The sequence below is a fragment of the Blennius ocellaris genome, assembly GCF_963422515.1.
Source record: "Blennius ocellaris genome assembly, chromosome: 16".
Lineage (NCBI taxonomy): Eukaryota > Metazoa > Chordata > Actinopteri > Blenniiformes > Blenniidae > Blennius > Blennius ocellaris.
In genome coordinates, this window is record NC_137665.1 from 4,803,452 (window position 1) to 4,875,540 (window position 72,089).

The 72,089-nt window shown below is 42.8% G+C and overlaps 1 protein-coding gene across 1 annotated transcript; it reads right to left on the reverse strand.

Moving 5' to 3' along the window:
* Positions 1 to 14,525: 14,525 nt before the first annotated feature.
* fam20ca (FAM20C golgi associated secretory pathway kinase a) lies at positions 14,526 to 56,866 on the reverse strand. The gene is made up of 10 exons (XM_080511029.1): positions 55,620 to 56,866; positions 54,804 to 54,985; positions 51,056 to 51,134; positions 21,460 to 21,552; positions 18,608 to 18,723; positions 17,923 to 18,103; positions 17,699 to 17,808; positions 17,533 to 17,614; positions 17,298 to 17,357; positions 14,526 to 16,530 (listed from the first exon to the last, which is right to left on the reverse strand). Exons 1-10 carry the CDS (start codon positions 56,156 to 56,158, stop codon positions 16,272 to 16,274), a joined length of 1,701 nt encoding a protein of 566 aa, XP_080367155.1. The 5' UTR covers positions 56,159 to 56,866; the 3' UTR covers positions 14,526 to 16,271.
* Between the last annotated feature and the right edge of the window lie 15,223 nt (positions 56,867 to 72,089).

Here is a 72,089-nt window from a genome sequence, read left to right on the forward strand (position 1 = left end):
TGATGCACTTACTTGGCGCTCCAGTTTGCATCCCCGCTTGGTACCTTTTGAAATGTGTGAGTGAGTGTTTTGTGGGCGTCAAACCACATGAATAAATATGGCCATGGAGATAGCCCAGGGTTTGTTGACTACTCTGATGTTTAAATTTGTGCACCGACTTCTCCCAGCAAAGCTCGTGACTCACTCTCTGATACAAGCTAGCACGCTAAAAGCGACACTGGGTCAACGCGAACCCATTCTAATTTAATGCTGGGGGGGAAAAAACTGCTTAGGTAGCTGTGAATTGTTGCTAGCCTTAGCTAATTCCACCACCCGGGCGACTGGGATCGTTGTTTTTCAGGAAGATCGACGTGTGAGAATGTGTTAGATGTGTCTTCATGCTAATAACGTTGACACAGATTTTGTTATTAGCCAGCTAGGCTAATGCATTCTAATGCATTCCTGTTTGCTCGTGGGTTATACAGCCAGGATGAGTGAGTAGCATCCTGTCTGACTCACCAAGATCTCATTACAGATCTCAGTGGCTGTACACCCCCCCCCCCCCCCCCCCCCCCCACACACTCCCACCCCCCTCATTCATTCATCCTTCACTCTATCTCTCACTTGTCTCATCCATCTCTCTTTTTGCTCTTTGCCCCTTTTCCATCCTGGCCTCTTTAGTATGCATTGCTATGTTGCCCATGACTGCAGGTAGAAGTGAGTGCTCCTGCATGAGTTTCTGTGTGAATGTGTGTGTTTTCTGCATAGATTAGAGAGCATGCACGTGTTAGCAAAAGTGTGTATGCATGCAAATCTGTGTGTGTGTCTAAGACACAGTTGACTGGACAGGAACTTGATCTTGATTTTGCTTCCATGCACAAACATAAGTGCCAACCACACACACACGCACGCACGCACGCACGCACGCACGCACGCACGCACGCACGCACGCACGCACGCACGCACACACACGCACGCACGCACACACACACACACACACACACACACACACACACACACACACGCACACACACACACACACACACACACACACACTGTGAGTGCTATATGGTGGTGTTACAGATGACTTCTTTGCAGCCCAGCTGTGCGTTTTCGTGTGTGTGTGTGTGTGTGTGTGTGTGTGTGTGTGTGTGTGTGTGTGTGTGTGTGCGTGATTGATTACTGTTCTTTTTCTTTCCCAGGTGCTTTAACTATTTAGGGACCTTCACTTTCTTTCCTCTTTTCTTTCTCTTTCCATTCCTTTTTTTATATACATGCTCAACAGACATGGTTTTATCTCCACAAAGGGGGTATGGTAGGTATAATAAGGCAACATTATAGCTGAGAATAGGCTGGCAGCTCCATGCTCAGCATTCATTATGTTTTGCTCAACACGGCGGAAACACACGCTAACAAGTGAGATAATTGATGATATCAAATTATAATTTAATTTAAAATTTTGGCGCAGGCCCACTCCTTATCCGAGCCTCAGGTGAACGTGTTTTGTGTGGAAAAACAGGACGTGTGCGTGTGTCCTGGGTGCCATGGCTACAGCTAGGCCAGTCAATAGACATCTGAGGCAGGGGTCATTAGCATCTCCCTCATGTTTTCTATGCATGAGAACATCAGCAATTAGCCAGATCCGAACCATGTCCCTGTTCATCCTGTCTGGGTGGCTGAACAACACACCTTGGGATGTGACTGCTATGTAGATCAGATGGGAACGTGAAGTCTGTCTCTGATGCCTGAGCCGTGATTGTTTTGTTCGTTTTACTTTTATCAAATTAATACTTTTGTTTATTTTGTCCAGCACACCATGTGAGTTGTGTACTGCTGGCTTGATTTCAGTTTTCTTTTTTAGTTACGTGCCAAAGCTTGACTCTTAGTTGTTAGCATGTGATGCTCTGTGTATGTGTGTGTGTCTACGGTGATGGGCCAGCTCTGACAAAAAAAACATTCTGATTAAAAAAAAATCTCCTCTGCCCCCGCACTACACCCACCTCCACAATGCCGCAACCTCTTTCTGAGAGAAACGAGAGAAAAGAGAGAAGAGTGGAGAAACGCAAACAGAGTGAGGAAGAGATAAGAGAAGACAAGCAAACAGTGAGAGAACGAGGGATGAGAGGCAGAGAGACACACGGCAACAAACAAAAATAGAGGTGGAGGAAGAGAAACGGTAGGAAAACAAGAGTGTCAGAGTTACTCCATTCTCATGCTGAAGGTTGCTTTTGACATTGCCTGCCATCCACATACCAATGCAGATTGTTAACCCCACTAACCCACCAGTGCTCCTATTGCCACAGCAACGCCCCATTGTCTGTACACATCGGCATGCCAGCGTGCCCGCTGTACCCGAATTTGGCATCAGGCCTGTACCCACTCTCAGATCACGCAGGCAGAGCAGCGTTCATTCACTTCACTGCCTCGCTGCCTTACTGTGTGGCACAGGTTGCTATAGAAGCTAATTCACAGGCGGAGAACTCGCGTTGTGCCGGTAGAACAGAAGCAGACAAGCAAAACATCACTGTACTTGCAGATACACACATACACACACACATGCATGTCGGCAAACACACGTGCAACCTAGCAACAGCTCTGAAAATGGGTTAGAGCTAATAAGATCACTAGGGACTGGAGAGGTGAGCGCTCTTTGGGCGTGTCTCTACAGTTTGCATGTTCTCTCTGTGTGAGCGATTTGGTTTTTGAAAGCACTCTAACGTCCTCCTACAACTTAAAAGACGTGTGTTTAGCTGATTGGTGATTTTAAGGAAGGTCTACGTGCCTGTATGGTGTTTGTCTCTCTGTGTTCGCACTGTGATGGACTGGCTCTTGGTCCAGGGTGTATCCTGTCTTTCCTGGGCTCATTGGATGAAGCAGGTATAGGTATACCAGGTATACCCAACCTTTCTCCTAAAGATCCAGAAATGATGTGCAAACAGTCAAGTCGGGGCCTTGCCATTCCATGTGGAGTTTGCGTGTCCTCTGATTGTGCTTTGGTTTTCTTCAGGTATGGAACTTTCTTTTCAGAGCCCAAAAACGTGATTTAGAAATTAACTGATCAGTGGGATCATAGCGTCGAGGTCTAAATGTGAGTGTATGTTTTTGGTCTGTGATGGACTGACTTTCTCCATTATTAGATTGGTTTGTCTCCAACAGCTCACAACGCTGCAATATAAGCCACATTATTTGCAAAGTTGTAAAAAAAAACAAGGCAGAACTTTTCATTCCTGCTTGAAAAGTGGTTTTCAGGGCACAACGATGATTAGGTAAACATGCGAAACGTGCACATTTTGTCATATTCTGTAACAAACCTCTTTTAGTTATTTTTTTTTATTTATCTCTATCTTTTGTCTTGTTTTTTCTGAGCAAAGCATTATGTAACTCCGACAGCTGTTTGAAGACACTGGGGGGAGGGGGGGGGGGGGGGTAGTAGCTGGATGGGTAGAAACTTTTCAAAGTACTGCTGTTGCTGCGTGATGAGAACACAGGAGAGAAAACCGGTGACAGTTTCTTATTCCAGTAGAATTCTTGACAATTTCCTTGTCTCATCGCATGCGCTTCCTCTAATGGTTGTTATTTCTACCTCACTATGTCTCTCACATACAAAAAGCAATCCATGCCTGACTTGTGGCTGTTTCTCTATTTTGTTCAAATTTTCCATATTGCGCTGTGTTTTGCTGTTTGATTTTTCTCTTCCCACATCCGTCTTTCACTCCCTCTACATCTCCCTGATCCCTGTTGTGGCGTCACTCTTTATTTGTTTTTGCTCTCACCTCATCTCTTCTTGATTTCTCCATCTGCCTCTCTGCCCCTCTTTTTCACTCCTTCCAGGAGGCTTTTCATCTCGCTTGCTTATAAAGTTTTTTTTTTTCCCTCTCCCTTTGTTTTTCCTCCTTCTCTCTTTCCTCTTTCATTCTTTTTGTCTTGGGGACACGGTTAAACAGCCGCAGCACTCATTTACAGAAAACGAAGACACACACACACACACACACACACACACACACACACACACACACACACACACACACACACACACACACACACACACACACACACACACACACACACGCACACAAGCACATACACACTCTCGTTTCTTGCATGCTGGTTATAAGGCCGAACAGCTGTGCTGGCAAATAAAACTCTCCGTACTGTCACAAAATAACTTTAATAAAAATAATAAGCATGCTTTTTCGACGCGTGTCTTCAACTTTGTTCCCAAAACAGAAAATGAGAATGACTTCCTATTTTCAGAAGAGATTTAACACCTACTTTCTCAGCAATTCATTAAACTGGTGATGGGGGGGTGGGGGGCAATACCTGCGTGTGCCATCTTTCTCTGGTGCATATGTGTGAATTATTTATTCCATATTTTCACTAATTGGCCAACAGGTATGCTCTGCTATCAACCTGCCAGTCTCACCGAGCACCTAAACACCTTTTTACCAGAAGCTGTCGTCACTCACAGCTACATACAAAGTATTTACGAGACCTCAAACTCGCGCTTGCACTTATTAGTACACATACGTGCAAATGCGTTCATTACTGATCATTTACAAGCTATGTTTATTCACCTTTAATGAGGCACATGTGATCAAATACTCATCAGTGATGAAAGACATCCCCCACCCCCACATTCCTCACATCCTTCCCTGTTCTGTCTTTCAGAACTGCTTCAGCAAAGCACTGTTTTTTGTTTATTTTTTTGGAGAAGAGAAAAGAAGAGAGGGATGTGAGAGGAAGGAGAGGGAAGGTAATAGATAGGAGAGGACAGGAGAGAAGAGAAAGGACTGAGAGAATGAAATATATGAAGGACAGTTGATGAACTGCACAGAGCTGGACACCAGCCAGATCCTTTTAATGAGCAAAGTGCTGCACCCAACACCTCACACCTAATTACGCACTCACACACGCATACACATGCACGTTCAGGCTCTGGCTTGCGCACACACTCACACACACTTGCAGGAACCTTATTTTTGCCTTCCCTGCTCTGCAGCATCCCACCATCCCGCACTAAGTACTCCCTCCAGATCAAACAAGCAGCTCACAGTAACCAGCATACAGATGAGCCTTTCCTCTCCCCTCCCTCCCTCTCCCTCGCTCTTCACAACCCGTCTCCTCTCCCCTGCAGTAACCTCTTGCTCTTTCTCCCCCACCCCCACCCCCTCTGTCTCCCTCGCCATCTCTATCTATCTCTGATGTTCCCCACTCTCGCAGAGGGAAATACATCAGCCATCACTCCACAAAAGGCACTACGCTGACACTGTCCCGGCTCGTCCAATAAAAACATATTACCTGCAAACTGCATTAGGCCCAAGTGCGGCCTGGAAACACACACACATACACACACACCGACACGTATGATCGCGCACACACAGCGGTGCGGGTGACGAGCACCGGTGTGTAATCAGATCTAGGTTAGCAGCCGCGGTATCCTGTTCACTGGAACAGCATGTACCCGCCTTGTCACACTGCACTCAGGCTGAGCGTCTGAAAAGACACAGTGTGTGTGTGTGTGTGTGTGTGTGTGTGTGTGTGTGTGTGTGTGTGTGTGTGCGTGTGCGTGTGTGTGTGTGTGTGAGGTCCTATGATGTACATGAAGCGTTTACACCCGTGTCTAAGTGTAGATGCAAAGAGGGATGAAGAAAAGTCCATTTTCATTTAGGTTTTGTTTTGGGGTTTGAGTGTGACATCAGGCGGTACACCACGTGTTTACACTTCAGTGAATATGTGTTTCCGTCAGTTTCTGGGTGTTTTGTTTGCTCCATGCATCATGTGGTTCACAATGATCACTGCAGGTACAGGAAATTATTGAAAGAGAGATATTGCAGACTTTCAGCCATGGCAATGTCTTATTTATCACTCTGCGTGTCATGTGACTATCTAAATTGTGCCACGTGCCTCTGAAAACTCGAAGCGGACTTTCAAAGAACAATCGCACCACAGCATAGCATTCAGACGCAAGCCTGGATTACTCACTGAGCTGCTCACTGTGGGCTTTGTAAACCAAAAGTTTTGCAATTACTTTGGAAAATGTGATTAATTAGCCAATTGTGTGGTGATATGCACCACTGAAGCATAATGGGAAGGACCGAAGATAGCTGGTTTCTGGGCAGAAAGAAGTAGAGAAACACACGTGTGTATAGAAGTATGTGGGAGTGGAACTCAGTACAGGACCAGTCGTTAATTTTTGCCCCTGCATTACCGAATAGGGTTCTCCACTGATGTCTGATTATCTGGGCTGTAGAAGTGGGATGCATACCTGTTCACAAAACAGTAAAGATAAAAAACAAACCCTATGACAGAAGTTTTTCCCGGACAAAGGTTTGCGAAATGTATAAAAGGAAGCGGAAATGATCACTCAACATGAATACAAATGACCCACTGTGAGTCATAGGTGAAGTGTCCACATTCATTAGCTGACTGCATGTGCGTGTGCACGTCCTTTCAGTGAGGGTCGCCTGGCCTGGTTGCTTCTTACAGCCCTGCTATCGTCCGTGCCACTTCTCTTTAATGAGGGACAAACTCTCTCTCTCTCTCTCTCTCTCTCTCTCTCTCTCTCTCTCTCTCTCTCCCTGACTCTCACTCTGCCCGTCTCTCTCTCTCTCTCCATCGGCCTAATAACCCCCCGCAGTAAATAACCGTGAGCCTCCGGGGCAATTAGATGGGCACTTGGGGCTTAAAAGTGTGTTGCTTGGAAACTCAGACACACGTGTTTAAACTAAGACTGTAACAATTTGCTTTTAAATCATGTTACACTAATTGAGAAATGAGATATAAACTGCAGGACAGATCAATGTTAGTAAGATTAAAGGTAAGGGAGGGGGAATTTAGAGTTGAAAGACGACGACTAAGGTGTTTTCACTCTTTTAACAAGGATGTTGTCCTCATTTGTCTCTGTGCATGTTTAATCCATTTATCCATTTTGATTGCTTTTTTTTTTCTTCCTTACTTTCTACTCCACTTTCCTTGACCTCTCATATCTGTTTTGGTCCGAAGCTGACTAACAGAAAGAGGATAGAAGGCAGGGGGAAGAGAAAATGGGAGTGAGCAGTAGAGAGACACAGAGGGGAGCTTTCACCTTTCATTTCACTACAACAATGAGTTGCCAATTTCAGTATGCCCTTTACTGACCATCACACACACCTGCGCACACGCACACACACGCACACTCGCACACACAGAGAAACCGGCTCTCCACACGCCTCCAATCTCCATGATAATCAGCTTCCTTTCATGGTGTTGCATCATGCAGGAAACCTACTGTTAGTCTGACTACGTGTGTGAAGGAGAAAAAGTCAGAGACGCAGGAGGACAGACTTTTGTAATGCTTTTTTTTTTTTTTTCACATTTTGTGTGCCATACCCTTCTTCTCTGTTGCGGCGATTATGTATTTGAGATGCTTCAACAATCTGTGCCATGCCAGTGGGCCGGGTCTTCTTTTATCCATTTCTTTTGACAACAAAAACATTGTTTGTGACGCACCCAACACACATAGATGTAATTGCTGTCTTCTGTAAACATCACACCTGCGGGAGCAGATTGATAACTCTGAATATTTTGTATATTGTTTGATATTGTGTTTTGCCCATATGCAAATAGGCATTTTCACACACGGAGTCCATGATCCTGTGTTAATGTATTGATGGTAGCCATGGTGCCTTTTTCTTGGGGGGGGGGGGGGGGGGGGGTGATATAAAGGATCAGCGACTCATCTTCCATTCATGCACTGTGTCCTTCCCTTTCTTCACCTTTTACTTTTGCGCACATTGCCAACACACACACACACACACACACACACACACACACACACCCCTATTTCACCTCTGTTTTCTCTCCCTGACACCTCTCTACACCCTCTCTGCGTTATCTCCGTCACTGCCCCTCCTCCCTGTTGCACTCTTCCCTCCTTCCTCTCTCTCCCATGTATACGCAAAACAGATTCTCTCTCTCTCTCTCTCTCTCTCTCTCTCTCTCTCTCTCTGTGTGTCTCTCTACCTTGCACATGCAGAAAAACATATTGCTGTGCTTTTCTCCACCTTCCTCTTGCTTTTATTTACGCTCCCTCTCTCTGTTGCACCTCTCTCTCTCTCACCCCCTCCTTCTTTCCTCGGGGTGAGCGAGGCTGTTGGTAGCATCACTTTCAGTCAGCAGTGACACTGCAGTCTCAGTGCATCATTTAAAGACACACTGTAGTAAAGCTGCCTTCTGAAGTGAGTCTGTGTGGAACATTCAAGGTGAACACACATTCATGCTTACGTAGGACCAGAGTCATCCCTGACATACAAGATCGCATCCAGTGCCAACACATATTATTCAATGCTGTACTAAAAATAGCATTTGTGCTTTAAGAAAACATACTGAAAAGCTTCACAAGCAATACAAACAATATATTCTATTACACAGATGAGCACCCAGGTTAAATTCCCATCATTACTGTGTTTATCAGAGCAATGTGGGTTTGCGTGGACACGTATTTCCTTTTTCCCCCTTATGCAAGAGGAAGCGTAAACAGCATGGTATGACACATCGCTGCTCTGACATAGTGTTCTGTTAGAAGACTACGTAACACATCCTCGGGATCAGGATGCTGAATGGAGTGAGAGAAAAAAACTAAACAAAAACAAGGTTGCAACTAATGCCCTCACTTTCATGTTATCCGAGTGCTTCTGCAGAAAGATCCCAAATTTGTCTTGTGTTTTTTTTCCCCCCCTCCTGCCTGTTATTTGGACAGATGCTTGGTGGAGAGTGGGGTTGAGGCAGGTGTTGATAGTAAATGTTTATGTATGTGTGTGAAGGAAGCAAATATTGTTCCCCTGTGAAAAGCACCCTGCAAATGAAAATAGAACACAGTCCCATGAGAGACCCCACTGTCCTCTATCCGGCATGCATGCACACACACAGATGTACACACAGACCAACGCAGACAGACGCACACACCCCCTTTGCCTGCACTTCCATCTTCACTGTGCTGCTGTGAAACTTGTGTCCTTCTTTCAAAAGATAAACAAATGACAGGGAAAAGCATGGTACCTGCGCTAGGGGTCAGCCGTTCTCTCCTCCTTTTATTGTCCCTCCAATCCCCCTTCTTGTTCAGCTGGTCTGAGCCGAGGCGAGCTGAGCTGAGCCGAGCCAAGCCAACTGTACAGCGGCGAGGCTCAATCCTTTTACCCTGCGATGCTGAAAATGGCACCAGTATTCCCTGATAGCGGCAGCCTGCCTGCCTATCTCTCTACCCCCCTCTCTCTCTCTCTCTCTCTCTCTTGCTCTCTGTTTCTCTCTCCCTCTCTTCTGCTCTCTAGCTTGACTCCCTCCGCTGCTTGTCTGCTGCCATGTTGAGTGCACATAGGGCGAGGGGCGGGCTGAAAGGAGGAGAGAAGGGAGGAGGAGGACGGTCGTGGAGGAGAGAAGAGGGGGTGGAGGAGGAGAGGGTGAGGGAGACTCAGGGGGATAAGAAAGCAATTAGAAGACAGCCCCTCTTCCTTCCAGTCGGGAATGTATAATGGAATTAGCTTGGGGGGGTGGGGGGTGGGGGGGGGCGGAGGGTGTTGTTGGACGGTGAGTCGGGTGGGTGGGTGGATGGACAGAGGAGTCGTGTGCCTTGTCCTGTGGCCTCTACTGGGGAGTGGAGCTGCCTGTCGGACAGAGACCACTCGCTGATGTGTGTGCGGGGCAGAGGGACAGCAAAGGGGGGGCTGCTGGTGTGGGGTGATTGCCATCGTCCTCTGTGTGTGTGTGTGTGTGTGTGTGTGTGTGTGTGTGTCAGGTCTACAGAGAGCTGAGGTGAGAGAGAAAGACAGAGAGAGTTTGCTGATGTACTGATGGGAGGGAGTAGAGGAGTGGTTGAGCTGTGGGACCACCTGCTCTCTCTCTCTCTCTCTCTCTCTCTCTCTCTCTCTCTCTCTCTCTCTCTCATGCACTCAGAAGCACCCAACAGGGGAGAGAAAGGGCAAGCGGCAGCTTCAAAGCCTTCTCTGTCTCAGGTTTGCTCTCCCTCCTCCTCCTCCTCTTCCTCCTCTTCCTCCTCCAACTCCCTCCCTCCCATGCTTCCTCCTTCCCTCACTCTCTCTGAGTGGGTGGCGAAGAAGCTGCATGTGTGTCTGGAAAGACAAACGTGTGTGCGTGCAAATGGGAAAGAGAATTTTACATGTAATGTTCAACGTGCAGCCGGCTGTGTTTGTTTTGTTGTGTCCTTCTTTTGTTTATCTTGTTTGGCTTGGACTGTTTGTTATTATTTGGAATGTGTGTGTATGTGTGAGAGAGAAACATGCTCTGTGTGTTTACCCGTTTGTGAAGAGAGATGACCAAAATCCCAGTGTGAAAGGCAGTGATAGGAGAAGATGAGGGGGAGCCTCAGCGTGTTTTTGTGTTTATGAGAAAATGAGATAGCAAAAGAAAAGGAAAGAAGCCAGCTTGTCCCTATATGAAGGTGTGTGTGTGAGGGAGAGAGGGAGCGGGTCTTTTGATGGAGAGGGACCGAGCCAGGCACTGCATGGGGGAGATATGTGTATGCGTGTGTCACTGATTGTGCCATGAATGAAAATAAGGAAGAGGGGAGGGGGAGGAGGAGGCGAGTGACTCTCCTCCCATTCAGCCATCTCCTCCTCTCTCTCCTCTCCTCTTGAGTGACAGACGAGCCGCTGCGAGCAGCTTGGCCAGGCGCGCGTCAATAATTACCATCCTCTCCTCTTGTTTTCGTTCTTTCGTGCAAAAGCGGCGCTTGTCGCAGCGCGCGGGGCCGCCCGAGCGAGCGTCGCGCGTCTCGGTCATTCTGAATTTCCCCCTGCGCAGTCAAGAGTGTTTCATCGGGTTTACAAGCGGCTGCCCCCCCCTTCTCTCCCTCCCGGCCGTATAACACTGCGCCTTATGCAATTACGGCAATGGCCCGTGATCGCTCCTGGCACGCAGACGCACGCGCAAGGACGGACAGATGAATTGAAGAGGAAAGCGCACACGGCTCCTTTTCACACGTTCATAAACAAGTCCCCACGCACGCGCACTTACAGGCAGTCAGTCATCCAGTGGCACGCCGACACACAGACGAGCACTCAGTCATACACGCGCGCGCGCGGTGGTTCAAGGGCAATTGATTTGGAGTTTAATTTCTCTCCTGGTGCGCTTGACGCAAACGGTTGCGTCTCCGTCTGACCTTGACGACAGACAGGGGGAGTTTTGTCTCTCTCTCTCTCTCTCTCTCTCTCTCTCTCTCTCTCTCTCTCTCTCTCTCTCTCGCTCTCTCTCTCTCACACACACACACACAGTCACCTGGAAATGTCAAAAACCATCCACGTGCCATTATAAATGAACGCTTTCCATCTGCTTTCTAATTATAGCTTCATAAGACTATGACTAATTTTAGCTGCGGCTGCAAAATAGTCGTCTTTTAAAAATTCATGACTTCGGAAACAGAGCTCGCGCCGCTCGGCTCGCGCTGGCGCGCTGGTCGCCAGGCTGTTGCTCAGCCGACTGAAAAACAAGAGGGACGGGCCGGCTGTTCAGAAAGGAACATTACACTTTCCTCCAATGTGACGATAGGCTTTATCTTGTGGATTTCTCACCAACCCGGGTAGAAACAATCACACTCACCGGCGCTTTCAGGAGTAAAACATTGAGGTGGTACACGCAGATATCGGCCTTCACCTTCTTCTTTGCTAGGTTTGAAATTTGAAAGCAGGAAAGGATATCGGGATATGAGGATATCAGTCTTTTTTTTTTTTTCTTTTTAAAGTCATGTGTTGATGACTATTCGACAGTTTGCGGATCAGTACCCGGAGCCGAGCCATGCGTCAACGTGCCCCCATGCGCCTAAATCTTTTTTGGTTCAGCTATCCTCTCCGGGACGCATTTGTTTTGATCAATGCGGATCTGAGTGAGGCGTGATTTTGCCTACAGCGCCGACATCAATCGAGATGGACAGGGGTTAAAAACGACTGCCTCTGAAGAGGCGTTTGAAAACCTCCTCTCATCTCGGCGCGCGCCATACGCCGTGACGCACACGCTTGCATCCCCCGTGCGTGTGTGTGTGTGTGTGTGTGTGTGTGTGTGTGTGTGTGTGTGTGTGTGTGTGTGTGTGTGTGTGTGTGTGTGTGTGTGTGTGCGTGTGTTTACAAGTTGCGTTTTCCACTCAAGTGTATCAGCAGGAAAGCAGGTCTCCGTGCTGCATAAGAATGAGGCCTCGGATAACAACTGGCGTGCCTTCAGCTCACAGTGGTTAATTTATAAAGAAAACAACCCGTTTTTAGGATTTCAGTGATAATGTCACAATTATTTTGTGCAGCAGCCCACTTTTTATTTCTTTAGATTGCGTCAATTTATGGTCTTTTATTGAATAACCCAGATAAAGTGCGGGTTTTAATAAATGCATTAGCCAATTAGGCCATAATTCAAGTTCACCTATGGGGAGCTTTAAGGGTCAGGGTCGTCCAGGACTCAGCCACGCGCACCTCGGATCAATGGGAGGCAGGACAGGGAGGGGGTTGCTCTTTGTTGCCATAGAGACGGGAGGACAGTGGCGTTGGATACTGTTACTAGGCAGAGGCAGCCTCTGAAAGAGGTGAGAGAGTATGGGGTGGTCTGCTGTGTGGTGGGTAAACAACATCAGGGCTGGGCGTTTAGTGGTTCAATATTCCCACTCAGGTGGAATGACAACACGTCTCTCTTTCACTTGGTAAATAAAATGAAGAAATGCTTAAAAATTGGCTTCGTTTTTAACTTCTTTAACTTCATCGTTTGGCATTATAATTCCTAACTTTTATTTTGTTGCGCTTGTCAATTACATCAGTAACTATAATTGCACGTGATAAGTGCACAACCTCGTGGCCGTCCTAAGAAGTGTAAAAACATGGCAATATGTGAACCCACCCCACCCACCCGAACACACGAAAGAACATTAAAACATAACGCCTCTATGGATAATGTATAACTTCATGAATTTACAGAGTCATATATATATGTTTTTTTATTTTGTCCCCCCCCCCAATTTATATATTTTTCTATATCGTATAACATCTGCCGAAGTTCTGCATCTATATCTGTTGTTTGGGTTCAGAATAAGTGAAGGTGAAAACAAAATAGTTTATTGGGTTATCAAAAAAGTTATTCAGCCCAAAGCAGCAAGCATAATTCAATTATTTGACAGCAAATAACCTCACCGTCGCAACATAAACAGCTTCTAAATAATGAACCTTGAGCGCCCTCTAATGAATCCCAGCTAAACCAGTTAAATGTGTTTTGTGTGCGACTTTTAAAAGCTTTATGCGTGCGCCATCTGCCGGGGAATCATCAGTATACTTTTTTTCCCAACTCTGAAGCGTCTGGGAACTTCTTTTTTTTTCTTCTCTTTTTAATTTGACGTTACTTCATGCAAAAATATATTTTAGCCTGTGATATTTGTGAGTGGATTCTTAATTCCTCCACATGGCTGTGGCTCTTTTGTGCCAAACGTATGACAGAACAGTCTGAGTATAGACGTATATTGCCTTTTTTTTTTTTTTTTTTTTACTGAACATGCATATTCATTGTTTGAATATAGAATAATTTCCAATCCTTTCTTTTGAATCTTGGTGCAGAATGGCACTATTCTTTCAGCACCACGGACAGTGGGCGCATCCTTTGTAGCCCTTCACTGAGTAATTTTGTTTATCTGCTTCTTTTACTACTGTTGTTCTGTTCCAAGTTGTTGCATTTACTAAGTCATATATTTGTGTTCTTCCATTGCAAATCACAGGATGGTTTCCAATTTCATATCTATCAAATGTGATAGATGTGCATACATTTGCACTTGCAATTTTTATGTATATTAATAGTATCTCCAAGGTGGAAAAAGTACTAAAATATGCTTGAACAGGAAATTCCCACATGATGAAAATCGTATGTATTTCACAAATGCCTTTTTAAGGGTGAAGGAGCCCACCATTGTTGATTCAGAACCATGGACAGTTCCTGGACAGTCATTCATTGGCGTGGACGGCTCTGCTGTCATTCAGCACCACGGACAGCACCACACGTTTCAAGTGGATGCGCATATATTTATTTTTATCTGAACGTTGTATTTATGTCTTCAACATTTTAAATTAAGCTGAAACAATGAGGCAATTAAAAATTGCTGATTTTTTTTTTTCATGAGTAAAAGCAGAAACAGGAAATAAAGTGTTGTTTCCATCCATTTATCTATCACCCATGCCACTCTAGCCAGTTCATAGAGATACATAGAGACAGACGAACACTCATACTCACATTTAGATTTACCAATTAGCCTCAGATGTACGTTTCCAGACTGTGGGAGGGAATTGGAAGCTGGAAGAAAACCCACACATGCACAGAGAGAACATGCTAAATCTACACAGAAAGTTCCCCAAGCCCATCTGTCTGTTTTATACAAATAGACAGAAAAATAGTTGAGTAGGTTTTTCAAACTTTCATCCTGAGCTGTTTGTTTCTCCATGTTTCCAGGCCATATGCAGTGCAACTCTCCTGGGCTTTGTGTTTGAAGCTTCTTGCACATTTCAGTTAGTTAAATTGACATGGTGAATGTTGGGGTTTTTTGTGTGTGATTTTTTTTTTTTCAAAGCTGGATGGGAATGACAGTATGTAACACTAAACTTTTCATTATTGATCCTCACTCAAAAAAGCACACCTTTCACCCTCACCCTTGCATAAAATGTCACATATCTGCAGCCCCCTACACACAGAACTGTGTCCTCACTTTTGTTTTTATTGCACACTTTAATCATTTAGTAAACAGATCTTCACAGTAACAATGCGAGAGCAGAAAACAGAAGCAGATCACTGTGCAGTGCAGCTCGATAGGTCTTCAAAGTATTTATAGGTATTTACATTGAAAATATGAAAATCAAGGAACATTAACAATAATTATCCCTGTGGTTCTGTGAGGCATTTTAGCCCCCAATGCCATTCTCATATCATGTCCCAGACTTAAGACCAGCCACTCAGGCTTACACGACTGGTGGTCTCATGAATCCTGTCCATACTGCCAACCCAAAAACATTCAAGTAATGTATTTCTGTCATTGCACAGGTACTGGGTTAGCCAATACACAGGACTCTTATGAAGAAACCAAAACTTACACAAACATCACTTGAACATCCAAATGTTTTAAAGTCAAATGGTTTAAGCGTGTTTTTAATTGTCTGAACATAAACACAGCACCTGAACAAATGCCAAATTATATAGCATCCAACTGCTTGAAAAAGCCAAGCAAAGCATTTTCCCAGCAAAGAAAGTAACATGAGAAAAAAATGGAAGTTATGAAACCTTATTTGTCTTTTTGCAGCAATAAATAGTCAGTCGGGGTTGAAATCTCAGAAGAAACAATACACAATTTGTAACATTTTTGCTACACATTATCTGCGAAAATATCTCACAGTAAATGATAAAAAAATGTCTCAGATCCTCGTTTGATGAATGGTTCATTTAAAGTAAAAAAAAAAAAAAAAAATTCCAGGCATTTCATTCAGCATTTTTGGTTTGGTGATATTTCTGTGTTTTGTGATGCACTACATGTAGCGTGAGCTCAGCCTTTTTGGGCAGGGGGAGGGAATTGAAAAAAGACACACAGTTGAAATAAGGCAAAGGGAAGGTACTGTTTAAACTTCAGTGTGATGCATTTGCACTTGCCGTTTAAAAGCACGTGAAAACATTTGGGCTTGACTTGACTGTGTGCAAGGACAAAAAGCCCCCCCCCCCAACAAAAAATGTATTTAATTGACAAAATAGAGCGAACACACTGAAAATGGTTAATATTCACCTGGTTGTAACTTTGTTGTGCCACAAATGACTTCTCTTCTGAAATATTCAATGAATCCTGACACTTTACAAAAGGAGAAGATGACCATACACACATTGTGATAACTGATAAAGCTTATCGTCTGACTCTATGCTGCCTCGTCAGGGTGGATTCCGATTTGGTTATGCACTAATATAATAAAACACATAAAATAAAGTGATACCCTCCATATTCAGAACAAACAGGACAAATTCAGAACGCAGCAGTGCTTCCTTTATGCCTTATACAACATCTGATGAAACAAAATACAAAACTTCCATGTGAGCACAGTCTTTTAGTTGTATTTGCAGAAAGATTCTTCCATATAAACACGCTTAAGAGCCGGTTCCATAGAGGCAATGATGGCAAGTCTTGGAATTCACTGAATTCAGCTTGATACCAAAGGTGGGAATTTCATTGTTATCCCATTATTCGAACAGCCACAGGTGTGGTCCATTTGCAACGTGTCAGTGTCGGTTTCCGTCACCCTCGAGGTTTGCCCTCACTACCTGTGGCCCGGCCCCCTGTGGGTGGCTGTGTCCCCGACTAAATCCTCCTCCACGACATTAACGTGGCCCTCTTTCTCTATGCAGCCTGCCAGGACCTGCAGCACCAGCCGGAGCCTGCGGTCCATGGCTTGAAGATGAGGCCGGATGAGAATAGGCGACAGGCGGTCCCGCACCAGAGACTCCTCCATCATTGAACTCAGCTGGTACTCCTCCTTTGCCAACAACTGGAGACGCACGTAGGTGGACCTCCTCACCCTGAAATAAAAAAAAGAAAAATGAAAAAAAAACTTAAAAAAAAAAAAAAAAGTTAATTTATGACAATAACCATTGAAGTTAATTAAAAAAATATTTCCCCTTCTGTTAATAGAGACACATTTCACAGCAATTAACACATTGATTTAAATTCGTCACTTGTGGTAATGTGCTTAAGAAACCAAGTGGTGATAATAGAAAAGCAGGCAGGTTATAGAGTCACACGTTTTCCAAATGATTGTGAAACATTTTGCCGCTTCACCACGACACTGCTCCTCCATCACTGTGACCCTGATGACCAGAATCCTTCAAAACCTTGATTCATTTCCGTTGACATGAAATTCTCTTCAGAAGTGAAAGTATTCATATAAATGTAATAGACGAAAAATACAAATCAAGCTATAAATATCATTTGACAACACAAGTCTAAGATGTAAGGTAGGTAAAAGCAATAAATACCCACTTCCAGAAGAAGTTTCTCAGTGTACTAATCGTCCAAACATTTCATGTGATACAGGAAATACAGCACTGAGCTAAAAATGGGAACATGGTGAGAGAAAAGACGTGTGGCACGAGTTTATAGTCAATTCACTGTGTGAGAGTTGGCATTTCTTCGCAAATAACTCATAACCACTCCACGCAAATCAAAATTGGCTAACTTCTAGACTGTTAGGATTTGTTCCTGTGGACTAAGGTGTTTGAAGGCCCACGTCTAAAGAAGCGTTCCCTTCTTACAAATAAAAGTATTCACAAATAAACAAAAGTCTGACCTGCAGCACTGGCTCAGAGGCACCAGAATGGACAGCTCGTCATGTGAGTGCTTTCCAAACCTGCATGTGTGGAGATAAGATCAAGGAAAGAATATGTTAATTTTGTTTGTTAGAAAACGACTTATCTTATGGCTTCATGATTGTTTAAGAATGTTCTTATATATTTGAATCATATCGATTGATGTCATACATCTCATTCAAACACTGTTGTTTTACTTTGATTGCGTGTATTTACCCTCTTCCATTGTCAAGGTGAATGATGAAAGTGTCGTTTCCGAATTTCTCAAAAGTTTCATAGTGGTGACGATCCATGTTACCTGTACAAGGTGACAGGAAACATGCTTCAGGCTCCTCACTTCAGTTAACACTTAGTAAAATGCCTCCTTCTGTTTTCCTCTTACCCATTAAGAAGTCAAAGATTGTCATGTCCATGACATCTAATAATCGAGTGCCACGGTCATATGGAGGTGTCTGTTTCACTTCATCGCAGTAATCTGGATCCACTTCCCACCTGGAAATATGTTAAAAACACGACGTTATTCAATAGTAAAGCACCACAATCAGATATTTGTGACCACTGTTGTTGACACTCAATGAATGTGAGGCCTTGGTATAGTTTCCGTACTCTGCTTTCTTGCGCTTGTGGTAGGAGCGTCTCCAGGGGTTCCTCCAGGTTTTGCGCTTGGCCAGGTTCAGGTCGGGCAGGAAGGCAGCCAGTGAGCCTTCAATCTGATCCGGTTTCCCACACAGAGCATGCTCAGTGGAGCAGTAGTATGAGCACTCGCCGTAGAAGCAGACGTTGTTGGCTGATGAAAGAAAAACAATGATGTGGAAATACTATCACAGAGGAATAGCAGGAACTTGCTCAAGAGGCACTGATGCCTGGTGCAATTATAACTACATAATGCTGTCAGATTTTGTGTTGCAATCCTTGTGCAGTATTTAATAGTCTTATTAGCAAATATTTTTTTGAATGGATACAACAAAGTCTCCGTGATTCATTTACTCTTGAGTCTTGTGCTTGTTCTTGTCTTCTGACTCACAGTGCCACCATGTGGCCAGCTTTGACCGTGGGCTTGTTCATTGTAACACATGCAGCAGTTGGCTTTTTCATTGCCTTGAAAAACAAGACCGGTAATTAAGAAAACCCTCAACTGCAGCTGCAGAGCCCACTTTCCACATAACCCAGTTTTGCAGAGGGAAGCCGGCAGTGCGATACGGTTGTTCTCTGCTCTTCCCAGATTGTGTCCGGCGGCCAAGTAAGCCAAAACTCTGTGCCAAGATGCAGAGGAGGCTGGCGGCGTGCGTACCTGGTGAGATGAAGAAGGTCCTCCACAGCTTCTTATCTCGTGTCACATCTCTGATCTCCTTTGTCATGTTGACGAGTCGTCCTGCCACGGGAGGCACTCTCCGGAAGTCAAGGATCCTGCAGAGACACGGAGACGATTCAACGAAAATAATCAGAGGCTGAATTTAGAGATGAACAAGGCTTTTCCTGTTCACGTGGAGCAGTGAAGCACTGTTGTTTTGTCATCGTACATAAGTACATATAAACTTAAAATCTACGGTTTATTTGGATGTATTCAGATTAGGACCAGGCTGTGGGTGAGTCTCGCCAGATTTTGTCCATGTTTGTTACTTTTTGAAGTATTTTGCTCACTTGGAGAGAATCCATCTCAGTAATCAAATAATATTCATTAGTTGAATGCAAGACCTCTTGTTGTCCATAACAACTGTTGGACTCTATACATATTAAATAGCATTTTGCATACAAGTGCCAAAAAGATGTCTTCAGTTTACTTTATTATACCTTCATCCAACAACTCAAATCGTTACAGGAACATATTTGAAACACAGTTTATTTCCACTTGTTCCACACATGTGTTATGTATTTGTCCGTTTGGTGATTTTTGTGACAAAAAAAAAAAATCTCCAAAACTGTTACTCAAAAATTAAACCACTGTAATGTTCTGATCATGGAATATAATTCCATGTAATCTGCTGCAGGCATGCATTAACTTGTTCTGTCTCTCAGAGCTGGTTTGCTCTTCCGGGACACTCCACTCAAGGAGCCTACCAGTTGTTTTTTGGCAGGCGTTATAAATAATAAGCTCCAGATAAGAACCGATCGATACTTTTAAGTCCTTCGTTCCTTCCGCTATCAGGCTGCTTACCACAGACAAAACCCATTTCAAATCAATTTCATGACTGAATTGTTTCTTTTCATCATTGCCTCTTTATGGCCTTGCAGTGTCTTATTTATTGTCTACGAGTTTGAGATGATCTGGTCATATATTTAGGAATCCTAATAGCTATGTGGGTGAAAGGATGCTGAGGATAGAACAGGAGAACAGGAAAGTCAGAAAGGAGGTTCATGGATGCAGTGATGGAAGACATGCAGGTGATTAGTGTAAGGGCTATATGCTGTGACAACCTTCTAACAGGAAAAGAATATAACGTTATTTAATACAATTTTTACATACTTTACATTTGTTCTTAGATTTTTTTAATATACAGTGATGATTGGGGGCACAAACTAGGAAGCGAGGAAGAATTGCACACAAAGGAATTAAGATTTGTTAAGCAAAATCTTTAATGGTTTGTTTGTATAGTTTTGCAGGATTTCTTTTAAAGATGTACTCAGTCCTGAAGCCAAAATAGGACATTGAAGTAGATTTTCATAATAGAAAAGTGGAAACTGTACAGTTCTACTGGAATATCTTCCAGTAGAATCCACCAAACAGTGCGTTTGGTGGATTTGTGTGACTGGCACCCAAACAAATCTGTTCCAATCCAATGTTTGTTTCAATATATGTATATATATATATATATATATAGGAAATGACGCATATCATTGTTGTAATTTGTAATGACTACTTACATTATAAACAGGTTAGCTCTATTCTCTGTGGTTTAAAACTCCACTCCTTCCCTTTTCTCTCTCTTTTTTTCGCTCTCTCTTCTTTTGTCTCTCCCTTTTGGTCTCCTTGTATTTTCCTTTGCTCCCATGTCAGAACACTATACCTATTCAGCCTCTATTTAGTCTGTCTCACTGTATATTTGCAGTCCAAATGACCCTGACCCGGCGGAGACTAAAACCAAGCCTCCTGGGAGCAGGCAGACACAAGGACAGACTGGCTGAGTGGAACAGAGTACGGTGAAACTTTAGCCTACAGAGGACAGCATTCACAGTCTGCAAACTGCACCGTCACGTTGGGTCCCGACGACAAAGGAGCACCTGTGCATTGTGTGTGTGTGCGTGCAGTTACCGTGAGAGCACACTTGGTCTTTTATTTGTGTGCACTCTGCCTATTACACACCCCTGAGTCACAAGGAGTTCACAGCAGATGGCATGATAGCAGACAAGGCAAAGAACAGAGGATGAAAAAAAAAAATCCCCGAGATTTAGAAGTAATTTACTGGAAAGTGGTGATGCTTACCTCTTTCCCGAAATCTCTGAGATATTTTGGTACATTTCATCAGAACTGTCTCAGAGCATATCTCAAATTAAAGAAAGTTTTAGCCGAGCAAAACAGCCTCCTACTCCACATTCCTGATTCAATATGAAGTAATAAACCAGCAATAGCTCAGGCTGTTGCTGGACTGTAATTCGTGGGCAGCCCACATTCCGCACGCAGCCTAAAAACAACTGCTCTTTCGGGGGAAATAGGGGCACCTCCCTGCAACACTGGTGGTTATCTGATGTTTGGATCATGGATCCATCTTCCAGGCCACACAAACACGTGCTTATGATTTCATCGAACAAAAACTTATTGTGAGCATGTGTGAAATAACTACCGTGCTCTGAAGAGATCCCCAAAATGTCTCTATTATCCCTCTCTAGAATCCCACAAGGTCACATTGGGCTCTTCTTAGTGCTCCCCTCTCGAGATTTCTTTTTTTGTACCTTGCCGGCTGAAGATTTTCAAGTCAAAAGGATCATGTTGAAATCAATATACTCAGCAGAGGAGATGATCCCTGCTCTCGGTGTGTTACCTAATCCCTTGTGTACTTAATCCCATTCAGATTTCACATCTCAAATCTATCATGGCACACCTCTGCTATATAAATAAAGGAGTTAAAGTGTCACTGTTGGCAGAAAGCGATGTGTGAGACCCCGTCACAAAACGTCATAAACAGAAGGGCAGGTTGTAAAACTTACCTGTCCAAGTGAAAAGCAGCAATTTCAGCATTGTGCCTCTCAAAGTCAGAGAAATAGAAGAAGTCTGGAGGTGTTTCCTGCTCCCGGGTCTGCCTGGAAGACAGCAAACAAACATCACATAAGCGGGGTCATCTTGCAGTCATTTATCAGGAGAAAAACCTGTGTATATATATTTTTATATCATATTGAGTGCTGTGGTGTAATCTCGGTTGAGAGTGACTAAAAATGGATGCAGAGACATCTTGCTGTTGCTCTTCGCTTCTCTCCTGAGCCCTGACTCATCAAGGAGAGGAAAGGATCTTATAAACAATTGATGTTTCACATCAGATGAGTTTTAATTTGAATTCACACGGCCTTTCGATTCGAGACATTTCTGCTCCTGTCTCTGCAAATCTCCTCTGCTTTCATCAGATTTTGGTTTCCGGCGGCGTGAAACTCATCCGCAGCGTCTGCATCCCTTTCTAGGACAGAAGCTGACGCATGAGACCAAAGTCTGTGTGGACAAGGCAGCTACAGGGAAGCTGGAAGAAGGTCTTATTCACAATCTGCAGGCACACAAACACACATCCAGGAGATGTGAATCTCTGCCAGCCAAACCATGGATCTGAGTCAGGGAATGCTAGAAGCCTCTTTGTATCTGCCTGTCTGTCTTTCCCTCTGAATGTTCACTCACTTGTCTGCCAGCAGGATATAATCTCTTTTACTCACTTGCTTTCTCTTTTCTCTCATCCACACACACACACACATATGGACACATCTGGCTTTCACGCATACTGTAACTATTCCAGTTTTACACTGCACACCCACACACCCAACGTATACAACTTCCACACAGACTCGACAGTGAGGCATAACTACGACTTAACATTTTGTTCTAACATTGAACATGCCATCACCGAGGATATTTAATGATTTACATCATCCACATTTCAATATCCTTTCCTGATTTCAATGAAGTCCCCAAAATGTGTGCAAGTCAACACATTTAGTTACCCACAATGTAAGCATCACACAGCCACCCATGCACTGCCGACCCCCCCCCGCCGCCCTCTCCATGAGAGTGGACTGGACTTGAGGGTGAAGTGGTGCATTATCCCCTCCCCCCCTCCCTTCTCCTCCTCTTCTATTTCTTTGAAACAGAAAATGACCTGTCCCCCTGTTCTTCTACATGTCAGGCAAGCAGCCGTTTACCCATAAATCAACTGCTGCCACTGTGATCCCTTCTACCCTACCCAGAGCGAGGAGGCGACTAATAGTGTTTTTTTATTTTCAGGATGCAGGGCGAGGGGGATAAAAGATACTGTGTCGACAGAGACAAAGCTGAATAAACAGTAGCACGAGCCCTTGGTTTGGTTTTAAAAGGTGACCTTTAGAGCCACTGCACCTGTGATGCACCGTTTTATTTTTTTTTAATCATTCAAAAGCTCAAAAGCAGCACAATCAAGGCACCTTATCACATTTAATCATGGCTCCCCAAAAGGTGGGGCATGCACGCACGCACGTCTGGATTTGCATGCACACATACACACACACACACACACCTTTGCCAACCCATGCATGCTCACGAATCTATGTATGCAGAAAACGCACACAGTCACACAGAGGCAAGCACCCCCAAAGTATTTCGTCTCAGGTGTGTTCACAGGCTCCCTTTATCAGTTAATGCTTGATGATAAAAAATGCTCCTGGTGTGTGTGTGTGTGCGTGCATGTGTGAGATGAAGCTGAACTGCTTGCCTGTGTGGACTCAGTTTGTGCTGACCTGGCAGTTTGAATGTGCTTTCATGAGCTCAGACCTGCACAGTGGAGGGTTATATTAAAAGAAGATGGCAGCAGGTGGGAGGGTGTTTTGGTGGGCAGCAAAACAGCTGTGGCCATGTCTTTACATACACACCTCTCTTGTCTCTCACTTTCTCTCACTTTCTCTCACTCTCTCTCTCTCTCTCTCTCTCTCTCTCTCTCTCTCTCTCTCTCTCTCTCTCTCTCTCTCTCTCTCTCTCTCTCTCTCTCGGTGCATGCTGGGAGTGCGGAAGGGCTGGGAGCGTGTGTGAGCGGGGAGCGTTTGTCACAGTTTTATGTGATTTTTTTTCTTGTTCTGTTCTTTGTTAATGTTCACAATCACTGTAGTTTAATAATCACAGAGCACCTTTTGTTTTATTTCAATCTTTCTTGGGTTTCGGTGGGTTTGTGTGGTCCGTGTTTGCCGGGGACTGGCTACCGCCATGTCGGAGCTCAGGAAGCTCACCCGCAAACACGGGGTGCGCATCTCTGCACCTTTCCCCTGCAGCGTGGAGCAAGTTGCTCTGGCTGTGGGGGAGAAGGTTGGTTACAGCAGCGTGAAGGCGGCGGCCCGGATGAACGGTGCCGTGGTGGTCTTTGTGGACCAGGTGGAGAAGGCCAACTCCGTAGTGGAGACAGGAATCACCGTGTCGGACAGGTTCGTCCAGGTGCAGCCGCTGTCTCAGCCGGCTGTCCGGGTCATCCTGTCCAATGTCCCTCCTTATGCGCCAGACGAGCTCCTAACTAAGGAGCTTTCCAGATTTGGCAAAGTAGTTTCCAGCTACAAAGACATCGCCTCTGGAATTAAGTCTCCGCTGCTGAAACACACGACATGTTTCAGGAGACAAGTCTTTATGATACTCAATAACCGGTGTGAGGAGCTCAGCCTCCGTTTCCGTGTGAGAGTAAATGATTATGACTACATTGTTTTCGCGAGCTCAGCTGGAATGAAATGTTTCGGCTGCGGTGAGGAGGGGCACACGGTGAAATCCTGTCCGCTACGAGCTGAGTCGACTCAGCCCGGCTCTGCGGAGACCCCCGGCGCTGCCGCCGCGGCTGCCGCCGCGGCTGCCGCTACCCCGGTGCCGGGGCCGCGGACCTCCGCCTGGGGGGCCCCCCCCCCGGCGGTGACTCCGCGGTCCGGGCTCCCGGGAGATGCGGTGGCCGGGGCTCGATCTGAGCGACCGATCGCCGCTCCTCGGGCTTCACCGAGGAGACGCGCTGCTGTGACCGACCAGGAGAGCACCAAGCACGGGGTGAGTGATGTAAATACACCGGGTGAATGTGTGAATGTGAGCGTGAGTGAGGAGAGTGTGTCGGGTGGGGCTGGGGAGGAGGAAGAAAGAGTGAATGGCACTGAATGCAGCGTGAATGAAACAATTGTAAATATCACTGGTGAGGTGGAGGGAGAAAACAGAAAAGGAGAAAAAGTAGGAGACAACAAAAAAAGTGAGCTTGTTGAGGAGCAGCAGGTGGAGGAGGAAGGAGAGGAGGCAGGAAAGAGCAGCAGGGCAGAACAGGTGGAGGAGCCAGGAAAGAGTGCAGCCTGGGCTGAGCAGGTGGAGGAGGCAGAAATGGAGGAGGAAAAGAGTGCAAAAAACAAACCTACAAAAAGGAGGAAAAAAACCAAAAACACAGATGCAAAGAAAAGCTGTGGAGAGAACAGAGTGTCAGAAGACGGTGAAAGTGAATGTGTGTCAGACAGCAGCGATATTTCTTTTAACAGTTCTCAAAAAACAACAAAAATACCATACAGTGCAGAAAAATTTAAAATCTTTTTACAACAGACAAAAAATCAGCACGGAGTGAAAATAGAGGAGCATTTCCCAGACCTCAGTCTTTTTATTTTCTCGGCCAGACTCCATATGAGCAGCAGACAGGAGTCTGGCCTCACAGAGCAGGAGGGTTTTAGACTCAGGAAACTTGTGCTGAAAACAAAAAAGCAGCTACGAGATGAAGCTGACAGCCAAGTTTATTTTAACTAATGTTATTGTTTTTATCCTGGTTTTAAACATCTCCTTTATTATGGATGTTTTTAAACTAGGTACTTTAAATGTAAACGGAGCCAGAGATCTGAGGAAAAGACAAACAATCTATGAGACAGCCACACTCAAAAAGATAGACGTCCTGTTCCTTCAGGAAACCCATAGTGATTTTAGCAATGAGGCTGAGTGGAGGCAGGAGTGGAAAGGGGAGGCCGTTTTGAGCCACCACACTCCTCTCAGTGGAGGAGTGGGCCTCCTCTTCTCCCGGGCTTTTAACCCCAACTCACTGGAGGTCCAGCACTGTGTAGGGGGGAGGTTGCTTTTAGTTAAAGCTCAGTTCCACCATTTTAAATGTGTTTTTATTAATTGTTATGCCCCAACAGCCGGTGCAGAGAGGAAGCAGTTTTTCCTCAAGCTAACTGAGGTGGTAAGTGGGTGTGGGTCGGAGGACTATTTGTTTCTGGGTGGGGATTTTAACTGTACGGAAAACGCGGCTTTAGACCGCAACCATGCAGAGCCTCATCCAGCCTCTCAACACGCCTTGAAGCAGCTGGTCCACTCTCAGGGCATAGTGGACGTTTGGAGAAGGATGCATCCAGACTGCCGTCAGTATACCTGGTCCCACTTTAGAGAGAGCAGGATCTCCTCAGCCAGGTTAGATCGTATTTATTGTTTTAAACATCATTTTAATGTTTTTAAGAGATGTGACATTTTACCTGTTGGTTTTACTGATCATTGTTTACTTTTAAATAGTATTTGTGTCCGGAATGTTGTACCGAAAAGCGCCTACTGGCATTTTAACTCAGTTTTAACCTTAGACAGAAGTTTTAGAGAGGCTTTAGCATTTTTTTGGGAGGTTTTTAGACAGAGGAAAGGTGATTTTAGCAGTCTTAGGCAGTGGTGGGACCACGGTAAGACTCAAATCAAACTCCTGTGTCAGCAGCACACCCTAAATGTCACAAGTGACATCACCAGATCTTTGAAGAAACTAGAGACCGAGATAGTGGAACTGGAACATCTAAGAGAGTCCACAGGAGATCGAGGCTATTTTGAAAGCCTCAAAAGTAAAAAAATGGCTTTAGCCGACCTGCTGAACGTTAAAGTGCAGGGCGCACTGGTCCGGTCCCGGTACCAAAATATCAATGAGATGGATGCTCCCTCTAGCTTCTTCTTCAGCCTGGAAAAAAAGAATGGCCAGGGGAAAGTGGTCCACACACTGCTCTCAGACACGGGGCAGGAGATCTCGGAACCAAGCCAGGTGAGGAAGAGAGCGGTGAGTTTTTACGCGTCCCTGTACAACAGCGAGTACAAGGAGGAGCAAGGTCTCCTCGAGGGGTTCCTGAGGGAACTGCCTCAAGTCTCCGAGGAGACCAACGAACATCTGGAGGCCTGCCTAGAAATGCAGGAGCTGCGGGCAGCACTGCAGGCAATGCCAACGGGCAGGTCTCCCGGGATTGACGGGCTCACCGCTGAATTTTATAAAACGTTCTGGGACATCCTGGGCAAGGATGTCCTGGACGTATTCAATGAATGTCTGGCCTCTGGTTCCATGCCAGTGTCCTGCAGGAGGGCAGTCCTCACTCTGCTCCCTAAGAAAGGGAACCTGCAGGACATCAAAAACTGGCGCCCCGTGTCATTGCTCTGTGTGGACTACAAACTCCTTTCCAAGGTCCTGGCCTCCAGGCTGGGGAGAGCTATGGAGCAGGTCATCCACCGGGATCAGACCTACTGTGTCCCCGGCAGGTCCATGGTGGATAATATCCACCTGATTCGGGGTATTTTGGAAGTCTCTAGTTCTCTGGATATAGATGCTGGTCTGATTTCAGTAGACCAGGAAAAGGCTTTTGACCGTGTTGAACACGACTTCCTTTGGAGGGTCATGGAAAGCTTCGGTTTCAGCGCTGGTTTTATAGCCAAGATCAAGGTGCTGTACAGGGACATTGAGAGTGTGCTGAAGTTCAACGGCAGTCTGTGTGCTCCTTTTAGAGTGTGCAGAGGTGTCAGGCAGGGCTGCGCTCTGTCTGGGATGCTCTATGCACTCTCTCTGGAACCCCTCCTCAATAAGATACGTTCTAGTGTGGGGGGGGTGTTTTTACCAGGTTTTAGTGAAGGCGTGATTTTATCCGCCTATGCGGATGACCTCATTGTTTTTATCAAGAACCAGGAAGAAATAGACCTTTTAAATAAAATAATCAGAGATTTTAATGTGACATCAGCAGCGAGGGTTAACTGGGAAAAAAGTGAAGCCCTCGCTGTCGGCAGGTGGCATGGCGGTCTCCCAGTTCTTCCCCAGAATTTAACATGGAAAAGAGATGGTATAAAATATTTAGGGATACATGTGGGTGAAGAACAATTTGTTCAGAAGAACTGGGAGACCGTCACGGAAAAGATTGAGGGTAAGCTCTCCAAGTGGAGGTGGCTCCTCCCAAAAATGTCACTCCGAGGCAGGGTTCTTGTTTTAAATAATCTTGTAGCATCTCAGCTGTGGCATCGGCTCACCTGTGTAGACCCTCCTCCAGGTCTCCTGGCTCAAATTCAAAAGAAAATAGTAGATTTCTTCTGGGATGGTCTGCACTGGGTGCCACAGGGGGTGCTCTTTTTAGACAGAGAGGAGGGGGGTCAGGGCCTTGTCCACTTGGCCAGCCGGACTGCCACTTTTAGACTCCAGTTCCTGCAGAGGTTCCTCACAGGCCCGGCAGATCTGGTGTGGAGAGGCGTGGCCAGCTGCATCCTGAGGCGTGCCAGTAAGTTGGGGTTGGATAATGTTCTGTTCCTAACTGATCCCAAATTACTAAATCTCAAAGGGCTTCCTCCATTTTATCAAAGTATTTTTAAATGCTGGGCTCTATTTACCCATAGAAGGTGCCTGAAAGCCGACTCTCTGCACTGGCTGTTGAAAGAACCCCTGATCCACGGAGCCAGACTGGACATCAGCGGAGCGACAACTCCTGGGCTGACGGCAAGGCTGATCCAGTCTGGGACCCTCACCGTGGGTCAGCTTGTGGATGCTGTGGGGCCGGACCTGAGCAACATCAAGGCCCTGGGCTCTCTCCTGAAGCTGCAGTCTGTCCGGGTGTCCCAGAGGCTCCTGGAGACCTGGAGGAGGGTCCTCACAGCCAGAGACAGGAGCCTCCTGAGGAAGTACGACCAAGGAGAACTCTCCCCGGACGCTGCAGACCCCTTCCCCGAGGTCCTGTTGAGCCCGGAGCTGGGGGGACTGTCCGGCCCCCTCCTAGAAACCACACAGCCTGAGAGACTGTCATTACACAAGGCAGACAAACGAACATTTTATCAGAACTGTGTGAAGAGCATCCACAAGGGTGGACTGAGCAACAGACCCTCCACTGTGTGGTCACAAAGACTGGGTCAGGGCGGACCTGGTCCACAGTGGAGGATCTTCTACAAACCCCCCTTAAAGAAACGGACTGGAGACCTTCAGTGGAGGATTTTACATGGTGCGATCGCCTCAAACGCTTTTATCTCCATCATTAACCCTGCTGTTTTAAACACTTGTCCATTTTGTGCACAGAGAGAGACTGTTTTCCATGTTTTTATCGGGTGCAAGAGACTCACAGGTTTCTTCACTCTTTTAACAATGGTTTTTAGTCTTTTTAGTATTGTTTTTACTGAGAGGAATTTTATCATGGGAGCTGGCTATAAAAAAAGCGCAAAAGAAAAATGGCAGCTCCTGAATTTCCTCTCAGGTGAGGCCAAGATGGCAATCTACGTCAGCAGGAGGAACATGATGGAGAACAAAGAAGGGCAGGATGTCATGGAAGTGTGGCGAGTCAATGTCAAATCCAGACTCTGGCTTGAATACCGTTTTTTTAAGCAAAACAATAACCTGAATTCTTTTAAAGAGGTCTGGTGTTTTAAGAACATTCTGTGCTTTTTAAAAAACGAAGATTTGCAGTTTGCACGGTTTTTAAAAAAAATGATTGTAAACAAAAATGTCTGACACACAATGTAACCGTCTTCTGACAATCTAGTGTAAATAAAAGTGTTTTAAAAATCAAATCTCTCTCTCTCTCTCTGTGATACTCCAGTGTGTGTGTACACACACACTGGAGTATCATGTTGGTGACAGAGAGGGGGCAGTAGAAACAAACCCACTGAGACAAAATCGATGCCTGAACATCCTCCAGGTTTTGTTTTGTTTTTTTCTCAAGAATTTAACTGATAAGAAGAAATAAGCATCTCTTTCCTTGCGTGTGCACAGAAAGTGAAGATAAAATGGCATCTAGTGTGAAGTTTGTCATGGACTTTGTTAAAGTGATGGGAACAGTGACATAATTCAACCTCACTATAATACAAAAACATTTCAAATAATTCAAGTCTCGTTTTTTGTTATTTTTGTATTGTGGTCATGTCTATACAATCTCTTCTTAAAAAGAGAGAGAAAACCCCCCCCCAAACCTCTCTCATTTACTTCTTGCTGCAAACTGCTGTTAGGCTTGTGGGAACCACACTTTAGCATTAACTTTATTAAGGAACAAAGGAGCGGTTTGAAAAGAAATTATTAAATTACACTCATAAGGTAATTTCCTCAATTTACAAAACACAGCATGATTTCAATTTTGAGGCTGCTCTGAGTGTGGAAATGAGCCAAATTTCTTCATGTTTGAAAACAATACTTTAAAGTACCTGGTAAACTATATTTCTCCCTATTGACAGCGTGCTAGCTATCTTTTTGTTACCGGAATACTTTCAGTTTTATGCAGCCTGTTAAACAACATGAAGGGCAACGCAATGCTTTACGTCTTTCTCTTTTTAAATTCTCCAGACATTGCAAACGCTCTCGGACGCCCTTGGTTATGAGACGTACACATATACTGTCAGCAGTGACGGGACAGGACTAAAAGGATTAACCTTCGCTTGATACGATTTCACTCAATTCAAGTCACATCGCTGGAGTGTATGGAAGGTCTGAGAGGTTAAATAATTTTGATTACAACCGTGGAGTACACTCCTACTGACCTATAGGGCTGTAATGACTAATCTGGATCCTGATCTGACAGAGAGAGAAACAGACAGAGAGTCCACAGGAGATCTGTTATCTATTGGACATCCACAGCAGATTTTATCCCCCCTACTGGGAGGCTTATTTGTCTCTGTCACTGCTTTTTTTTGTCTCATAAGCTTTGTGTGTGTGTGTGTGTGTGTGTGTGTGTGTGTGTGTGGGGGGGGGGGGGGGGGGCTGAAAAGACGACACAATATAATTAAGTAATATTGTCACGTTGAAAGACAAGTCTGCCGTTCAGCTACAACAACCCAAAGAAATGTTTTCAGAGAGAATTAAGGGATCTGTGTGACAATTAAAATCAATGGTTTTAAGTACATAATTATATAGCGTTTGTATCCGATGTCAATATAAACACAACAGACAAAGTGAGATAATACAGGTGATGCCGCTTGCCAATAAATATGATACTGTTGGAAAGGCTTTCAAATTTGAAATGGAGTACGAGGGTTTAATTGACATTTCCTTAATTTTAGTGCCGTTTCTGTAACACATATTAAGATCTCTGGTGCTCCTCCTTATCACTGGCATGCACCTAATATCTGGCTTTCTCATTTTCCGTTTCCCCCCCTCCTGTTTTTTTTTTTTCTCCATAGCCTCGATACTATTCACATGATGCAAAACAAAGTCAACAGCTACACACTTCATAAACAAATTTCGCCAAACCGAGATGTTTCCTGCCTCTCCACATGAGTGTGTTTTTCAAAAGAAGTGTGTTACACAGCAGTGCGGTTTATTCACTGGAGAAACAGTCCAGAGGGAACGTTTTTGTTGGATGAGGGTTTTTGAAATACACAAGTGATTAGCGTGGTAGATTCAGGACACTTGTGGATAAATGGCACCTTGTGGAGTACTCACAAAAACCTCTCAAGGTGACAGACAGGTGGAGGGACTGAGGGCCGGATAAAAGATTGCGAGATAAAACCTCTTCAGCCTGCTGATTTGTGTCAGAGAGTGCTTGTCTGTCAGCAGCACTACATGCAGAAGTATCAGAAAGATGCTGTCGAGGCCGGTGTGTGTGTATGTGTGTGTAGGTGTGTGGTGCGTGTGTGTGTGTGTGTGTGTGCGTACACCCGCAAACAGCAGCTTACTGCGTGGGTGTATATACATTTTCGGTGTGTTCCTGGCTCCGTGTCTGCCTATTTCTCCTCATTTTCTTCCAACAGTGGTATCAGAGAGGGATCTAAGAATCGGCCCAGGGCCCCAAGGTGGCCGTCTAGATTGAATTTCAAATCGATGTTACACAAGTTGTGTTCTAGCCTCAGCTATTTTCAACACACGGGGCGAGACACCGCCAGGAGGGAAAGGCAAGTCATCTGCATGTGTAGGAAGAAGTATGGGCGATATTATCATGAGCATACTCGGGAAAAAAAAAAAAAAGGCCTGACATTAAGTAGACAGATGATGGCCTCGGTCAGTGCTTTGATTTAAGTTATGTGGGAGAGGTGGGGGTCGGCTGGGGATTAGAGTCATGGAGCAAAATCCAAGTCGAGAGGTGCAAATATGTATTGATCATTTTTCATCACAGCAGTGGAGCATGCTGCTTTATTAATAATCTTTAGAGAATCGGGCGACACGTTATGAAAAGTAAAACAAAGTGTTGATCACATATTACATACATATTGGATGGACTTTTTTAGTATTCTGCATTCTCCTACCCTTTTCGCCGCCGCTACCTGTCAAGGCCTATTGTAAATGTCAATATGCATTACTATTCTGGGCACTCTGCAGATATGCGAGTCATGTGACTCTGGTTCTTATCACCTGCTCATCTCTGTGTGTGCATGCACCGATGAACGCGCACCAGGGAAATTACAGGCTGTACAGTGAGCCGCTGATCAAAAAAATTCCATCAGGAGACTTCAAATGGAAGATGTAGAAAAAAACTATCGTTTATATTTTGGGTGAATTTGTGACCTGGCCTCAGTAAAAGAAAAAGTTATATGATGTATAAAGCCTTACCTGTGTTTTTAAGGAGACTTTTTAGTATTTATTTTCATTAATATTACAAGGTGACCTGTGTGCTGCCGCTGTCATTTTAATGTATCTTTCATGTCAACATGTCATTGATAATTGAATGTTGCTCATATAAGCTATATTTTTACCATACTGCCAGTGCATTACAAACTAGTCACAATAAGAAGTGTAATTGCTAAGCCATCAAAGGTTAGTAAAACCACTTCAGTACATTATTTGAAGCAGGGCTGTCAAACATAAGGCCAGTGGGACAAAACATTGGCTTCAAAGCCATGCCGTTAGGGTGAGTTTGTAAAAACACTGATCATGCAACAGTTGTTTGCCCATCAAACTGTATTTTGCACCAGAATGTTGAGATTGTGGTAATTTTGGTCGTAAATGTTTGGTTTTTGCAAAAATGTTGACATTTTCATCATGTGTACTCTGCGTCACAACAAAGCCATACTTGAACGTTTAAATTTAAAGGCTATTATGGCACTATTTTACCAAATGGGCCCGTTTGGGGTGAAATTGAGTTGTATGCGGCCCCTGAACTAAAATGTGTTTGACACCCCTGATTTAAAGTTATGTAATGTATTACATACATTTAAATTGTCTCCTTTAGTTTATCCCATGTTTTCTTTGCCAAATTTCCTCCGTTTCACTCTATAGTTGTCTGACCTTCGCTCAATAATAGAACCTGCAAGCAGAGAGCAAGCCCTTGAATTTGGAATCTAAAGTGTACAACTTTGACGGAGGCTCCATCGCTGTGGGCTAGGTCACTATCTGTGACCACCAGAACTCCCTGGCAGCCCTTGAGATAGATGATAGAAAGCCCTCAGAACCCATGTAAATTGAGTCTGTGAGTGAGAGTGTGTGTGTGCGTGAGGTTGAGTCATATGAGAGAGCGAGAGAGAGAGAGAGAGAGAGAGAGAGAGAGAGAGAGATAGTTCCTATCCAGCTGTCTCATCTGGCCAGATGGCTGCAAGTCTCTGTCTCTGTGTGTCAGGGATCAGGCCATGGCTTATAGGTCTGCAAAGCCCTGCTGCTCTCCGACTATCCACTGTGTACACAGTTTAACAAGGAAGACTAGACATGCTAGTGCAAGTCAAACACAAAATACTGCATGGCTACAGAACGACCGGGATCAGGGTGAACATGAGAGCTCGGCTTCGGTATATGAATTAATGAACATGGAGAGGTCTTTACAGAATTTGACTGTCAATGATTTAAAACCTTTTAATGCCCAGAGGAGGGCTGGTACGCACGTAATATAGACACATTAAGAACATTAACAACACGGTTCTTCATGAATATATAATGACTTTTAATGCCGCGCCTGTTCATAATTTCTCTTCTAATTTTAGATAAGCGGTTTGCTTGAGAGGCACATTTTTCTCTCTCAAGGATTCCGGCAATGTAAAATATTGTAGAAACGTGTTTTGATGTAAAACGACGAGTTCCGTGAAATGTTAAATGTAATGATGATTATAAAAAAAAAAAAAAAACAATTCCGAATCACACGTTTATTTCAAAAGTTAAACAGTGAGATCAAAGAGTTCATTTAAGTCCCACATTTGTGCTATAGAGAGTTTCACACATCTGAAGTCAACTCGAGAGTCTGTGAACATCAATGATTATGCAGATTTACTGTAAGTCGTGCTATGTGAGAGGGTGGATCTTATAAAATCTCCAGCTGTGACACCGAGGGTGTGTTGAAAAATGGCAGCAGCGCAATATAAATAGAAAAGCATAAAGGGCCAAGAGTCGTCATCACTTTGCTCAAAGCTTTGTTAGTTCTCTACATTCTCTCGATTTGCATGCAGATTGTTGACCCCGAACTGTATTCAAAAATACATCATACGAATTGTCGGATGTAAAGCTGTGGTAGCAGTCCCACTGAAAGACTTTGCTATTAAATAGTTCTCTAAATAAAGAGGAGTTTTATACATTTGTTTCAGTCCAAGTTCTGTAGAACGCTGTAGTCCAGGCTGAACTGCAGGTTCGATTTATGTAGAGTGGACAAAAATGTTCAATTTAAAGACTCCTGGAAATACAAAGAACATTTCTATACTTTCTTGTTAATTCAATTAGCTTATTGTTTGTATATTTCTTGTTCTGCTCCAAATAATACCAAAATACTTAATCTTTTTTCTATAAAATGGTATCAAATGTCTGATGACTCATCCTGCACTCGAGGGCGTTTCCTCATTCTATATACAGATGCACACGTGGCTCTAAAGTATCCCCAGTATATTGGTTCCGGCATCTGGCAGGGTCGTGTTATGCTCACACTGTGCACCGCCTGGCACCGGAAAATGTCAATAAAACCTCAAATCAAGCGGGTTTACTTTTTTCTCCCGGTAAATACATGAGTAAACAGAGTTTAGGAAGCTTTTAATTAACTGAGCTTCATGTTCCTGGGTTCTTTAGAAAGGTTTGAGGGGATATAGTGCAGGTTGAATAAATCAGTGTGAAGTGATTTTGGCACATGACTTTTAGGATTTATGCCAACCCATTTCTTTTTTCTTTTTTTAATTCAGCAAATCCCGAGCTGCATAGATCAATAAATTGAACCATGCAGTAGATATTTGAATCTCTGTGTTTTTATCTCAGTGTTGACTTTGCTCCAGTCCTGGTATTTTTTGTTAAAAGTGTTTTTTATTTGCACTCTTACTATTACAGCGTGTGTGCAACTTAGCAGGGCATCAAGCCTTTTTTGATGGAACTCTGATATATTTTACTTTTAAATCAGCTCTGTGCAGGTAGGATGAAACACAGCGAAGTCAGTTCAGCTCATAACTTCGCATTGTGTCTTGCGATCTTTTAAAAATTGACAAATCCTGAGCGACAGGGAGGATTGTGTACGGATCAATAAATTACTCCATGCAGCAGTTTTTTGGATCTCCATTTCTGGATCTCCTTCTGCGCCACATGATTCCTGGCGCTATTTCTGAAATATATCTGGGTCCCCCCCCCTTCTTTTTTTTTTGCTGGCCCTAATTGACTGGCATAACATATTCAGCCATGTTCCCCAGGGCTTACCGCTCCATCGCACACAGTGTTTAAAAACCTCAAATCACTATGAAGAACCGATGCAAAGCTGCAGAATTATATCTGGGTGTTTCTGGGATCTCTTCCCCACAATCATCTTAACGGGCTCCCTCGAGTTGTACGCACACTTGGAATATGTATGAAAGAGTTGGAATTTTTTTTATTTTTAAATAAATCCATATTTTGGTGAATGTGTTTTCCATATCAAAGTACGTGTGTTTGTGCTTGTTGCTTGATAAGCGTATTCACTGGTGACGCTCACCGGGACGTGCTATCAAATGGCAGCTTTCTTATATCAATAGAATAATTGTTTGATGACTCAACTGCTTTTTTTCAATTGCATTTCATTCATTCAGAATAATCACATAAGCATCCCGGGTGCAGTTTTATGATATCACAGCAGCTTACCACACGGAGGGACATTTTTTTCATAACGTTGAATGTTTTAAAAATCATAATTTTGCATCATTTTGCATTAAAATATTTCACTGTTTTGCAACAGAGACATTTTCTCAAACAAAGAATACAAATTGTTTTCTACTCTTTTTTTGACTTGAACACCCTGATTTATTGTGATTTTATTCTTTGACGGAAAATCATAACAAAATGTTCTGTAAGGGCTTAATGTTACCTCTCAATACCTCGGAGTTCCTCAACGTTATATATATATATTTATATTATAAAAAGAAATAATAAGAAAAAAGAAAAATGGGGAAAAAAAGAGAAAAAAGTGAAAATTAAATAAAAGGAAAAAAAAGAAAAATGGGGGAAAAAGTGCAAAAGAAATAAATGGTAAAATAGAAATGAAACAAAAAGGCAAAAAAGAAAAAGGGAAAAAAGTGGTGGTGCACTCTGCGAATTGTTTAATCTATTCTCAAAAAATTCCCCTCATTTTCCATCATTTCTTTATTTTATTTATCTGAGCAATACAAAGATTAAAGCTCCTAACATCTGTGCATCCCTTTTGCAGGAGAATTGAACACGTGATTTTTAATTCTCCTGTTTCTAATTTGTATAAGTCATTAAATGAAAACACATAGAATCAGCCGAGAATGGCTGCGATTCTCTGCATATATTTTTTAATAATCGTTGCTTAGGATCAAAAATAGCAACACAAGGATAGAAAAGAACGATTAAATAAATGTGTTTTGAAGGAGCAGCATGACAGTCATGAGGATTCATTATAGGTTCATATACTGCAATAGTAATGGCTGTTCTCCTGTATGCAGCGTACAGTATTCTGTGTGTATGTGTGTATTCACCAAAGGGATTATATAGTACTCAAAACGATGGAACAGGTCTTAATGCTTACAGTTACCTTTGGTTTTGTCTCTCTCTCTCTCTCTCTCTCTCTCTCTGTCTCTCTCTCTCTCTCTCTCTCTCTCTCTCTCTCTCTCTCTCTCACTCTCTCACACTGTCATCCACAACAAATGCACATCGGTTTATCCTCAACAATCAGGAGTGTTTCACCAACACAGAGCCACACTTGGTCCTATTTACATATCCATCCACAGCGGATTAGCTGTTTTCAATAGCACGAGTCTGAGGCAATCCTTCACAGGGCGCACGATTCATGACAGGCTTTGCACAGAATGTGAACCATGAATTATGCAGAACATACACAAACATCAAGAGTATTCCTGGGTCAACAGAGATTAGATGTCAAAAAGCCACAGGGATGTGGAGAACAATAAGCTTCAAAAACTTCAAAAAGTGCCCGAGCATGTTTGCGCCGCAGAGTTTGCCCCTTCTCTTGCAGCTTTCCTCGATATCTTCCCAGGATAAGTAAGGCACACTGAGTGTACACTGAGCTACACCTGTTCTGAAAAAGTATACCCCATGTTGACAACTATACCAAACTGTGTCAAGCAATCCACCGTATAATGATTTATATACAGATTTGCTGGGAATGTCACGGTGTTGTGGATTACTCTCTTACTTCACGGCCAATTTTCCACAAAGAGCCACAAAGTGAATTCTTTCTGATGAGGAAGACACAAATACACACAGTGGAGGTCGGTCTACTCAAGCAGGAAATTCCTCCAGAAATCCTCCACCAGTTGTTTCCATCCCTCATGGTTGCAAAGACTGTGACAGATGCCCGGAGATGAGAACGAGAGGAATGTCTCAAAGAACCAAAAAGCTACACGTGAACCTAACAATGTGGGAACAAGTGAAAAATGACATTCACCTTGACACTTCTGGGCTTACAGAAGCAACACAATATCAGCAGACTCGGCAAAAACCAACCTTACTTGCATAATGAAAACAAACGAGATAGCTCTTAGCCTTTTGGGATCAATGAGGATTTTTTGGAGCTTTCTCTGCATTTGTGCACGCGCAGGTTTTTGTTTATGCCGGCAACACAAAATCAATGAGTATTACCACAAGTCTTCATCTCCCAGGGACTGAGTAACAAGCCCTGGTATTCAGCATGACAAGTAAGCTGAAGCTGATGAGAGGAGGGAGAGAAATCCTGGTCTGAGCATGTCAGCGAGGTGCTGAATCTGCAGGGTTAGCACAAAATAGTCTCTTTTCTCAGCCCGAGGAGGATTTGGGGGAAAGATTTAGAGACTAGCTACACTTAAGGATTTTTCCTCCGAGTGTGATATTCTTTCTGAATTTTCCTCTGCATTTCAATGCTATCTGAGGCCATATGCTATGAGCTAACTTTGAACATGCACTTTGATTTTAAACATCTATTTGGATGATGGCTGCACATTTTTTTTCCCCCAGTAGCAAAAAGGAGATCTCCAAAAAATATAGTCATGTTCTTTTGCTTTTAAAGTTCAGAGCAGATTTTGCAACTGGCAGATGACTTGGCCAGAATGAGTGCAGAGGAGGAGGAAGTGAAGTACCTGACCAAACCTCATAAATCATCCATTTTAAAGTGGAGAACCTTTCCCGGGAGACACTGCAAACAGGTCCCTCCTCCAAAGTAGCCTCCGGTACAAACCATTAAGAATTTATTTGATTATCACTAAGTAGTTGCACAACAGAAAACGCCAATTAGAGAATATTATGTCAAATCCTGCAAAGCATTAATTTTCTAGACACACACACACACACACACACACACACACACACACACACACACACACACACACACACACACTGAACCACTCAGAGTGCGGACATGGAGTGTATACGCATGGCTTGAGCCAGGAGAAGTTAATTGGATTGTGTAAGCATTTTGGATGTCCATTATCTGTGCCCATCTGTGGGGGTGAATATCTTGAGATGTCTCATCCAAAACAATCGCATTATCCTGACCCAAAGATAATACACACACACACACACGCACGCACGCACGCACGCACGCACGCACGCACGCACGCACGCACACGTACAGACTGTGAGAATCCATTTTTAATATCACTTGCTGCAGCAGCAGATATTTCCCAGTCCTAAAACGATTTTCCTCTCTGACCTTCATCAGGCCAAGTCAGGCATGGATGACCTTCAATGATGATTCGAGTTTGTTTTAACAAGGAGATGGAAAAAAAAAGCAGCACAGTGTCGTGGATGCCTGGCTTTTCAACATGAAAAATAGTTTTCTGATTTTGAATCTGACAGTGTGAAAACAGTAATTAGCTGTCCAGTAAGTTCATTTTGCAAAATTAATTTAATGTGGCCCAACTAACCAAAGATCTAAACACAAAGATAAAATGTGTTGCTCCAAAAAGTGAATCAGAAATGAAACCCTATATCTGCTGTCATCGGGGGTTTCGTCAATAAGAATCAAGGTTTGCCCTCCCTTCGACGCCTCCCACAAGTAGGCAGCTCTGCTCTGGCACATGGCACTACAACAGGAAGTCCTTGCTCCTTTTCCCAAGATGGGCATGTGTGGGCGGAGCCAGTCCAGCTCACATGGACACAACAGATTTTGACTGCAGCTCCTGTGATCCAATATTGAAATGGATGAAAATCAAAGAAAGGCTGGATTTGGGCCAACAAACTTTGAATGCAATGTTTTTGGACCAACATGACACATGTGAAAGTGTTGAAAAGCTGTATGATATGACGCCCTTTAAGCTCTTGGTACCAGAGATCACCGCACATCTTCGGAGGTTTTTCAGAGCCCTCAACTTCGAGGCTGTTTTGGCAGCAAAAGAAGAACCAACATTAGGCAGTTGTTCATATTGTTTATAATTAAACAAAATTATTCTTTAAAGGTTCTTTAGCTGAAAACATGACAGCCTTTCTTTGATTCCTATTTCTCATCCTCTTTAATTCACTTTTTTCCTAGAGGCTGCTGGCCAGTTATTCCCTTCTCCATCTGGATGTACTTAAACGGAACACAAGGACACCAATAGGACCGTGACATGCACACATGTATATGCACATATAAACTCAGCATCAGGCACACAGAAGCATTATGGGTCTTTATTTTTGACTGTCTCTGGAGATCCTAATCTAAAACGGTCCCAAAAGCCTTGAAAGAGTTGGTATTATTTCTCTAATTAGTCCAACATGAGGCTTGTTAAAATGCCATATTCTAGTAGCGCATGACTGATGACTACCTAGCATTGCTTTTAGCCATGCGCTCTATTTTCTTTTAGTTCCCTAATGAATGTTTTTATTAATTACCTGAGAAGCTCTGGGGCAGTAGCAACAACCTGTTCTGTTTGCTGCTAAAAGTGACAAGCTCCAGCAGTTCATCCATCACTACACGCCGCTCAGCGAGAGAACAGAACAGCTTCAGCTGGCTGTCAGTTATTTTCACCACAGCTTTTCTTCGCGGTCCCAAAATGGATTGCACGCCACAAAGTGAAACCTAACTACAAAAAAAAAAAAACAACCCTCAAAACTTTGATACCCCCACCAAAGAAAGCAATCAAAGAAGCCTATCTAGAAACTATTTTGTGGGCGACGCCCCCAAATCAAGGAAAGAGTGTTCGTGCTTTGTTTCTCCCACTGGTGAACTTTCCTATTTAGACCTGTCAACAGTCTTGTTGTGCTCGGTGGTTTGTGGTCAGATGCCGTTTCCTAAATAGAAACCATCTATCAGGGGCTAAGTGGTGGCTGAGAGATGTCATTGTGGTCATGAGTGGGTGACGGCGGCGAAGCAGGAAGTGGTGAAAAGCCTGGAAAAACAGTTCAGAGGGTTGTATTTATCCTTGTGTAAGAACGAAGATGGTTGGAATGAGTCCAGCACACTTGTGGATAAACAGTTGATCTGTGTCTGAAAAGAGAGAGTAGGAGACTTCACGCTCAAGCAAAAAATTCATTGTTGAAACATTTCTGCTCATGAACCTTGAAAAATTGCCCTCCAAGGAAACCACAGATTACAGTGGAAACCTTTAATCCTCAAGCATTGTATATAAAGATCGATGGCGTTATTTGTCAGCCCTGTTACGACTGTAGGTCTAAAAATAGAAACACTATTGTTTCTCATGTCGAAAGTATGGACTGCCTGCAAAGTTATAAATTGAGATCCTTGAATCTCAGTAAGAAAAGGTTAAAGATTTTCTTTTGAGTGTGATGAATGTGAACCTGTTTACGTGACCAAATAAAATCATCAACAATTATTGTAATATTCCAATTTGCACAGACTTCAGGAAAATCGTAGTTTCAGAATATTATTGGATTTTTTTTTTCCAGAGCAGATCCACACATACTGACCTAAAATTCAAGCTCACTGCTCTTTTCAAAAGATTTCAAAACTTTTTGATGCCTTTGGTCTTATCATTGGCTGTTTAAACTGTTTGAACATGAAGTGGCTGCTCATCAACTCTACGCTGCTGCATGTGATGGTTTTTTTTGTCTTTTAATCTTCTGTACCCTTTGTGTACCATTTGTATGGTGAACAGTTGCCAGATGTGAAAGAACCAGATTAATCTAGTATATTTGTACACATGAACTAAGTCATTGGAATATTGGGGAGAAATCCAGAGGTGTTTGATTTGATTTGAACTCATCATCATATTGTCACCATGAGAGTATCATCATACTGACGTTACATTTTTGCTTACTGCTGCTCACCTCAGAGGACAATGGTTTCCTGAAGTGGTCAGCCTTTGTGTAAGCATTCTGCCCATCGTTACACATACTTTTTCTCCTTGAAAAGGTACGGGATATGTAGAAAATTGAGCTTACAAACATCTGTGGGCGGAATTATTTTCTCAAAAATAGAAGTAAACCGCACCGGGGGACTGAAAATGAAAATGAAAATGAAAGCCTTTACTGGCTGCTTACATCCAACATAACAGCATTAATATGGGGTCAGGAAGGTGTAAAATGCGGGGACGGCCCACACATATCAATTGGTGTTTATTTTATTTTTAAATATCAGAGCTTCTGGTCCTTTTGTGAGCAATCCTGCACACAATGGGCTGAGAGTCTTCCTCCACCTTGAGTACAGATACTCCCCTGTCTGGATCACTGCTGCCAGCAGCTAGAAAAACGAGGGCAGGAGGTTTGGAAGGGAGTGGATGCGGGGTGGGGGGTGGCGGGGTTGGGGAAGAAACCCCTGGATCAGGTTCCTTCCTTCATAGTCTGGTGATACCAGACCCGACCACGACAGCCCCTCCCACATCCTGCCCCGACAATGGGCAAAACCAGGGAGAACCCCCTCTCCTCCGCTGGTTTAATTGGAAGACAATGATTGCATTCTCCTCACCCTCTCCTGGCCTCTGTTAGGGGGACAGAGGAGTCACACACAACCTAATTGCTACCTACAATGGAACAGGCTTAGACAAGCACAGGACCAGCCCACAAAGGCTGTATTAACCTCTGTGCATGCTATCACAAAAGGCCCAAGTTACAGAGCTACAATGCTCTCTCTTTCTCTCTCTGTGGAGGAACTGTTGTTTCATTCATTCAGCTTGGAGAGACACTCAGGTGGACTGTGATAGATCTACCTGGGAAAGGTCGTTATCTAATGACAGTGTGGATGTGTAACGGGCGGTGCAGTGCGTGTGGTCTGATTGTAAGAGGGCAACGGTTGATTCAAAGACAGAATAAGACAGATTTGTGTGTTCTGTCATTCTCAGACAGCTGCAGTTAAAAGACGAAGCAGAACAGTCCCCTTTAAGTGTGAGCTAGACAGGTATTCCCTTTACTGCAATGACTAGAAATAAAAAAAAAATAAAAAAAATATCAGGGTCATTAGCAGGATTTTATGTCACACAAAGAACTGTTGTCTCGTTTGTCAGGATAAATTGCTCCTTAAATTAAATACGAGGCTCCTGTATGCTCATTTAAGATAATCAACCTGGGGAAATTAGAGTAATTTCAACAGCTATGCCTACTCAAAGCACAATGAAAACCCACATCATAAAGCAATACCCAGCCGGCTCTTTTTGAGCCGTAAAAATAAATGCCCTTTTGGGATGTCTCGAATTTACCTCCTGGAGGGAAATGAATTTTCAACATTCCAGACAAATGTGGCAGCGACATTCCTTGTGTGGAGCTCAGGAATTTCCCAATCCAGTATTTTAGTCTATAATGGCTAGGTTGCTGCACTACATAACTGTGCAAAACTGTGACAAAGACCGGGTTAGAAGCCACAACAAGCATGCACAGTTGCAAAAATATGATGTGCTCAGATGTGGTGTAATGCAGAAGCGAACACATGCACCGGCCCAGCCTACTGACATAGACACAAACAAACATGTGGCGATCGCACATTTGTAAGTCTACCATCCAAACCTGTTGATTTTATGATATAGTGACATAGTTTTTGCCTTTGTGTAAAAATTATCATTCTTTTAGTCTAGTCCACTTGCCTCAGGATGAGCTTGAGATTCACATTTCCTCCATGCATTGTTTCATGCAACATGAGCTTTTGAGCACCCACTTTTAATAAAAAAAAATTTCAAAGCGAATTCATTGAAATTCTAGAATATAATTGAACATTTGCACAAGTTGTAAATGCATATTAACTTTCTATAAAAAATACAATTTGTCTCCTAGTAATGATGCATTTGCCAAATTGCTTCCTCAAATCTGGAATGGTGCTTGTATTGCTATAACGAGGTAAAAAAAACAAAACAAAAAAATCATTGGCATTCAGACAAATGTTGCTCACAACATTCATAGTATCATCTCTAACAACTCAGTTGGCCTGTAATCATATTACGATTAGTGTACTTGCTGTTTTGCCACACTACCCTGCGAGTGCATAAGCACTTGTTAAACAGAGGAAGAAAAATGGAGGGAATCTAAAAATACAGAGTCGAGTAGCTCTGAACGGAGGAGAGTGACAAGCCGAGGATTAGCACTGCCCCAGCGAATCAAACAAACAAGTCCAGAAAGAAGCGTGGACAGGAGGTGGAGAGGGAGGGAAGGATAGACAGCGAGAGGGAAGGAGGCTGGGAAGGACGGTGATGAAAAACACCACTTCCTCAGGAGTTGACCTAGTAAAACATTCATGAGAGAAGTCTTTATGTGCACGCTAGTGGGGAGGATGTGAGGAAAGTTTAAGGCTTGAGAGTCTAAAATAAGACCGTCCTCTGAGTTTCACTGTCTGTCGCTGGGAATTTGTGAGACTGTGCCTGTCAGCCCCCCCCCCAAAAAAAAGAAAAAAAAAAGTTATTTGAGGTTTAAGATGACATAAAGGCACATTCAGTGCCAGATGCTACACTGCCGACCTCTCAAATCAAAAATACACACTGAACGGAGCCACCATAAGAGCGACATTGAAAGAAAGTGGAGCATAAAGAGAATTTACTTCTTTGGAAATCTTCCAGCAAATACAACAGAAACGAGTCAGTTCTACTTTTGACAAATCTGAATGCCACAAAATGAGTGATTGCAGAACATTTACATGTGTCCCTGCACCCAAAATCAAGCTTTTAATGATGTGAGATAATTAGATAATAAGCTGAACACTCAGGGATGATTGACAATCCATTTAAAGCTTTTTTTTTTTCAAAACAAAACTCCTCAGAAGGCTCGATTATGACTTAACTAGGCTGGCTCCAAATTCTCAATTCAAATAGTGCCTGTGAGTGCTGATGACGAGGCAAATGTGACAAACCACTGAATGCAGCTGGTTTCATGACTGTTAAAGCGCAGCGCTAATTAACCGGCTCATCTCACAGCCTCCAAGAGGTCAACACATTGCAGCGCCCACACACTGATTGTACACACACACACACACACACACACACACACACACACACACACACACACACACACACACACACACACACACACACACACACACACACACACACACACACACACACACACACACACACACAGCTATAAACACCTAAGAGTGGAACACATACAAATAGCCCGCGCTGCTTGCAAAGTAACATAGTGTGCAGAAGCGGAAATGAAAATGTACTAAGCTGGCAATGGGAAAAAAGTGACAAGAAACGAGAGGTTGAAAAAACAGTGACTGGAAACGTCACATGGCAGAAAGAGTACTGACTTTCTAAGAGTGTCACAGCCTAAAGAGAGAGAGGACATAGAAATCTTTGATGAAACAAATGAAGTAGCAAAAGGAGGAGGAATGCAAAGTAGCGGGGGATGAAAGAGAAACATGGAGCGGAGGGGAAGAAGAAAACGGTGGTGTAAGATGAGCGATCCTCAGCCACATTAGAGCAGCTAAAAACCCAAATTAATCTTAAAAACCTTCAGAGGAAGTCAGCGGTGCTCAGAGCCTAAAGAAGAGCTGCTGGGGCTGGCCCTCTCTGGCTTCAAGTACAAAGCTGCATGAGAAACAGATGTTGTAAATGCTTGACACTGAAACACTGTGAGTGTGTGTGTGTAAGGGGGATAAAGACAATAAAATGGAAAGGAGAAAACAGAAAAACCCTCAGCAGATAACATTCGATAGCAGATGTTTATCTTTGTCTCATGTTATTCTGTGTACGACTCCATCAGCTTAAAACAGAGACAAATCTCTAAATTCTGATCAGAAAAGAAACAATTCTTGCTATGATTACTGTTGCACTGCAAGGTTATTATTGCAAACATATGTTTTCTTTAAGTAATCAGTATCTTACCCCTACCTTATGAATGGATACTTGTATGGGACAATTATGCATTTTACAAAAAAATCACAGTTCTTGTTTTAAAACTTTTACTCTTATAATATGCGTGCATGACTGGCAATATGGTAAACTTCATCCAATTTGGCTGAAATTCTAAGGGATACTGTGGTGCACCACCATGAACTAGTGAGATCAAAGAGTTAGCCTCAATTGATCATGTCTGACATGGAAAAAAATAGCAGCTTGGGAAGTAATTTGCTCTCCCAGATTTATTTATTTCAGATTCATTACGTAGTGCAAAGTTCTGAGGAGTTTTTAAGAATCAATATTTAAAAAGCTGGTCCTATCCTGAAGTTAACGCAGTAAACCAAAAATAATCAGGCTTTTATGCATACGTTTTAGCCATCTTACTGTAAAGTTGCTATAGGAACCAAATGCTTTCTATTTTCTAGTGTGGCAAGATTACAAAAAAAAAAGCAATGACAAACAGCTTGTCAACTTCCACTGTTGGTTGGATTTGTTGGTAAATGTTGTTGTACAACACTGTTTGAAAACTGTTTTTCTGAAACCAACATCAAACACAATACAAACACATTTTCCTTTCCATATCTGAGAACATTCTGAGTATTTTTCACAAAAGACATTGCATAAAGTAGAAAAAAAAGAAAGCAATTCCTATTCCAAGGTGTAACAAAGGCTGCAGACTTTCTCCCCCATCTTTGGTTTGATAAAATATTAGAGTGAAGCAAAATACACAAGCTCCCACAAGAAAATACAAAAGCTTGACTATTCAAAATGAATGCAATGTTGCCTAGATTGTAACCTGTGTGTTCTGTTGACACCTGTAAATCTTGTGCACACACATATAGTCAAAGCCTATATCTGCACCATCACTGTGTCTCTGACCCGTCCACGAACAAGCCACACCTGCTCTCTTCAGATTGTCACTTGATTGCACAAGCCAGGTCAAACAAATTGCTTGGAACCACTGAATGCCGGTCTGTCCCCTGGCAGCTGAGGCAGAGGCAGCCGCGGCTGCTGAAAACCTGAGGAGTATCTCCTTGCCGAGCACCAACCTGAGCAGAAAGGCCCACGAAGCCATGAACACGTGTAACTAAAGTTTACATAACCTATCGGTGAGTGATGAGAGAGATGTGACAACTCAGCTCAAGATATTCAAAATATGCGAGACTTGAGGTCAGAATCAGCCGCAAAAAAAAAAAAAAAAAAAAGTCATCATGGACAAGATAACGGGACGTTAATGCAGAAAGATTTGGCATTTATTAACGTTTAAAGTCTTTTTGAGCGCTTCAAAGCTTTTTTCACTTGTCACAGTGAAAATCATTAGAGGAGTGTTAAATGGTGAGCGGTTGGGAGTGAATGAGCTCGTTTTCTTTTTTGTGTGTGCAGGCAGAGTGTGGGCTCGCAGTCATCACCTTCTATGTAATATACCCGCAACTCTGAGTGAGCCGCTTCGGCTTGTGGCTTGGCTCATTGCTCGCAGATTTTCCAGTACCAGCTGTGGGTGACGGAGGGTGCATGAACTCCATAACCCCCACAGACTCCTTCGTTACAGCCTGTGTGTGTGTGTGTGTGTGTGTGTGTGTGTGTGTGTGTGTGTGTGTGTGTGTGTGTGTGTGTGTGTGTGTGTGTGTGTGTGTGTCTGTGTCTGTGTGTGCTGCAGCTGTGCGAACAGCTGTCTATAGTAACATGCCTCATCTGTGTTTGTGCACACATTCAGGGATGAGCTCAGACAGCACCTCTCAGACGTGTGTCCAACTTATGAGAGTGAGAGGATTTTTTATAGCCCTCATGGGATCGCTTCAGGGAAAAGTGTGAAAAAAGAGACTACCAAAAAAAAAAAAAAAGGACTGTCATATTTCTTGTGCTTTGTGAATTCAAAAGGGAATTCATGTTTTTTATGTAGTGCATGCCCTCATGTTCAAAGTTACATTACTCTACTTCTCTATGCTGTATGTTGTATATATTTGCTTATGCATGGGTGCAATCATATTCATACCGCGTGCATTCGTGGTTTATTACAACGGGAGTTACGGCAGTTGCAGTGTATGGAGGTTGCTTTGGGGCTCAATGTCATTTCGCTTCTTGATATATCGTCAGCCCTTTCCTTCCTTTGGATTTCATCAAGTTTACGTTCATGATCATTGCGCCTCGTGTGAAAGCAGGGATGAAGTCTCATCTGTGGATCAGCTTTGCTTGTCAGAGGAAGTGCATATGCTTGTTATCTCAGTCACTTCACAGGATTATCAGCTCTCCAGGTTGAAGGAGATTAAATGGTAGCCTTTGTGTGGAGGACGTAGTTGTCAGCAGTGAGTGAACTCTACTGCGTTATACTTCCCATAAAAGCCACCAGCCATCAAAGACACTTTATGAACGGCACCCTCTTGCACTTCACTAGAATGCATGTAAATCAGTGGTAAAATCATTCATCTTTCATGATCAGATCAATGGCCAGAACAGGAAGTGGTTTTCTCTGGAGGACATTAGAGGGCTTCAGTGCCATGGAGAAATGTCAGTCAGAACCCAACTGCAGGGGCACAGTAGCTCTGCCAATGGCCTGCGATGGACTTGTGGTTATGAAACAGCCTGTAGATGATGAAAAGGAAAAAAGCCTCCTGGGTGTTGAAGCTACGAGGCTTCACAGCCAACCCTACTGGCTTTACTCGTACTAAGAGCCCAAGCTTGTCAAAACTGATTCGATTCAAACAGACGAGGACGTATCGAGATTCCCCCGTGGTGATAAAGGATGAGCATGAGTGCCCTATATACAGTTTGTAACAACACATGTATTTATATGTAATAAACCTTGCGTATTAATTTAACAGCTCTCGGCAGGGCTGCGACTTGTACACAACGAACAGGGGCAATCACTGTCATATTTTCTCGTCTCACAATGCATAAACCATTCTCAACCGCGACTACCGACAAAATCAAAGGGAGGGGGTGGAAACAGGGTTGTCAGACATCATGTGACGGAGCAATGAATTCTTTCTTTGCATATCTGAAGCTTACACCTTCTCCTCCAAACCCTCAAACCTCCATCTGACAAATCCAATTAGCATGACATGAATATTGTGGCTCTCTGTGCACACCACAAGCAGGATGTTGGCAGTGGATGGGAAAGATGGGCCACCCAGGACATGAGCCAGACAGACATGGCAGCCTGGCACTGAGGATCTCCGTTCGGCTTGTGACCTGGCTCCGGCAGGAATAGTCAGTTCCTCGACAGATTGGAAAAGCTAATTCTCTCCCACCCTCCAGCCTATCACTTCTTCACATCTGTCTTTCGGAATCAGTATCCTGTCTGTTTACAAGCCACTTCTTCTTTCTTCCGAGACAGTCTTTTTTTTTTTTGAAACCATTATAGTTGCGGCAATATATCCAGCACCAGTTAATATATTTTATATCAATTTTTGTTGACTAAAGTAACATTTTCCACAAAATGTAGGTACTTTATACACTATTCTTGCTTTCAACTCGCTCAAGGCGTCGAGACACCTGCAGAAGCAGTTTGAAAATGATTCACAGTAACCACCACTGAGGTTATTTGTACATTTTCTTGGCAGTCAAAATAAAATTCTTGGGAGGTAATGGATTATAAACACTTGGTTGGCAAAAAAAAAAAAAAAAAAAATCAATAAAAAAAAAAATCTTTTTTTTTGTTTGTGGAGAAAAACAAACCGTTGCGACCTCAATCACTTAACCAAATTGCAATGTGAAAAGTAAATTAGTATCTTCAACTCCACTGTGTACTTCCACTTTAAACCATCAAACACAATCTTCGAGTTACTTAGGAGGATAAAAGGAAGCAATAAACATTTCCAGCGAGCTGAATGGAGAAAACATTGTGTGGAGGTGTCTGGAAAGCTGTCAGCTTGTGCAATCTCCTGGCCCGTGGCACTGTGGAGATTTGCATTTGGCTCAAAGGAGAACGGAGACATCAAAGTCTCTCTGAAGCACCACTTGCTGCTGCACAATGGGACAGGTGAAGAAAAGAAGTGCAGCACAGGATCAATCTGAACTACTGTACCCACAATGCACCGGCTTTCCTAAAATAGGACACATCAGCATGCTGACAGTAATGGTGAAAGCTCCTGATGTGCCTGAACAAAAGTAGAACAAAAGGTGATTCTTCTGCGATATGACTCTCATAAAACTATGATATTTCTGTATTTCTGCTCTGAGGAACTTTGTATTAAATCTGTAAACAGTTGAGACGGATGATTTTGACAGTCAAAGAAAGAAGCTTGAATAAAGTATGACAGGCTAAATAAAGAGCTTGCAGGAGTCGGCAGCATGTAATCCCAAAACTGACATGTAATTACTGTCAAAATAGTTTCTGACAGTAGCCAAGAGAGAGACTGTGACATGCACATCTACTCCAACAAAATTTGCACTTTTCTGTTGTATTTTACTGTTTGTTGGACAGCGTTGTGTATCCAAACCCTGCAATTATGTTTTAATGTTGGCATTCTTGGCAGCTATAACGTGAAATTCAGTCTTCTGCAGTGTCATAAAGGTGAACTGGAGATTTCTCCCTTTCCCATAGCTAAAAGCACATCGTCGAAAAGCTGTTTTGTATTTCACTTGAGCTTCGATTAGACTTTAGTACAACTTGATGAAGACATTTCACAAAAAGATAAAAACCGCTGTTCCAAAGAGATTGGAACGTGTTTCGCTTTACTACACACATCAAACACTGCACAACTGCAGACGACACACGACTTTGTCCCGTCGCCATCACCAGCCTTGAACCCGAGCATGCCTCACAATACGTCCATTGTCATTGACCCATCCCGCCACCCAACTGAGATCGCATCCCACGAACGCATGTACATATTGTCCAATTGTTCACTTTACAGAGTAGCATCCTCTGAATCACAACTTCAGTGATAGCCATTCAAATGTATCCCCAGAGACACATATAAACCCAGGGTAACCTCCGTTGTTGTCAGATATGACTATATTTATGATGCCTGCTGGGTGTTGTTGTTGACTTGAAAGGTTCATGGGTATGAAAGCTATAATAGATGCTCCAATTGCCATAGTGAGGGCCATATTGTCTCAGGGTGATTTTGTAAACAATGCCCTATCTTCTATAAGTCAGCAACTTATTGACCATAAAATAAATAAAAAGGTCAGTTCAGGACAACAAAACTGTTTTTCAAGCAACTCGAGACTGCCACCGATGCATCTAAGTGAAAGGATTAAGTTGGAATACACACAATCTTAGAGGCTGTCTTCTTCTCTCCACCACAACTGAATACTCTGTTGGGGCTGTCATGTAGAAAACCGTTCAGCATTTCATAGCAATCAAACCAGGCTCCTGAGCAATTACTGCTGATTGCAGCCCAGTTGGCCTGGACACTGTTTATCCATGCTGGCCTGGGAATTCATCGTTCAAAACTCAAGACAGCGAAAAGAGGGGAATATTTCCTCCTCGAGTGCAACGCGCCTTCGCCAGCATATATGCCTCCCGTAAGACATCTTCACAATGGCTCAATGCTCATTTTAATTAACACATAAGCCTGTTGATGTTAATTAAAAAGCAGACAGATGATTCCCCATCAGACAAAAGATCACACGGAGGGCTGAGCTGCCTATATGAACAAACCAAGCAGCACAGAAACTCACAGGAGAGTTTGAGGCCCTTTTGAAACCTGCATTACTATAAATGGGTGCATCAAAAATTTGATGAGAGTAGTTTCATGATTATAATATTTGTTAAATCTGAGGAATGAGTTTCAACAAGAACTTCCAGCAACAGTCATAAAGCAATAGCAGAAATACCCAGACTGTGGATGTATGCATCTGTGTTTTTGTGTTACTTACTTCATGGGCTTGAACAAAGCCTGTCCATAGTTCTGGAAAGTCATGATCAGCTTCAGCTGGGTGCCTCCTGATTTCATGGCTAAGAGGAAAACAAGTGAGATGTTAGATCACTGTCTAAACAGTGTGAAGCATAAACACACACTCACACACAAACAAATGCCTACACTCGCACACATGCACAGCTGTTTAGTTATTTGCCAATTTGGAGAGCGCAATTTTGCATGAATGCATAATGGAGCCATCACATCTGCTGACCATTTTACCAGACACTGTACAATCAAAGTGCAATTGTGACTGAGCGGGAGAAGTGACTGGGAGCAAAAACGTGGCACGGAAAGCATCTGCTGACAACTACCGCCGGTTCTGCATCTGACGGTGGGGGGGGGCATGAAATGGGCAATTTGCTTGAATGAGGCTGAGTGACTGACTTCTCCAGGAGCAAGCGTGCATCATCTGAGACAGACAGTAAAATCTGTAATTAAGTCACAGAGGGTCTCTCAGTTTTAGCGTATTCAGTCTGCCAACAATGCCTTATGAACCGCATGTTATTGGAAATAACTAAACAAAATAATACAGTGTTTACAGTTTGGTGCGTCACTGCCATGTGTATCCTGTCCACACCTCATCTCTGAATCACAATTCATGCAACTAATGAAATGCAGTGTTTGCGTCTCTGTGTGTTTTGTACATGACACATCAAATACAACAAATCTGCGTCAGACCAGATTTTTCCTCTGGAGTTGCATGCATTGTCAGTCAAGAGCCATCCAGCACACCTCGGACTCTCCAAAGGCACTTCCCTTCTCACTCCCACAAACTGACTGTCTGTAGCCGCAGGCAAGAACCACACATACAGTATGGGTCTGTCTGACTTCTGCTCGTGTCCACAAAGTCTCCCAGGTGATCAACACTCTCCGTGAGCTCCCTGGACACAATCAAAGGGACTGTCTGGCCTGTCTTAATGCCTTGTCACAATGGACAGGCTTTCGTGAGATTTGCTTGTTTATTACAGCGTATTAACTTGACCATATTACACAGCGTGGTGCTTCTACCTAACCCCAGTATCACCATAAGCCCCTGTAGTAGACCTTGTTACCAACTGGATTGCTGGTTGAGCAGCTGGCTGGCAGAGCTGTCTTTTGTCTTTATTGACTCTCTTTCTGTTTTCTCAGAGCTCTCACGGTTTCTTCTCCAGTTTTTTTTTTTTTAACTCCACTTGTTTTTATTTGTATATGTCATCCTTGTATTCACATTCTCTCTGAGAATCTCCGTCTGTCTTGATTCATCTCAGTACTGGCAAGTCTCACCACTTACCGTGATTCAATTTCAAAAGCTTAGGATTTTGCGTACACTGTTGCACACAGCACTACAACCACCACAACCCCTCATCCAAGCTTTTTTCTCGATGACAGAAAGCGGGTACTGAGCCAGGTCAAAGCCAAAGAAAAAAAAAACACTGAGAGTGTTAGGCCCACACATGTGACAGATTTGATGAGACCATGTCAAAGGGATAGTGTCCCACAGTAATCTTTGAACTTGATGCTTTAGGAGATTGGAAATGCCTGACCTATGTTTTAATACTGTGACCTTGAAGTCAAAAGCCACAACTAAAGCGGCCTCATTTCTCCATTCAGTGCTGGTTGACATGATATTTGCTTCCTAATAGAAAACTGCAAAAGGTAATCCCTGGTGAAAAAGCCAGGCAGAGCTTGGCTGATTGGTTCTCTTGATTGTCTCTATGCCGACATGCAATCACACATGAGTTGCACAACAAACTTTAACAGAACGCTCTTTACTGCCTCCCATCTGTCTCGGCAACTGTGCAAATGTATATGCTTGTGTAGATCTGCCCATCTATCGCTCCGTTTTTCCAAGAATGCCCAAATGAATCAATGTCCCTGTTTTTTTTGTTTTGTTTTATTTTTCTTCTCCTTCCTGCTCACTGGTCTTTCAGAAAGCTCCAGGCCTCACACCAGCATCAGATCCCACTCCCATGGCGTGATGATAAATTCATCCGGCGCTCACCTGTGCCATATCATGGAGCTGTGCGTATGATTTATGAGTTCGACTGATGACTGAACAAAAAGGCTCCAGCCTGACCTGACTGAAAGACAGACACAAAGGAGGAGGAGGGTGGGTGGGTGTCTGTGTCTGTGCGTGTGTGTGCATGTGCTTGTGTGTGTGTGTGTGTGTGTGGGGGGGGGGGGGGGGGGGTACACTACTGAGGAGAAACTGCTGAAGAGGAAAACTTTCTAATGCCGCCTCTGTTTTGTCATTTTAGTGAGACAGATAAGTAGCAAGTGTGTGAGCTAATTACAATGCTCAAGTGCTATTATGCATGCTTGAAGGAGACACACAGGCACACACTGCAGCTTTTTCTTCTTTTTCCAGACAGACAGCGTCCTTAAAGGTGTGTCTGGCTCCAGATTGCATATAGTTGTGGTTAACGTTGTTAAAAAAAAATGTGAATGAAAGTTAAAAAAAAAAGACAGGAAACCCTCAAAAGTGCAGACATTGATGTATGCATGACTTATTGTAAGCTGCCTCTGAGAGATATGGGATTAATAATAATGAGAAGGTGGACAAAGCCAGGAAAAGGAACATAAAGGCAAAAAAATGTAATCCTGAAGCAGATAAAGAGTTTTAGTCATTGTTGCAGTTATGATTATTAATCATGGTCTAATCCAGCATTTGGAAATGAAAGTTCCTCTATTCAAAGTAAATTTGGCTGAGCGAGCAGAAACGGCATGACCCATGAATAAGAACATCCACATACTGTGTGATAGGATGAAACAGACCCACCTATTTTAATCAATGTGTGTGACAGCCACGTTTAATAGCTTTTTTAACACCACGGCACATGGTTTAATTTTCTTGATTTCTCAAAGCTGCATCTGTAATCTCGTGTATTGATGCTCACTATCACAGTGCATTTACTCTCCATTGTCATCAGGTTTAAAAGCAATCATTTGTAAAGTACAGACAGCAACAGGCACTTAGTGGAAAAAGGCAATGTTTAGAGATTCAGCTTAATTGTTTTGAAGCTATATATTGTCTTTGGGTCTTCATTGTACCTTATATTTTTGGCACAGTGCATGTTTTATGTTTAAATAACCTTGCTGTGCAGATAAAACAGAAGTATTGCTTGTGGATTGGTGTATGCTTTGGTTTAACAGAGTTGAAGTACTTTCAACAGTAACAACCTTTGTATTGTACCATTATTAATGATTTAAGGAACCTGTGAGCTAAGAAACAACCTGCTGATCGAAACAAATATGCTCCCATACACATCGACACACTAGAATTATTTGATAACCATGGATTGTGAGGATCAATATTAAGCTCCAGGAGAAGGGAAGAGGACAGGGAGATTAATAAACGTGTGCATATAAGCAGAAATGCAGATAAAGGGCTAGATATTTGCGATTGTGTCCTCTTTCTGACGCACATAAATGCACACAGCCGTACACAGATTATGTGAGTCATGGTCCAACAGATGAGCGAGATACACACAGCACAGCATAGTCTTTATAAGGTTGATACACCTCTAAAGTCTTACATATTGCATTTTGTCACAAACAGTGTATTTTCCAATGGGATTCAAGTGAGACATTTATTTGGTTGTTTACCAATTTTTGTTGTAGCTGTACAACATCACATTGATAATAATGCAATGGAAGGCCTGACATTTTAGCCTAAGCAAACACTCCACACACCTTAATGGCCCAGTTGTCCCTGACTGACTCACCCACACTGGTGATCTTCTGCGTGACCAGGTCCTTGAGCAGAGCATCCAGTACAAGACTGTGTCTGGAGTACAGCTCATAGCGATTTATCCCAAGGTGGAAGCGTAGCCAGTTGGGGTAAGACTCTGCTGTAACCTCAGCGGTGGGGGAGAACTCATCTTCATCTTCATTCCCCTCATTGTGCCTTGTAACACACACACACACACGCACACGCACACACACACACACACACACACACACACACACACACACACACACACACACACACACACACACACACACACACACACACACACACACACACAAAGTAAGAATGTCTACCAAAAGGCGCTGAGTGTTTTTCAGAGTATTTTTAGTCTAAGAGCAATAGATTCTTCTTCGCTCCTGTGTGAAACTCCATTAATAGAGAATATGTGCATAAGCATAATTGATTCAGAAAGAACTGGCACAGAACACTATGCTAACAACAGATGGTTAAAATGCAAGATAACCCAAGAACATTTAAAAAAAAAATATTGCAGGATGAAGTCAGAAGTGCAATGCTGCACAGAGATAAGAGTGGAGAAGGTGGTTTGGCAGGAAAGAGGGATGTGTGGCTGCAGATAGATAGATAGGTAGATAGATAGATAGATAGATAGATAGATAGATAGATAGATAGATAGATAGATAGATAGATAGATTGATAGGAACCCAATTCATAAGGGACTCCTCTGAAGAAGAACAAAAAACATTCAACCTCCTTTCACTCTCTCTGCATCTCTCTTCAATCTAACTTGTGACTTAAGTAACTTATGTGTAATTAATTCTTATCAACTTACCATCCTTGGTTTCCTGTTGCTCTGGGATAAAACCTGATGTCAGTGTTGACGTTAAATAAAGTGTCGTCGTCCGTCAGAGCAGGAAGGTCAACCTTGTACAGAGGATGACTAAACAGAGACGACAGTCTGGAGGCACCGTGCGCCGCCACCGTGCGCCCCCCGCTCGCCTTCCCGATGAGCGGCTTGTGGTCCTCCGTCTTCCCCGCCGGCGGTCTCATCCGCCGCAGCGGGTCCGCTTTGTCCGCGGCGGCCGTGATCTTCTCCAAGGAGTGCGACGTGAGGTTGGAGCTCGGCTCGTTGCTGAAGTCCTGCAGGATCCTCAGCGTGTGCTTGTTAGGCCAGCCCGCCTCCGCGCGCTGCTTCCCCCAGCCCTGCGCCTCCGCGCCCGGGTGCTGCGCGCACTGGCAGCCGCCGTCCCCGCCGTCCGCTCCCGTCGCCCGCTTCTCCAGCTTCGGTAACAAGTCTATCATGATGTGCATGGTGCACGCCACCAGAAACACCATGAGTATTAACACTCTGAATTTACGAAACAGTATCATCTTCGCGTTGTTGTGCGTGATTTTTTTCCCCCTTCTTCTTCTTTCGTAGATTTAAGCGCAGCGCACCTTACGGCATCCAACAATGTTGCGCGATGAGAAAGGCAGCGATGTTAGTTTGGAGATTTTCTGTGATCATTGCACACGTAATGAGCATCGGGCGATGTTGGAAACTCCATTGTAAGATGCCTTGTGTGTTATTCACAATCGTCCCAGTTCTTCATTCCCAGACAGGTGGACGGAGCTGGTCACTTCACTGGCAGCGGCTCAATAAGTGCGTTTCATTCATCGTGTGGTTGAATAGGAATCAGTGTCAGGAGCACGGCGGGCTGGATGGAGCTTTCAGGAGCGATAACAGCATCGGTAGCCTTCAGAACCTGCGTCTTTGTACCGATGCCGGCCCGGAGTGAGATGTCAAACGTGTCATAACTGTGCCCATGCAAAAAAAAGAAAAAAGAAAAAGAAAAAAGTGACAGGTTGAGAGAGGATGATATGGCTCAATCCGTAAACCACAGCCTCCTCAATGTTTAGAGTAAATGTTTGATCAAAAACTGAAAATAAAACAACAACAACAAAACAAAACAAAAAAAGGATCCAGAAGAATAACAGGTGATCCGCTGCAAGGTGCCTGGATGCTGCGCCTCTTCCTGCTGCTGGCGTCAAACAGAGAAGAGCTGGCTGGCAGGTGCCGGGATCCTGCTTGCGATTTGTCCTCTCAACACCGCCTTGTCTTCCTTCCAAGTGTTCATCCAGGGTGGGTGTGTTAAATATTATGATGGAAGCCCTGTGAGCCCGGCCTCAGTGGCGTCATGAGGAAGAGATTGGCTGCGTCCGCACATACAAGTAGCACTAGTGACATGAAAGGCGAGCTTCAGGGATGAAAAAGCTGTGAGCTGCGAAGGGAGGGGAAGAAAGAAAGAAAAAAAAAATGCTTTCAGGCTGCAAGTCTCCCGTGTGCAGCCAGGGGGCGTTGGCACAACCTGTAACATTGTGCAACACTCTACCACCCTGTCTTTTATTTTTTCAGTTCACAATAATCTACTGGTCCTCTAAGCGAGCTCTGGAGGTCCTGAAGGGTCCTTGAGGGCCAGCCAAGGGGTCACAAGCAAAATAGGCAATCGTTGAAATTCACTGCTTTATCCATGAGGTGCATTAGGAATGAGCGTTAAGTCGGCTGTGGACAGACTCCGAATATTACCCTGGGACAAAAGTGAGGCTTTCTTGAATGACGCTCATTTTAGTGATTATTACTATTTGTGAGTAGAAAAGTGTATTACAGTTTGTTTGTTTTTTTTTTTTTTTAAAAAGGTTACTTCAAAGAAGATATAGAAAAACCAGACTTTTTTTTTTTGTATAATTTATTTATTTATTTATTTTTTGTTCAGCTCAATTCCACAGTAATACAAATTGGACTTCCTACACAGAGCAGAAAATGTTCAATTCACCCTGAAGTGACAAACCTGGGAACCCTTCAGCGGAACATGCAAACTCTACAAAGTCTGGACCTGGCAGGTATTCCACCCGGCATCCGGCCTAAGAAGTAAACCAGCCAAGTCAACAGTGAAAGTCTAACTGGGATTTCTGTGCAGCTGAATGCACTTAATTGCACAGTACACAGCTGTTGAAATCTGATTAGAAATGTATAGAAATGCATCTGAATGAACACTACCCCCCACTTTCCTCTAAGATGTGCAGCAGATACAGTTGGGCTTGTGGATGCAGCTATCTGAACTAAAGTTAATGTATATTGTCATCAACTGGAGCTCTGGTGTTTACCAACTTCTGAGGAAAGAAAAGCCCTTCACATGATTATTCATGAAAAATCTGAATATACAGCCTTATACATGGAACTATATTGTAAGACAACAATTTAACTGCACCTTGGTCCATTGCTATTGCTAAACTGTTGGTGTGATATTTAGCATTTGAACCTCATGCGTCTCCCAAAATCTGTGAAATAGCTGCAAACAATTGTAAAACGTATGTTGTTGCCTGTGGATGAAAAATCCCTCCTAACGGCTCCTAACATCGCATATCCTCTGTGTCTTGATATTTTCAATATTTACCATGGTAGATTTAAATTCTTTAAGTCATCATCTCTGAACATACTGGATTGACATGACCTAAAGTTCAAACATAGAAGTAAACATTAATACTAATGAGCCATACGCTGGTGTAGTGAATAGGACTCGTCTAATGGTTCAACTCTGGTCGGGGGCCTCTTCTCTCAGTGTTTTCCCTCTAATGGGCTTGTGACCTTTACAGGGTCTCTCCTGCTTTTGCTCAGAGATCAAATGTATCCTCTGGGAACCGGATCGGGAAACAACCGTATATAGAATATATGGATAAATGTCATCAAACTCTAAAAAGACCCTTTTGTATTGTGAAGAATGGTGCTCTTATTTGCAATGAATGAATTGCTTGTTTTCCAAATGTTTAAAACTTTCACAAATTTTGGAGAGAATGTCAAATCAAGTAAAAATAAGCAATCCAATGAAACAAAAGTATAATAGAGATACAGACTTTGAGTGAATTTCCATATTCATCATATTATTCATTGTGACTGCTGCACTAGTATTTTACTTATAAGTATAATGTGTCGTTATAGAACTTAATCAAGATGAATTAAGATAGTAAAATAAATGTGTAGCGCTGTTGTGCTGCCACTTTAAAGTCAATTTCAGACATTGGCAAACTTTAATCCTTAATGAATCACGTTCTAATCCAGAGTTTTCATGTTAAGATGATCTATTGTTTTCAAGCCATAATCCAGTTTTAAGGAATCTCACAAACATGTCAGCCTTCTCAGAGGCAAATTGTTTCTATAGGATTGTTGTGGGGGACTTTAAATTGCTGAGGAATAATAAAAAAAAAAATCACAATCTATGATTGTCTGGTGTTAATTTCTTTGAGAAATCACATAGGGACACTGTGAGTGAAACGAAGTTCATTCAAATCACCATATGTCAGCCTTTCAAGTACCATAACAGGAATTAAGACATACTCGGAAAGTCTATTTGAATTTTTGTCACAAGGCAGCCATAATTATATGTAATACATGAGAAATAATAAGAATTAGAAAGGGGGGAACGTTTTCAGCTCAGCTAAATTAGAGAAAGCAATAAAATGAACTAATTACACATATTTTCTCTGGCTTGTGTGTGCGAGCTGTATAAGGCTCACCGAGTGGGCACGATTGGAAGAGCTTCATTTGGCTTCTGCCCCTCTTCCCAGGGGCACTGAGTCGGAGTTCATGCCACTGCCAGATTTGTGCATCTAAATAAAACAGGATCTTAAAGCTAACAAGCAAACAAATTGTTCTCCCAGAGGCGAGCCTGCTGTCCCGATTCATCTCGTACGCCAAACAAAACAAATTGGCACGCGCAGACATGTAACAAACCCCGATACTCAAAAGATATTGAATCATTTATGTGATTTGCTTTAATTCAAAGAGCATAAAACCAAAATGGACTGCATAGGAGGTATTTTGAAGATCTTGTTGTAGGATAGGTGCAAGCATGTTAGTGAGGTAACAAATCAGTTTTGGCTTTTGTTTTTGTTGTTGTTTTTTTTAGAGGCAACTGCAGTTGTCTTTTTACTCACACATAAAAATATAATCGAAAATAATTAAGTTATGTACATTTTATTTGCCCATTTTTATGCTGGATGCCTTTCCTGCTGGGGTTTGAACCAGGTCCCCTTAATGCTGCACAGGTAATAGAAAATGTGTTATCTTAATGCCTGCAAGGAAATAGTTTAATATATCTATATTGCATGCTTTATCTGAGCTCTTGAATATTATCTTGTCAGCTCTTTGACGTTACATATAGCATATTTTACTGTTCCGAAGTAGCTTTTTCCTGCATCTAATTTACTTCATTTGCTACTGAAGGAATTCAGCCACCTTTGACCCAAAGAAGGCAAAAGGGACTTAAGATGAAGTCGTCCAAATTTCATAGAGACTAAAAGTCAAGCGGCGGGTCATAGAACAAGCAAGTCTTGTGCCATTTTGATTAGCCTTGGGTATTAAAGAACGAATCACCTTTTGTTTAAAGTGGATAAAAAGAGAGAGAGACAGAAGAGCAAAAGTAAAAGGGGAAAAAAATCAATGCATACTCTGGATTCTAGTCTGGTTTGGTCCACTGGAATCCACTAAGGTATATTTTCATGTCTGTCTGTGTCTGAATGTTTAACCCGGGGGCTCGTCTTCTCCTGAGTCTGGCGGCAGACTTTCCAAAGTTTAACTTAAGCTCCCACAACCCCACCAACAACAAACTATTCTGCAAGAATCATGGATATATAACAATGTAAATGAATCGTTTCAGCACCGGTTAAAAAAAAACCCAAACTATTTCCACTGCAATTAATCACAGTCATTCCTCCTTTAGGAGCAATAATTATCTGAAAATATGTGTGTGTATTTTTATCACTGTGTTTCATAAAAGGACATAAGTTCATTCACATCAAGCCCTGTTAGGCAGTTTCATGAGCCTGATGATTTGTTATCAGCTAATTTCAAGATGAGAGATAAATGGTTGCGTAAATGTCATAAGTATAGAAATTATAAATGGAGAATAATGTGACCATGTAATAACCATAAAAATGCTGTTTTGACAAATGGCTCCTCACTGGGCACTGTTGGCGAGGTGAGATAGAGGAAGGTGTGGCAGAGCGAGTCTGAGCCAGTGACAGAGACAGAGAGAAAATGAGTGCGAGGGTGGGCTCTGAGTAATGACACATTTATTCACTTGACTGAGGACAAGCTGAAAATGGACTTCTTTGGGGACGTGCAGGAGAGATTGTGTGGAAAGAGCCTATTACTGACCGTAGGTGTCTGCGCTTCAGGCTGGATAATTCCAGCCACTAATACAAAGAAGTTTCCACTTTTAATAAAGAATTATTTGATTGAAAGTACAGTAGGCTGCACCGTGGTGCAGTGGGTGGCATTCTTACCTCACAGCAAGACAACCCTCGTTCAAGTTTGTGTGGATTCTTTATGTTCCAATCATGTTTGCAAGAGCTTTCTTCAGGTCATTTCCTCCAGCTCCAGCTCCAGACCCATGTAACCCCGATAAAGTGGTTTAGAAGATGGATGGCTGTCGGACCCTGCAGTGCTAACAGTTGCTGTGCATTTGTACATTTGACACGGTGGCATAGTGGCTGGCACTCTCGCCTCTCAACGAAATACCCAGTTCAATTCAAAGCTTTTCCTCAGCATGTGTTACCTTTCTCATGCTATTCTAGCTTCCTCCTACAATCTAAAGATGTGTGTTAATTAGTCTCATGTGTGTGTGTATGTGTGTGTGATTGTCTCATTCGATCTAATGTGTACTTCATTCTACCTATAGTTGGCTGGGGACTGCTCCAGCTCCCTAAAAGTCAAACTTAGATGAAGCAGGCATAAAATATTGATTGGATGGATGCTTTCAGTCTCAATTACTGTGCAGAAAAAGTAGAAAAGAAAAACGATGAATGCATTAATGTAACGGGTCACACTCCCTTTAATGTCTAATATGAATTTCAATATAAAGCACCAGTCTGGCACACGGGCTATATTAGTCTTTCATTTGAACCCTCTGCCAGTCACAGCACGACTCGGAGTTGGAATAATGAGACTACTGGCATGACGCGCAGCTCTACAGTCGTCCTGCTGAGATGATCTCTTTATCCCAAAGACTCAAAGAGTAAAAACTGAGCTCAGGGTTTTTTAATATGAGGACAGACGCCTGCAACCTTGAAGTCTCGGCACTAGACACAGAAGCATGGTGGTATGGGCTTTGTGTGATTTGGTAAACCTAAGTGGATGGACTGCTCAGAAAACGACGTGACAGTGTTACAGCAGCCGCTGGCTCATCTGTCACCCGAATGCTCGGCGGCCGACTCTCATCTGTCCATCATCCTCTGACAAAGAAGTTGACACCTTGTTGTTACTCAAGGTCTCACAGGTATTAAAGGCCAGATGATAGATGTTCAATTTTCCCCCCCTTTTTTTTTTTTTTTACTCTTTCCTGCTATATCAAACACGCTCCCTTTTGAGAAAGATAAATGATCATTTCACTTGCAAAGGCATCTACTAAACACAACACATACTGTACAGCGGTAGCAGCATGGACCTCATTTTGCCTTTTTCATAGACTAACATTTTCAAACTCATTTTAGTTCAGAAGCCACACACAGCCCAGTTTGATCACCATAGAAGAAATAGCATTAATAAAAATACACAATTTTTGTTTCCAAAAGCTAAAAATGTCTTGATGAAAATAAGTGCTTTCTTTCCAGAGTTTGTTTCCAGATGAATGTTGGTAAAAGGCTGTTACTTTCTTGGCAGCATGAATTCTGCAGCCATCAGCACAAATATTTTCATAAGCTCACACTCATACTTTGGCTTTTATGCTGTTTTGCCAGCAACAAGGTATTTAGATTCACTGCAGCATTGTTGCGATCTGCTGCTCAATTCTGGGTCACACACACTCCTGATGCAGCCCCAACAAGGTAAATATTGGAAATATTCCATATGGACCTTGTAGCATTATAGATATGCTGCATATACATGAGACAACATCTCAAAGTTGCTTTGCAGGATGGAGATGATGTTTTTGTTTTTTTTGTCTTTCTTGATCATGTCTATAGGCCTAAATACATTGGGTTGTTTCATACAAATTATAAAAAAAAAATTTTTTTACAAAGTGTAAAACTGACCACAATCACACTTCAAGGGTGACATATATAATTATGTTATATATATATATATATATATATAAATATTTCTAGATCCTGCTTCCGCATCAATTTTCACAAGTCATAGAAATTCTACACGGGCAACTCAAATCTCAAAGTTCAGTGCAACTATTTATTCATGTAATCTGTGAATGTCATTGACCTGCCAGCATTGGTTTGGGAGACTAAAGAAATGAGACTACTCAGTAAAGGAATAAAAAGCAATGGCATATTTATGTGTAATTTGCTGAACGAGTGTAGCTGGTGAGTGTATGGCTCTTAATTATTTAAGTTTTGGGGATTCTAGTCCATACATGCCATTATACCCAGACCGATGAGAATTGGTGATTCTTATGAGACTGAGTGTGAGTGAGCGTGTGACAGACTGATGACTTTGTGTTATCGTGCCCGCACTGCTGGGATATACTGTACTTCCCCGATGGCTGAGCAAATGGTGGAGAAGATGATGTAACATGACATAAGTGAGCAGAGCGCGCTCATGTTTACAAACTCCTCTGAGAGCTTGCTTGGGCAGGAAAAAACTCCAAAATGACAGAAAAATGGAACGTCTACACTCTTCTCAGACTTGCAATTTACTCCTGATTCAACATGTCTGTTAAAGAAGTCTTGCATATCCAACAATAATTTGATCCAGGACTGTTTGTGATACATTTATCCTTTTTTTTTTTTAAATACATATAAATATTTGGATATTTTAGAAAGGATTATAGCCTTGGGTTGATACTAGAAAAAACCATCACACATTCTGCTGAACACTTTCAGGCTGTGATACCGACACAGAGTCAAAGACCGGTTCTTTGTAAACACATCTCACATTCTCACTCTTATCCTCAAAGAGATGTTTTGAAAACTGTTCAATTATCCGCAAGATATGAAGTTACTTAAAACTTCTACTCGTGTTGCTGTAGATACAGTAGGTATCAGAAAACATTCATGATAGGAAATGTAAAACTTTCCTCTTGCTGATATTAGATACAGACACACCCAGAAGGACGAGAGATAACTAATATTGTTAACATAGCATGTTAGTCTTCAAATCAATTGCAAATGTAGTAACATAGTTACGGTAAATAGTATTATTGGGAGCTGTTTTTTCCGGTGAAGAGAAACTCTGTTTACTGGAGTCCTCCAACAGCCACATGATACTGTCAGACTATAAGTGACATTAAGGGATACTTACAGTATTTGTAATGTATTGAATGTTGGCTTCAGTTTATAAGAGCTTGCAACATGTTGGTAGTTTATTTTTTTTCAAGAAGATCGAATATCCAAAATCTGTCACTTCCGTTGGACTTCATGAGTGAATCAGATATTAGGAACAAACAGCTCAGTTTATGTGTCACAGACCGGATTTCCTTTAGTGAACAGTTAAATTACTTTGTCAAGCAACTTGAGACTTTTGAAGTAACTAGTACAGTAACTGTTTCAAAAGAAGTAACTATTAACTGTGATCAAGTATTCATTTGTACACAGTAATTGAGTGAGCCACGTTGCTTTGACAGAGCCGCTTGTGTGTGTGTGTGTGTGTGTGTGTGTGTGTGTGTGTGTGTGTGTGTGTGTGTGTGTGTGTGTGTGTGTGTGTGTGTGTGTGTGTGTGTGTGTGTGTGTGTGTGTGTGTGTGTGTGTGTGTGTGTGAGTCATCGTTATGACAAGGGGTTGGTGAATTTAGCCAGAGCCGACAGCCCATGCCCTCAATTAAGCAGCTCACAAAAGTCTGACGAACTCCGGGTGAAAAGAATATGTTTTCAATTTACATTCAACTCCTGGGTTATTAAGCTTATCACAGAAACCTGCTGTAGTGTCATTGCCTTTGACGACATAGGAGAAAGTGATTTATTATTGTTGTAAACTGTAACTCCTCGTTCACGCTGCATTTTGCTAACAAGAAAATAACAACTGTCGAAAATCACATTCAGTGGCCTGGGAGGTTAAATTACCACCTTGTCCAAAGCTGTGACAACTAAACCCTAACAGCGAGAGAGGACGGGCCTGCGATCGCTCACTGTAGCAGAACACAGGCTCATATTGCAGCAAGGTTATTGGTAAGCTCGGTTGCAGTGGTAATATGCTGTCACATTAGCTTTCTGGATGTCAGATTGTGATGCCTCGGAGGGAGATCACAGGCTGTATCTCCTCCAGCAAGGCTGAAGCTGGATCACTGCTCAACCAAACAAAAGTAATGCGCATGAGTGAATAATGATGATATTGTTAGGGAGGTGTCACTTCCAATAATACATGTTTTGGATATTGCCTGTAGCTTGCCATACAGAAGTCTTGGAGTCACAGTGTTTGTGCCTTGGCTGTGTGGAAATAAAACCCAGTGCACAGAGGAAAAAGGCCAGAATTGCTCCCTCTGGCCAATAAGCAAATTGATGCCAAATCAATGTCCATGTGGGATACAGGTAATTAATGGATCAGTGCAGTATACAGTTTGCGGTTTCAGATATCGTGGAATAATCAAAGGCAACTAAGGTCATATCCATTAGGGAGCTGTGCTAATTCAAACTCTCAGGACAACAGTGACTAAAATACTGTAGTGATTTGTATTTTTTACAACAGTCTCCAAGCCAGTACAGGACAAAATCCATGACTCTGTTTCACAAAAGAAAAATTTCTGTCGTTTCAGCTTGTGGCCTAAAATCAGAAGGACCAATTCAAAATTGTTGCAATTTTCAAGGACTGAGCAATGCCGGTTTCTTTTAACCTTAACCATTGTCAGTCCTCAACCTCACACAAATTGTTATAATTGCAACCTTCGTGTTAAAGAAACCCAAAGAAAGTGCAATTTAGAACCAGTTTAAATCACCAGGTTTTGATTCCAACCAAAACATTTCCAACCAAGTCTAGTTTTAACCAAACTGTGTCCCTGCCAGGGTCATTTTACAAAACTGATTGGTTTCTGAAAGACCTTTTTTTTATTCCTTTGGAAATTCTACTCATGATTCAATTCAGCTGCTGATAATGTAAAATTTAAAGAAAAATGCTGCTGGGCCACTCCGAGCTTCAAATCAATTACATTTTAATGCAATTTGAAAATGTTGTTGAAATCCAATAAGCGCTGTTGTTTCTCTGAAAATCAAGAACGCATGTTCAGCTCTACAATGTGAGACTACAGAAAACATCTCATTCTGAGATTTTTGGCCTTGAAACAGAAGGAAAATCTAAACCTTTGGTTCAACCTGACGAAGAAAGGACAGGAAATCAAATGTTAAGATATGGCTGATGGTCAAATTCTTAGTTGGTTTTTCACAATTGAAACTCTGTGTTTACGTGGCTCTGGAGATAATTTTAAAACACGTTTGGGATAAATGGTGAGTGTGATGATGAAGGTGGTTCACCCTTGCCTCACAATGAAAGGACATCGGTTCAAGTCGAGGCTTATCGTCTTTTTTTTATGTTTCTTGCATAGGCATGCTTTTTTCTTTTTTCCCTCTCACTCTTCAAACACATGTCAGGTTAATTAGAGACTTTAAGTTGCCCAAAGGTGTACGCTTGACCATTTGTTTGTCTCCCTGTGTAAACTTTTCGATGACCATGCGACCCCTCCAGGGTGGAACTTGCTTCTTGTTGGGAGAACGGCTTTAGATGCCTGTGAATTTACATGGCAACTGAATACTGAAGATGTTAGCGTTAAATTTAAATGGATATGGAAATCAAAGGTTGAAACTGCAGAATTATGAACAACTTTCCTTTAAAGTATGAAAGACTGAAGTAATGGCAGTTTTGTATGTTATGTGGTGGCGGGTCCACAACAATAATGTAATCAATAATCAAATCATACATTGATATCTGATGTAGCCCTGCTGGGTTTTTTGTGTGTGTGTGTGTGTGTGTCATTTGGATTCTCTGATGTGCTTCTCTTACAGGTGTGAGATAACCTGCACAGAGATTGAGAAACTGCCAGGTTAGCATGACATGTTGTGGGTCACCAGAACGACAGAGAGACAGCGAGTGTGATGATGATGTGGCATCCCCTCCACTGATTTAGGTGTACGTGCAGTGGATGTGTGCGACAGGGCAGCCGCTGACTCTCACTTCCTCCTCTTGGCTCTGGGTGATTTAACAAGCTGTTTGTTACACAAGAGTTTGGCATGGCTCTAATCCTACTGCTGTGTCCCTCATGGGCCACATCCTGTTACTGCTCTGCTCCCACTCTCTTGTTGACACATCGGTCGTAGCGGGGCGTTGGCCTTGCGTCCAAAACTCAGACGTAAAAACTCATGGCAGACAGACAAATATATGAAAACATACATGCTCAGAGCTCAGCTTGTCAAGTGAGCAGCGGGCAAACAGGTCGCCTCTCATTACAATGTCAGTGTGAGTGCATGCGTGTGTGAGAGAGAGAGAGAGGGAGAGAGAAAGACAGTGGCTCTCCTGCTGCTGGGTTATGTTGTGTTTGGCCATGACTTTTTCATCCTGGAAGGCCATAATTAGACGGCACCGGATGCTGCCAAGGAAGGCTGAGGTTAAGGAGTGGGAGTGAGTGGCCTGTTTTGCTCAGTGGTTTTTCACGGTGAGGAGTGTTGAGGCTTAATTACAGGAGTGACACCCCCGCTGGACCCCGATGACACATTTCCTGTGATTAGAGGAAATGATCAGTATCGATTGTAAGAGGAGAGGAAGAGTCATGTTTAATTGCATTAGAATAATTGCCTATTGATGGCTGAGCTGAGCGCTGTCCCCGGTGATGAGCCTGCAGGGCGTCAGGTGCACAACTTGTTTATTCCAGACTGGGCACAAACTTGTTTAACTCATTAAAGTCAGACCTATTATTCAGAAGTGATTTTGTTTGTTGACACCATCCATCTTTAACAATGAGATTTCCTAACCTTTTTTTTTTTTTGTTTTTAGCAACTAATTCCCATTTTTACAATTGTCTTACACAACTGCTCTCCACACCTTAGCTTTTTTTTTCTTTTAAACAAAATCAATTAAACACGAACTGGAGTGTGATCTATATACTTTTCCTGATGACCTTTGGGTCACCTCAGGCACGGCTGTCAATAGGTATTCCAGGCAGTGGTGTCACAGCTGGCTCTGCAGTTTCTCTTGCATGCGCAGTTCATCGATCATCCACTTTCCTCTTGAGGCAAACAAACAAAACCTTGGGCTAACTTGTACAATATATCAGCGTTGCTAAATCTGCTATAGCGCAATATATTTATCATCTCACGCGTAATCAGTTTTGCACTGAACACTTGAATCAGTAAGTCTTTGTCACTTAAAATGAAAGAAAAAAGGCAAACAACAAGAAAAGAGTAAAATACACAATATCTGTTACAATAAATGTATGAAGTGTATAATTTACTATAACAGAGCAGGTAATTCTAAGGTGCTCTGCAGTGACAGATGGTGTTTATCATGAGTTTGTTGTGCTTTCAACAGAATCCACTCTGTTTTACTTTCTGCTTCACATAGTCTTTAGGATTTTGTCTCTCGCCGGTTGTGTTTTGAGCGAATGCAGACAGCCTTGATCTTCAGCCAGGGACAGCAGTTACGGGGCATGCTAGGCCGCAGAAAGTTACCCTACTCCCGGGTCACCATGGTCTGGAAGCCAACATGGCATCACTGAGTAAACAAGTAGTTTTAGAACAGGGGGCGGCTCGGGGCTGCCAACACAAGGGCATGTGTTTGCGCGGGTCTGTGTGTGTGTGTGTGTGTGTGTGTGTGTGTGTGTGTGTGTGTGTGTGTGTGTGTGTGTGTGTGTGTGTGGATGCCCGTGCCAAGAAGTAAAGGAAAATTTGGATGCGCCGTTTGGTGCATTGTGTCCTGGAGCTTTCAGAGAAACGCTGACCGCTTCACGTCTCATCTGAGGACAAATGTTAGCGTTGTACATCGGGATTAAATATTCATCACTGAAAATAGTCTTCAGGCCTGTGAGTGCTGGCGGTGAGAGCGCTGTTTAAGCACATCTCATCAATATCATTTTTTAGCATGTCCAGTGACAGGCATTAGTGTACTGTCAGAAGATATTACTACATTTAACTGTCTCTGTATATTCACGCTTGCCTTTTTTCAATGGCATCAGACAAAATGAGCTTCATGTCACGAAATTAACAAGCAACGCAAACAGACAGACTGATTCTGATATAATCAGCTTAAGTACAGCACAGCCAACTTCAGGAATTAGCATGTGACGGCTTATTTGTGTAATGGATGTCCTCAAACAAATCATTTCAGACGATGCCAATCTGTGAGTTAAAACACGATAAAAAGCATTATATGCGTCTTAGTTTTTAATGGAAATTACACCCCAAGATACATTTATGATAATGCATGAGATCAATCTGGCAGAAAGTGACAAAAAAAAGCTTTCGATCTTAAACGTGCAACAGCTTCATTGCTGACAAAGCTGAGCTGAAACTCCTCTTTGTGTTTTTGTCTTAAAAATCTGTTTGACTGGTTTTTAGTGAATCAGTGTTTATGAAAAATACTGAACAAGAAGGAATTCAAAGTTTGTACCTCTGCCTCCTCACGCTTTCCTCTACCCATGGCACACAGGTATGTTCATATATCTGGATCATATTACAGATCCCAATACTTTATTATGGATTTGATATCCAGAATGTTATCCGGATCTTGGGACACATCAGTCTTAAAGTGATAAAAAATGTTTAAAAAAATCATTCATAAGATCCATCATATATAATACCAAAGTTTTCTTTTTCCTTTACGATATCTTACCCAAAATAAATAACTTCTTACTTTGCTTTATATCTGTTAGACTGCAACAACTGATCAAAAGTTTTCGAGTTATCCTGTTAACAGACTAACAAATCCATCGCAACGAAAACATATACCTCCTGGTGGAGGGTCACGGTGAAATGACATGAATCTGAGGTTAACTGGTCACTCTTAATTACATGGACACATATGCGTGTGTGTGTGTGTGCGTGTGCGTGCATGTGCGTGTCTGTGTTTGCCTCTTAATGTACTGTACCCTCTCTAATCCTATAATCAGCTGGGATCAGCTCCCGCCATCTGAATTGGATAAAGTGGTATATAAAATATTTAAAAAAATTCTAAATTAAATTGACCACAAAAAGGATACATTATAATATGAAACCGGAAACAAACATAATTAATTTCTGGTTGAAAGTTGCAATTATATTATAATACATTTGGAGTGATATTAGTTTAAATCACATTTTCAGACGTTCTTGAAAATACATAAGACAAATGGCTTAAATTAGTTTGTCTCTCTTGGTATTTGGTGGTCTGCACAGTAAATATCAGAGCCTGGCAGGCTGTTTGACGTCGCCTCGTAGCCAACGCGCCTCACGCCAGCACGCCTGGCTTATCGCTCGTCTTCATTGAAGCACCAGTCTCATAGGATCACAGCAAAAATGTTAAGCAAATATACAATCTCTTCCCAAGCTAGCCTACCCATCTGTCTCCACCCGGTTTCTGAGGCGGCAGCGACAAATCTTCCTTAACAAGGGAGTCACGCTTCTTCTTGAGAATTATTTTAATTGGGCTGAAGCCTTGTGGAGTCACATACCAATTTTTTCCACTCGATGCCATTAATGCACAGGTGTGAACGTGGCTACAAAATAACCACAATTAAGATGCACACTGTTTATTCTTGCACATCTCGTGAAATGTCACCTCGAGAAAAATTAATCAACACAATTTAAAAGGCATTAATTATGTGAGTTGTATACTACGTGTTATGCAGTCAGTTATGGGAGAATGTGGGTGTTTAATTATACAACTGAAGATCTATTTAGCAAGTTACTTGGAGACACAAGTCGTGCAGTGCATTCAATGTTATTGTGGGATGGTTTCTTCAAATCTGTTTCATTTACCTTGACTGTTACGCATTTCTGTCAAGTCAAAACACACATCGCTTTTATGTCATCAGTCATGATTATTCTGATTGTTCGTCACGTTGAGTGTGGTGAAACATACACTGCTGCCGAGCTTGTAATCAATCCTTTTCTCTTTGTCTTCGTTCTTGTTTCCATTCAGATGTGGAGTGACAAATACTGAATCCTTCAATTGCAAGCAAAATGTGTAGAACTGTAACGTCACCAATATGCAGTGGTTAATGGAAAACATATAGAGATTTAAGGTAGATATACACGTACAACTTCTTACAATAGTTTGACTATGAATTGATACATATTATCATACTATAGTGGTTGATACAAAATAAGGCACAGGGTTTTCACACTTCATGTGTTAAATATACTTTATAAAAGTAGCAGTATAATTGTAAGTATCATGTTTGCTTCATGCAACTTACTGAGTGAGAAACGCTCTCCACTCATAGAAACCCAGGGTTGTCGCAAACATGGATTCAGCCTTAAATGCCTTTATTTAGCAGAACTGTAGGCTGCCCTTGTGCTCCGTTTCCCATCCCTCCCATCTTGTCGCCTCGGGCACAAAGCAGAGTGAGTCGTACTAATGTTTCTTCAGTCCATCGGGAGTGAATTCGATATACTGGTCAAAGAGTCAGTCTAAAAAAAAAAGAAAGTGTTTGTGGCCGCTCTGAAAATAGAAATGGAGGATGTATTGCAAAAAGTGTTTCATGATATTTTGCAGGGTAATGTTATCCACATAGAGAAGGGGGAAAAAATGTGATGAGTGAGAATAGAGAAAATTTCCAGTAAGCGTCGGCCTGGTCAAATTCATTTGTTCACCTCACACTACACTTAAACAGTGCTGGAAGGCACATTAAATTGTGTTTTTCTTTTCTGAACATGGGGTCTTCAATGAGTCTAATTAGCATTTATAGATTCACTGAGGAACTTGATTACAGCTTTTAAAGTCTGCAGCTGGTCATTATGCAAATCCAAAAGCCTTCAGTGTGTACTTATAGGACCGCGCCACACAATGAGTGCTGTTCCATGATAGGGGAATAAAGCACTAGTGAACTAAGTACTCTTTAACGACGAAACACCCGTGATCCTTTGGCCGAGGGACAGCCACTCCTGGGTGAGCCCAGATACGGTCAAGCTGAGAGTCAGGAGTTAATCATTAACTCTGAGGTCACTGCGGTGACGGGGTGGCTGATAACAGAAGCAGCTACACTGACATCCAGAAACTACAAAAGTAGAATACATTAGCTCAGTCTGGAAGTTTTTGCATTGAACTGATTCAACCCACAAGGTTGAATCAGTTCAAAAGCACACCGGTGTCTTAGGTAATGGAAGGTCAAGGTCAGAAACAAGAATTTGTTCGTTTTATTCTC

Bases quoted from the DNA above. Each gene is read 5' to 3' on its own strand.
- fam20ca (XM_080511029.1), bottom strand. From the start codon at position 56,158: ATGATACTGTTTCGTAAATTCAGAGTGTTAATACTCATGGTGTTTCTG. The intron at 17,615-17,698 runs GTAAGAGGAAAA...CACCTTGTACAG, and splicing joins AATCTTTGACTTCTTAATGG to GTAACATGGATCGTCACCAC. The intron at 17,358-17,532 runs GTAAATACACGC...CCACACATGCAG, and splicing joins CACCTTGACAATGGAAGAGG to GTTTGGAAAGCACTCACATG.